A 71,368-nucleotide genomic window follows, 5' to 3' on the forward strand; every position below is an offset into this window, starting at 1 on the left:
GTGTCACAGCGCATCACAACGCAGCCAACCCCACCCTTTGTCCCCACCCTGCCTCAGCCACTCAGAGTGACCCCTGGGTACTGGTTCAGGCTGCTTTTGAGTGAATGTTCTTCAAAGGGCTCCCATTGTTCTTTCTTTTGGGTTGAATTTTATCTGCCCTGCTTTGGCAATCTCATAGATATCCATGTTGGAAGGCACCCTTGACGATCATTGAGTCTCAGCTTTGACTCCTCACTGCTTGAGCTACACTTCAATCTCAGAATCAGTGTGGCTGTAAACTGATGCCTTGAGGAGCTGGAACAGAGGCTACACACAGAGTTAAGGAGAACAAAATGGGTATTTATTGTGAGGCCTACGAAAGGCCTACAAAAGCCACACCCCAGCAATATAAGTGCCACAGTCATGGCCCCTGCCCAGATGGCTCCAAGATGGAAGGAAAGGAGAGGGCTGGTCACAAAATCTTACACTTTTATAGGTTCTGGTTAATTTGTATGAACCCACCCTCCACCTTTCCACGTAGTTTGCGCTTAGGGCCTGAAGTTTGGAGAAACTGTCCTTGAGTTCTTCACTAGAATAGGACTGTTTTGTCTTCCTCAGCCTAGCACATCAGAAAATCACATCCAAGGAGAACAGGAAAACTTAAAACTAAAGGCATCATTTCCTCCCTTTAGAGGCTCGACAAGGCCTTTACCTTGTCGAGTCTCTATTCTAAATATTAATAACAAATATTTAATTACAGATAAGTGACCAATAATAATAAATACCCACCATTAGATAAATACCTACTAGTAAATACATACTTGATAATAAACGTAAACATAAACCTAATAACAATAAACATCTAACAAGAGTAATATCTTATACAATCAAATGTTATATAAAAGAAAAGTAATTAGGCCCAGAAGAAAAACTATCATTTCCACCAGTCTTTGTTGTCACAATTGTTCAGAAGCAGAAGCTTTCTTAATTCTGGAGTAGTGAATCCAGGGTCCTCTGCCAGCAACTTTGACTAGAGTGAAGGTAGTCAGCAGGACTTTAAATTGTCCTTTCCACTTGGCTTGCAGAGGATCACTGTCCCACCACTTCACATAGACCCAGTCTCCAGGCTGGAACAGATGTGCAGGGGTGTCCAGTCCTATGGGTCTGGATAGCACGATGTAACTCTGAAGCTTTTGGAGCTTCTGCAAAGTGAAACTTAGAGCCATTAAATAACACTGTAAATCACGTTTCCTCTTCATGTCGGTTGCAGCCAACAGTGGAGCCATAAGATCTTCTTGGTGGCAAACACAGAGGCCAACCCAGCCTTGCCCCTGATTATTTCATGAGGGTCTTGGCCAGCCCTGCTCTTTCACCTGGTTATCAAAGCAGAGTTTCACCTGCCTCATCCGGCAACAAGTGGCTACCAAAGCACACAAATTTGCATTAACATTGGAACTACAATGGGGTGCAGCAGCTCGTTGAAAATGCCAGTGGCCATGGGGAACCAGCCAAAAGGAACTTCCCACCAGTGGTGTTCTCCTGCCCTCCTAATTTGTTCCATTCCCTGTTTATACCTTTACCATCATCGTGAACTGTTATTGGGATCTTTTTAGCTTTGGCCTTGGCATTTTCTGGCAGCTGCTGCAGATTTGCATGCTGTAACATTTATTTTACAATTGTTTGTGTTTATACACAAAACCACAGTCTCTAATTGTAGTTACATTACAAATACACGTATTTACGTTACCAAACACAGTCTGGGTACAAGCTTCCAAGCCTCCAATTCTCCTTCTTCTCCCTGACAATGGTTTTGGTGAGGTAGGCATGTAAAGGAATTGATGCTTCTCCAATTTGAATTCCAAAGGTAGAAGAAAAAACTGTGTTTCCCTTACCCCAGTCACCCCAATAACATGTATAGTGTCGTGACTCATTTCCCTTCTAAGGTATTTAACATAGAATATGCTGCTCCACAATCTACAAAAATTACTTGATGTCAACTTTCCCCAGCTTAGTTATAATCAAGGGCTCTGCTGGGGGAATAGCCCTTGGTTGCCATCACTCAGAGCCTGAGCCACTTGAGGTTTGTACTACTGAGAGCTGGGAAACTGCGGATTTTTCTTTTAACACTGGACAGTCCTTTTTCCAATGTCCCCACTTTCTACAGTATGCACACTGGTCCTTCTGTGTAGGGGAAGCTTTGTTGGGTGACTTTTTCTGAGTTGCCTTCTTACTAGGTTGGGATTTAACTCTTTTAGTTGAACCTCTATCTTGAAACACTTTCCAGGCAACCTCTAGCAGTCTCTCCATATCTCAGACCCCCTCTCTCTTTTGCAGCTTCCTTCTTATATCATTTGAGGCCTGACCCATAAACAACAAAACCAGATGTGCTTTACCATCAGCTGATTCAGGGTCTAGATCAGTATATTTGATGGCAGTTTCTCTTAACCTGTTCAAAAAATCAGATGGTGATTCATCATCATTTTGTCTTACTTCAGAAAGCTTTGACCAATTTATAGCTTTAGGTGCTCCATGTTTTAACCCATATACCACAAGACTTTGATATCATTTTAGCCTTGCCATATGTTCTGGTATATTTGGATCCCACCCAGGATTCTCAAGGGGAAATATCTGGGTGACAGTACCCTGAAGCAATCCACTGGCTATGCTCCCCTCCACTGAGGTTATGATGGCTTTATTGACCATTTGTCTCTCAATGAGGTCGAGTAATGTATCTAACATGGAGTTTAAATCTGCCCAGTCGGGGATTTGTGAGTTAATAGCCTGCTCCACTAATTTTGCCACTTTATTTGGGTTTTCTTTATATTTTCCTACAGTAGTTTTCCACTGTTCTAACTCTATAAGGGAGTATGGTACTTTCACATATACTGGCCCCTGATTACCGACTGCCTGTCATAAAGGGGCTTGCAAAACTGGTTCTCTGTCCCTCTCCCTTTTTGATCTAGTGCGGTGGGCAATGGGGCTACGCTCTCTGAGGACCTTTTTGGCTATCTTTCCCCTTCTCCTCCTGTTTAAGGCAGCAATAACCTCGTCCGTTTCCTCATCCTCCTCTTCCTCCTCAGAGTTATTTGAGCAAGAGCTGTCTGACTGTTGTAGCCAAGAGTCGATCTCGGCTATCCCCATCCTGGAAAGCATCATACAAGACCTGTTGTGACTCCACTGCCGGGCTGTGTGTCTGCAATCTTTGATGATTTCACCTTCCGAGGCAGCTGCCTGGCCTTTGGTTTGCCATGGCACCTCACAGGCCTGAGAATGGAGGAGGTGTCGCTCCCCTTTGGGAGGTTCCCTCTCCCCCTTCCCTGTAAAAGGCCCTGTCCCCCGGCCTCTCCCCTCGGGAGGGTGCCAGGGGCTGCACACACTGGCTCTCTCCTCCCCCCTTCCCCACTGTTATGAATGATGTTCTATTTTTTCCAATTTATCAAACAACAAGATTAAATTTAATAGTAAGTTTTTAATAGTAACAAAATGAATACAATCAAAGTATTGGAGATGACAATTAAAGTATTGGAGATGAAACAAAGTGCATGTATTTAAGAATATACAAAATTTGGCAGTAAGTAATTTAGTATAATTGAGGTTCATATAAAGCATAAGCAAAACCGACCGGGGAGGGGCCCCCTCCGACCGGGGGTACGGGGAGTGGCTCCCATTCCTCTCGTACCAAAGCATCCAGGCTAACAATCCCACTTATTGACTGTAGGCTACAGAAGTTTCTAGAAAGCTCCTCTTAGTTTCTATTCCTAAAATCTACGTAACTATACTGCACGGTGCATGCTCTACTAATGGGTTAGGGGGTCTCTCATCCTTTTGAGGGTCTTATTTCCGATGAAGGCTCATCATCTTCATCAGTGACCGAGGTGTGACCTGCAGGTAGCGCAGGCGCCCTGTGTGACTGAGCAGATGTTTTCCATAACATGACTCTAATTGAGTCCCATGCTTGGAATCATCCCATTTTGGCCCATTTCAAGTTTGAAGCTCTATTTCTAGATGCTGTTTATCAGACCTACGTCCTTCTACTATTCTTAGCTGACTTTCTTCCAACCTCCTTCTTCGACTCCCAACATCTGGGAGATGTCCTTTGCCCTGTCTCACCCATTTCCCCCCTCACTCTGTAACAATTGTTTTCTATTGATCTAAATACAATTTTGTTAATATAGTTACAACTTAATTAGCACGAATCACATTTATTACACCCAGCCCTCGGGCTGCTGCCGGAGGTGGTGGTGGGGGCAGTGTCCATTGCTGCCCCGGCCCGCCTTCCTCCTCCTCCTTCACTGCCCAGGGCCCCCCTGAGCTGTGGCTCCCCTGGCCCCCCTTTGCGGCAGTGCCGGAGGAGGGGCCGTGCCCTGGCCTGAGCCCACGCCCCGGCCCGGGCCCCCGCCCAGCGCGGCCGGGACCGATCCTGTCCTCATGGCAGGAGCCACCAGATCTGTCTCCGCCTCCTCTGGGTTTTTATATATACTGCTGAAAGGTAGCTCTTTCTTTTTGTCTTTTCAGACTAACATATGTTCTTTCTTCTTATATAGGTCCTGCTCACATGCTAATACCATAAAAAGTCAGGCATACTCTAATTCTTCAAAGAATCTATCTCGGCGTATTCGGGATATTAAACTTGATATTAATTTTCGATCTAAACTCCCAACTTTAGGCCATGTTTCTCCATCATCTAGCCCATATGTTGGCCAGATTTTCTCCGAGAGACTGATAAGTTTAGGTTTTGAAAGTATAGACTCTTCCCCGAATAGATTTGCCCAATTTTTCAATATTAACCCCAAAGGGCTATCCCCTGGAATACTACCATTATCATGTTCACCAGAAAATACACAACCCATTCTGATGCCCAAAATAAAGAGTAAGAGACACAGAGACTCGGGGTAGAACTCACAACTCTCAGAGTCACAGCACAAATGCTACGCCGCCTTCTGGCTCTAGATGCTGCAATTTAAACCTGCTCTTTAAGAAGAGGGATAAAGAGCAAAACAATTCTACTTGGAACTCTAAGGTTCCCCAAACGAATTTGCAATTTACAAAATTATAACCCACAAACCCTCCTAGCACCTAACCCAGATGCTAAACAGAATACCATTTTACTCGGTCACTCACGTGCCTCTGTCCCCAGGGTTCTTGGCTCTGATACCTCTGGACCTCTGCTGGGCCTTTTCAGGGCTGCTGGCAGAACTTCAGTCCAGGGGGTTTTCCAGATGCCTTCACTGTCCCCTCTGGGTCGCCAGCTCCGATGCCTTGAGGAGCTGGAACAGAGGCTACACACAGAGTTAAAGGGAATAAAATGGGTATTTATTGTGAGGCCACGAAAGGCCTCCAAAAGCCACACCCTAGCAGTATGAGTGCTACAGTCGTGACCCCTGCCTGGATGACTCCGAGATGGAAGGAAAGGAGGGGGTTGGTCACAAAATCTTACACTTTCATAGGTTCTGGTTAATCTGCACGAACCCATTCTCCACCTTTCCACGTAGTTTGTGCATAGGGCCTGAAGTTTGCAGAAACTGTCCTTGAGTTCTTAACTAGAATAGGACTGTTTTGTCTTCATCACCCTAGCACACCAGAAAAGCACATCCAAGGAGAACAGGAAAACTTGAACTAAAGGCATCAGAGAAATATGACAAAGACCTTCTTAGAAATATCCATTCCTATTTTAATGGGTGTATTTTATTACTGTTGTCTTTAGAGCAGAGGTGATTGCAGCATTCTGTGATTGATATTTGTGAGAAATGGATTTGTAAAGAATTCTCAAAGTCTGACTGAAAGCTCACACAGTCTTGTACATCTGGATGCAAACTCTGAGATAAGGTGTGCTGACTCAGAATGGCCCTGGAATAGAGAAGACATTGCTGAGAGAGAGACTGTCCTAGGGTGATGTTATGGTGTTTCTATCTCCAATCGTGTGTCCTGATTATGTTTGGTATTATGTCCTGTGCTTCCAGGACTGAGTCTGAGAGTGAAGCTTTGTTTTGTCTTGTTATCAGCCGGCTCACCTCCCCCATGGTCTATGTTTAGGAGAGGTTTTAGCTCGGCTTGCTTGCTTGCCTGCTTGCTTGCTTGCTTGCTTGCTTGCTTGCTTGCCTGCTTGCTTGCCTGCTTGCTTGCCTGCTTGCTTGCCTGCTTGCTCGCTTCTGCCTTTTTCTTTCCTTCGCTTTGCCCTTGCTTTCTGCTTATTAGTTAGTTCAGCTAGGCAGTCCAACTTTTTCCCTGGACTGTTTTCTCTTCCACCCCGTCCCCTCCCTCTCCTGGATACCATCTGAACGGACGGGGACCTGGGAACCCCAAGAAACACCGGGAGGCTACACTTTGTCACCTGCAGCAGTCATCCCCAGCGCCAGAGACTGATAACTGAGCGACCACTCGCCAGAGAGACTGAGTTTGTCATCCCTTCAGAACGGTGAAAGAGTTTTTTTGTCAGCTGGTGTTGTCTTTTTTCCCTGTGCTGGGGAGTGTCTTGCTTGTTAAATAAACAGGTTTTTTCTCCCACTCTTCTCCGAGGAAATTCTTCCCGAACCCGGTGGGGTGGGGGGGGGAGGAGTCGTGGGGTTTGCTGTCTGGGGGCTCCTTCTGGAGGTTTTCCCCCAAATTTGCCCAAAACCAGGACAAAAACAAGTTTCAAACATTGGCCTTGTAAAAAGATCAAATATTTAGGAGAATTAGAACTGTGAAAAATGCATTGTGGCAAGACTACATGGAGTAAAATACTAGGTGATTAGTGTTATAATTATTAGCACCATTGTGTGGCAAAAGCTAATAGGCTGAAAAACATTTATAAAATATTGTAACCAGGAAAGAAGATGGCTTCAGATAGAATGGCATGGAGTTTTACATCTCTTATGTTTCACCCTTCAAGGAGTCTGATCATGGAATAAAATCTTTTTAAAACCTCTCTCAGTTGCCCCATCTCTGTAGAGCTGGGATTTTCCAACAGTGCTGAGACCCTGAACATCAGTCTCTGAGAGGGAGCTGAAAGCAAACTTCTCAAGAATGCAAAGACATACTCAAACTCCAAAGTTTCGTTGACTTTAATGGGTCTCAATGAGGGATATGACTGAGAAAGTGTCCCCAGGTTCCAGGTAGAGCAGAACACTGGAGGCACTGATGACAGGTGGGGACAAACAAGGGAAAGTTGTCTCTGATGCTGAGCAAACCTGGATGTGTTTCAGGAATGCAAAGGGCCAAGGGCTGAGCCCCAGCCCCTGGCAAGGCACATCCTGTCCCTCCCTCATTGCTCAGGGCTCTTCCCGGGCCACTGGGCTCTGGGCATGTGCAATGCCAAGGGCAGCACCATGGGGCGGCCCCTGCCAGGCTGCTGAGCAGGGACAAGGAGGCAATGAGGCCCCAGCACAGCAAGGCTCACTTGTCCCCTGCTGGCCTCAGGCCCAGGGCCAGCCTGCATGGCCCAAGTGCTGCAGGAGTTGGCTGTGTCAGGGCCTTTCAGCTGCTGCCCATCCCTGTGCCCTCTGCAGCCCAGGCTGTCCTACGGTGTCCATGCCCTGCGCCTCTGTCCCTGCAGGCTGTCGTCATCCCCCGGCTGCCCCACCTCGCTGGCCCCTTCCTTTGCTGACAGCTCTGCCTCCTGCCTGCCTCTGCCTGGACACACAAAGCCTTGGGCTGCTCCAGACTCCTTCTGGGGGATGTGTTGCAACACAGGCCTACCCGGGGACATAAACTCCTTTCTCTTTGTTCCCAGTCTTGTCCTCCCCATCTGCTCTTGGCATTATTTCTTTCTTTCTCTGGCTATTCTCTATGTCAAAAGGATCCACCATCTCTGAAATCACCCTTCAATCCCTCCTAGGGCTCTCCTCTCCTGTCCTCAATCTCCACTCCACTGAACACAGAGCTCCTTTGTCCCTATACAGTGCTCATGTGCTGAGGCCATGGGCACCTGGACAAAAATGTTTCTTTTCCACAGGAAGGAAACCACAGATCTCCAGGGTTTTGGAGGCAGATCAGAGGTTCTTACTAGAGGCCAAGGCAAGCCAGACCTGTCTGTCCTTGCAGCTTTTGTCTGAAAGCAACTTTTGGATATTTGTAGAGTTTTCGAAGTGGAATTCCATTTCAGCTGTGAGTCCCTGGATTGCAATGACAGTTCTTCTCCATGGGAAGGAAAGGCAAGAGCCCTAGTGTTTCAAAGGCAGATGAGAGCTGGCCTAAGGAAGCCAAATGAACCTAGACATTCCTTGCAGCTTTTTTCTTGGAGCTGTCCTTAGATATAAGGAGTTTTGGAGGATCATTCCCAATTTAGGCCATAGATGCTTGGACATGAAAGATTTTTTTTCCATGGAAACAAAAGCATGGCCTCTCACTGTTTTAAAGGCAGATGCAAGGTGGCCCCTAAGAGATCATGGCCAGCCAGAGTTGCCTGTCCTGACAGGTTTCATATGGGAGCCATGCAAGAATATAATCACATTTGGAGGAGGTATCCCAATTTTGGCCATTGGGCACCTGGAGAAGAAGGAAAGTTCTTTCCCACAGAAAGGAAAGCATGGAACTCCAAGCTTTCAGGGGCAGATGAGAAGCAACCCTCAACATGGCAAGGTCAGCTGGAACAGTTAGGCCGTCCCCAGAAGACCAAGCCAGCCAGACCTGTTCCATGCTTTTGTGTCCTTGGGGCCTTTCAGCATCACAATTGCCCCTTGGTTCCATGTGGCCCCATAGTGTCACAACAGATTTTTGTTTCCATGAGGCCCAGCAGTGTCACAATGGTCTCCTTGGCTCTGCAGTGGCACAGTGGCCCCTTGCTTCCATGAGGCCGTGCAATGTCAAAATGGTTTCCTTGGTTCCATGGGACTGCACAATGCCAGAATGTCCCTTTGGTTCCACGAGGCCTGGCTTTGTCACACTGGCCCCTTGCTTCCATGGAGACCCAGAGTGTCACAATGGGCCCTTGTGCCCATGAGACCCTGCAGTGTCACAATGGTTGCCTTGGTTCCATGAGGCCCTGCGGTGTCACAATGGCGTCTTGGTTCTGTGGGGACCCAGAGTTTCAGAATGGTCTCCAGGATTCCATGAGGCCTCACAGTGTCACAATGGTATCTTTTGGTTCCACAGTATCACAATGGCACCTTGGTTCCATGAAGCCCTGAAGTATGGAATGGCACCTTGATTCCATTGGGCCCCTCTCTGTTACATGAGTTCTTAGTTCCATGGAGCCCTGTACTGTCACAATGGCCCCTTGGTTCCACGGTGCCACACAGTGTCACAATGGCCCCTTGGTTCCATGGTGCCACACAGTGTCACTACGATCCCCTTGATTCCATGAGGCCCTGCATTGTCACAATGGCCCCTTGGTTCCAGTGGGTCCTGAAGTGTCATAATGGCCACCGTGGCTCCCTGAGGCCCTGCAATGTCACAATGGACTTTTGGTTCCATGACCTTTTGTACTGCCAACAACAATCTCCTTGGTTCTTCAGTGTCACAATGGACCCCTTGTTCCATGAGGTGCCTGGCCTCCCACAGCCCCTCACAGCCCCTCATGGCCCCTCACAGCCCCTCACGGCTCCTCCCAAAGGAGTAGGGGTGGGGCCCTCTTGTTCCCCTTTTATTTCGGTCCCTTCACAACGATGAGTAAAGAAAGGCTGAAATGGAGCCTTTCCCCAGCGTTTCCCTCGGGGTTCATTGCAGGCTGAAGCTCTGTGCTGGCGCTGCCCCAGCACCAACATCCCTGCAGCCCCCAAGGCCTTTGCTGTCCCCCCGTGTCCATTCCCTGTCCCCGAGTCCCGCCCGGCTCTGGCAGCAGCAGCAGCCGCAGCGCAGTGGGCGCCGGCCCGGCCCAGCCGGGGCTCCCGGGCAGGAGCAGCAGCAGCGCCGGCCCCTTCCCACCTGCTCCTGCCTCGGCTTCCAAGGCCTTTGTCCAGGGCAATTCTGGAGTACAGCAACAATCACCCACACCCAGCCCTGATTCCTCAGGGCCCGCCTGTGCTGCCCTGACCCAGCCTGCAGAGAAAGAAAGGATCAGGTTCCAGCACTGCTTTCAGACCTGTTTTACACACCCTGAGCTGACAGCAGGAGGCTGTTGTTGCCTTTGCCTTGGGAATTGTAAGCTCATGGCTGCTCTTGCCCCTCTTCTGTTTGCCATTTGAATTTTATCTGTAAAACTTCAATTGCCTTTTCCAATCAGTGCTATCCAGAGTGCTTTTGTGATGGGGAACTCAGGCTGTTTGTTGCAGCCATCATGAGTAGCAGATCTCGTAATGCTCACAAGTCCCTGAGCACAAAGTCAAGGAGAATTAAAGCCACACAGGCCACTTTGGCAGTGCTCAAACAGTGCCCTGTTGCTGGTGCTGCTGAGATAGAATCAGCTGACAGAGGCTATTACAGAAATTGCCTCTGGAGTGTCAAATAAAATGAAAAAATCCACCAGGACAAAGAGAAACCAGAACTTGTTGACTTGCTTCATTGTTCCTTCCAGCAGCAGCAGCAAATGGAGATGCCCAGAGGTATTTCCAGCTGCTGCTGATGCCAGTGGGAGCCCAGCCTGCTGCCCAGCCCCAGCGGGATCCTGAGCCCAGCCCGGGCAGCTCCCGCAGTGTCGGGAGCTCAGCGCACGCGGGGCCAGGCCCAGAGCCCCGGGCACGGCCGCCCATTGTGGGGCAGCGGCGCAGGCGGAATGTCCTGAGCCCAAACCTCCTGCTCCTGCCACACAGCGCCCAGCCTTCTCCCCCTGCTCCTCCTCTCCCAGCACGGCACAAATTCCAGCTCCGAGGAGGCTTCCCCACACAGGCCTCAGGCTCCTCTTTCAGCCTGAGTGTCCCTGCAGAGGAACACGGCATCTCTCAGGCACTTCCACAAGCTCAGGGTTCTCATTTCATGGGGAATCTGGGATGGAAATCCCTTGCTAAAAAGGACAAAAGCAGAGGGAATGAATTGGAAATTATTAGGAAAAAATTACCCTTCTTACAGACAAAGTTCATTCCTCACATTTCTCCTTTTCAGATTCTTTCAGTCATCTCCTCACAGAGGTCCAGCTTGTTCTGGTGCTTGTCATGAACTGATGGTACTCTTGATTTATACCAGTGCAAGAGATGTAGAATCAGCTAAACTGAACACAGAAACCAACTCCCTCTGTCAGCCCATTTTCATCTTCTAGATCACTTTCAAGATGTGCATGGGGGTGTTGAAATGATTATGACACAACTCTCCACTTCTGGCTGCAGGCTCTGGAGATTCTTTCTCTGCATTCAGTCAGGGTTGCGTTCCCTAACAATTCTTGGTACCACCTCCTGTTTTCTTAGGTTAGAACAGTAACAATGAAAACCTTACCCATGGCACAACTCCCCAGCCCACAAGGAAAAGAAAGGACATGCTGTCGAGTTCTCAAAACCTTTGTCCTGCTTTGCTGCATAAGTTGTGCTGCACGTGCAATGTGGAAAGCCAAGAGAAGCTGCAGTTGGTGGCACATCTTGTGACAGGAGCTGCAACTCCTTCTCCAGGAAAGGTTTTTGGAAAGAGGAAACAGGACTGTGGAGAAGATTCTGGGAAAACTGAAAACAGCTTTAAAGAAGTGAAATGAAAATGGAAAGAAACAATCCAAGATGTTTTTCTCTATTTATTTCTGTGGTTCCATTTTCCATCTTGCACTACTTCTCCATCCCTTTAATTCCAAATGGATCTCAGCTCTAAGATCCGTGACTTGGCCAGTTTTAGACACTGTAAAATACCATGAGCTGCACACAGTTTGCCTTTCCCTTTTTTTCTTGGAAAGCAGTGCTGGAGACACAGTGCAGTGTTTGGGTCAGGTACAAATTCTGCATTCAGGGAATGTGCTCAGATAGTGTTTGAGCCTCAGCAGGGACAATGCACAGAAGCAACCACGAAGATTCCTGTGCCACTGTGCAGGAGTCAGGACTCTGGATCTTTGCTCAACACGGCAAAGTTCCCGTGTTTGGACAGACCCAGGAGCTGCCAAGGGGGAGAGCGGAGATCGGTGCGGGGGCGAGCAGGGAACGGACACACGGACACACGGCCCTGGCGCTTCAGTGGTAGCAGCGGCAGCGAAAGAAGCGACTTTGTCGACTCCTTCATGCTTCTCCTCTCCCTCTCCTGCTCTCTCTTTAGTGCTTTACCAGCCCCTCCCTCCCCGGCCTCCCTCTCCCTATTCCGGACCAGGCCATGTCCCTGGTCCCGGGCGGGGCTGCTCCGTTCCCCGTCCCCGTCCCCGTCGCCGGCCCCGGCCCCGGCCCCGGCCCCGGCCCCGGCCCCGGCCCCGGCCCCATCCCCGGCCCCGTCCCCGGCCGTCCCGCCGCGGACTCGCCTCCGCCCGGCTCTGCCCGTGCTGGCGGTGCCGCTGCTGGGCGGGCATCAGTGCCTGGGGCTGGGGCGGCATCGCCTCCCTTTGGCTCCGCCTGTCCCGTCCCCGTCGCCGTCCCCGTCGCCGTCCCCGGCCCCGGCTCCTCCCGGGGCCCGTGGAGGACACACGCGGCGCGGCCGCTCCCGCCGCCTGCGCTGCGGCTCCCCCGGCCCGAGCTCCGCCGCTCGGCAGCGCGGCCGCCGGCCCCGAGCCGCCGCTGTCCCGTTCCAAAGAGCGAACGCCTGGGGCTGCCCGGCCCGGGGCGGCTGAGGGGCGCTCGGGGGCCGTTCCTGGCCCCGGGCCGAGCGCTGACAGCCGCGTCTCGCCGGCAGGGAAGGCGCAGCAGGGCCTGAAGGAGCGGTACCGGCTGGGTTCGCTGCTGGGAGAGCGGGCGTGGGGTGAGCGCTGCATCCCTGATGCAGAGCATCCCGGGCTGGCTGAGGGGTCCCAGAGCCCCGGCACGGCCCCAGCCCCACTGAGATCGTGCCCCTGGAGATCGTGCTGCTGGCCAAGGTGTCCTCTGGGTGTGCTGGGGTCATTCAGCTCCTGGAGTGGGTTGGGTTGAGCTGCCCAACAGCTTCTTGTTGGTGCTGGAGCGTCCGGAGCTGTGCCAGGACCTCTCGGGTTTGCAGGCAGAGTGGAGATTCCTGGTGGAGCAGGAGGTGCAGGAGCTGTTCCAGCAGCTGCGGGGTCCTGCTCAGGGACATCAAAGCAGAGAACATCCTGCTCGACCTGGCCACTGGGGAGCTGAAACTGATCGACTTTGGTTGTGGCACCTTCCTCCAGGACACAGCCTACACGCAGTTTTCAGATGAGCCCTCCCAGGGGATGCTCCTGGGCATCTCATGGCCCAGCCTGGGTGTAGCACCGGGGCTTCCCCCTATTGCAGCCGGGGTGGGATCAATGCTCGAGCCAAATTGATTTGGGTGGGGGGTGTGAGGGGTGCCCACTCCCAGCCCTGCTGACAGCCTTCATCACCCACTCTGCCCTGGGCTGGGGCTGGAGCTGAGGCAGCCAGGCTGACAAAAACCCCACGGGGACAGCAGAGAGGGGGGTCAGACCTCATGCCCCAGCCGGTTTGGTGTTCAGGCAAGGAAAGGCTTGAACTGCTCTGCTCTGCTTGTTTGCCTTGGCTTATTTTGGGGGCCATGCAGGTGGGGAGAAGAGTGGGTTTTCTCCACCTCTGGGTGGGGTTTTCTTTTGCATGTCATGCTTGGGCCTCCCTAGGGCTTCTGCTGCCCTCTTTCAGCACCAGTGGATTCTTTTCCAACCCCGAGTTTGTACACAAGTCCCAGGTGCTGGCGAGAGGACAGTGGGTCACACCCTGTGCCACTGGGGCAGCCCCCACATGCCCAGGGATGTTGGGACCAGGCTCTGGGAGCAGCAGCATCCCCCTGATGAACTCCATCTGTATTCCATAGGAGCCCTGTCCTACAGCCCACCAGAGTGGATCCACCACCAACGCTACCATGGCGAGGCAGCAACGATCTGGTCCCTGGGCCTCCTGCTGTACCACCTGGTCATGGGGAAGCAGCCGTTCAGGAGGGGCCAGGAGATCATCTGGGGGTGGATCCTGTTCCCACGAGGGCTCTCTCAAGGTGGAGCCTCATCTCTGGGCAGGGGGGAATACCAGTGCTGGGAGACAGCAGCAGGCTCATGAGCATCCTGCTCTGGCAGCTGCTGAGGAGGTGGCACATGTCCTGCTCTCCTGCTCTCCTCCAAACAGAGAATCCATGGGGAAGTTTAGGCACAATCCTGGGCACACCCAGCATGGCCTGGGCACAGGAACAGGGGGACAACTTCTCCAGCTGACTGGTGATTTATGGTTTCTGTCTTCAGAGTGCCAAGATGTTATTAAGAGGTGTTTGTCCATGCAGCCCTTGGACAGGCTGTCCTTAGAAGATCTTTTCTGTGATTCTTGGCTGCAGGGTGTTCATCTGCCATAGAAGATGGAGGAGATTCACAGGCACAGTTGGATCCAGAAGCCTGGCAGGTAACAGCTATGGTCAGTGGCAAAGCAAACCAGACTGGTTTTGTCCTGCTGTAGCTCTGGGCAGGGATCATCAGAAGAGAACAAGCAGCTCTTGGGCTGGAGCTGAGCTGGAGACCTGGTGTGGCAAGCACTGGTGGCCACCATCCACCCTGGGTTTGCTTGTCTGGTTCACTGATGGCTGGGGCCCTGGGCAGAACACTGACAGCCTGGTCTGGCCCCAGGGAAGGAGAAGGAGCCCCTGGAGTAGCTGTACCAGGTGGGGCTGCTGCTGCTGGGGACAGCAAGGAAGACATCAAGGATGACAGCCTCTTCCTCCACCTGGCCACAGAAAAGCTGAAGATGATGGACTTGGATTCTGGCACCTTCTTCAAAGCCAGGCTCCACAGCGAATTTGCAGATGAGTGCAGACCCAGGGGGATGCTCCCAGATTTGGGCATTGCACAGGTTCCCCCTTTGCTGGGGAGGATAAAATGGATTCTTCCGTCGGCTGCCGAGCTGCTTTTTGGCAGGGCTGGGGAAATGGGCTGGGCTGGGTACAAAATGGGAGTTGGCTCCTGGCCCTGGCAACAGCCCCCAGCACCCACCGTGCCCTGGGCTGGGGCTGGAGCTGGGGCAGCCAGCCTGACACAAACAAACCCCGTGGCAGCAGCAGAGGTGGGACTGCAGAACTGTGCATGGCTGCTTTGCTTTGCAGGCAAGGAAGGGCTTGGGCTGCTCCACTGCCCTTGCTTGCTTTGAGATCACCATTACTTTTGGGGGCAATGCAGGGGGAAAGGGAAAAACCATGGGCTTCCCTCACCCCTGGGTGAATTTTTCCCTGGCATGTAGAGGTTGAGCCTTCCTCCAGCCCCTGACAGAGATAAGATTTTTTTACCTTTTCTCGTGTCTCCCCTTTTTGTCTGTAATCTATTTTCATTCATTTGTCATTTGTTTCTCTAAAGGAAGTGTTCTAGGTGGTGTCCAGTGTGGATCAGGAAGTGCTTGGGCCCAGCTGCAGCGTGGATGGGCCGTGTCCTTGGAGAAGGCTGAGGACATCGTTTGGGACCAGCTTTTCTTCCAGCAGCGATGGCGTGAGGCGGGTCCCCGTCTCCTTGGCAGGGTGAGATAAGAGCTTTTGGGAGATGGCAGCGAGCACAGGAGCATCCTGCTGTGGCAGCTGCTGAGGGGCTGGATGTGCCATGGCTGGCTGCAGGCTGGGCACAGTCCTGCCCTCCTGCTCTGTGCCCAAGGCAGCAATGATGGGCAGCTTTGGGCACCGCTCTGGGCACGGCCAGCATGGCCTGGGCACGGCGGGAGCTGGGACAAGGGGGACAGGAGCCTTCAGCTGACGGGCGGTTTCTGGTTTCTCTCCTTGCAGCCGGGCTCTGTGGATGCTGAGGCTGCTCTGGGCTCTGCCAGGGCTCTGCTGGGCTCAGCCCTGGGCACGGCTGGGCCCGCTCTGCCCTCACATGGCTCTGACAGCTTTGCATCAGACAAACCCATTCCGAGCACAGCACCTGAGCTTTGTGCTTCTGCAGGTGAGGGAGACTCTCCTGCAGGCCAAGACATTGCAGTTAGGGACACACATCCAGTTGGCAAGAGCCCAAACTCTCCACAGTCCCAGCTGAACACCTGGATCTCCACGGGAGGTTTTGTTGGTCCCACTCTTCATTCCTTCTTGGCTGCAATTGTGCAATTGCACTTTCTTCTTCCTCTAGAAGTACCCTGAGTGGACAAAACTTGTCGAGTGGGCCGTGCTCCTAAGGCAGTGCAGTCTGGAGCTGAGGGATGGAGAATTGCCCTTCTGCACTTCCAAACCAAGCAAAAAGCCATAAGTGAGACTTTCTTTAAAAAAACCCTGATAATGTCAAAGGTGATGTGCAGCTCATTCACAGTGAGAAAGAAGGGCATCTTCTAAAGGATTTGGGTTGTGACAGAATTTAGATTCCCAGTCCTGCTTGGAGCTGACAGGGCACAAAGGAAGTTCTTCTTGCTTCCCACCAGTTTCACCACAATTTAAAATAATAATATTGGAAACAAACCCCAAAATCTTTTTGAAAAAGGTTACTGAGGCCAGTAAGATGCATCAATGCCATCAGCTCATTTATAAAGTCAATAAATGAGTTTTCTGTTTCAGAAGATCTGTTACCTCTTAATTCCAAGTTACACAAAATGTTTCCCTGCACACTTGTGTGTTTTTATCTTTCACATTTTATAGAGGTTTTTTTCTTTTCTTTTTCCTTTTTCTTTTCCTTAAAACAGAAAACATGCCATAAAAAAGGAGTGTCCTTTGCTCCTGGTTCCCATGAGGAGCAGCTCCTTCCCGCTGGCTGAGCTGCTCAGGCAGAGCCCGGCAGCTCCTGGCCCTGCAGGGCTGAGGCTTTTCCCCATTGCTGGGCACAGACTGATGGAGCAGCACTGCAGAGCACGGGGACACACAGAGGGACCAGGAGCAGCTGCCTTTGTCCACCTGGAGCTGCAAGGGCCAAACTCTGAGCAGACAGGGCTGGCAGAGACTCACAGGCTCCTGTTTGCTGTGCTGCCCCACTTGTGCCCAGCCCAGCTCTGTGTGGGGCAGAGGGAGAACAAGGGGCAGCTCCCTCCCAGCCCCCAGCGCAGGGACCCCTCTGGCCCCGGGGCTTGGGGCACTGTCAGCACCCACTGCTGCAGCCACCGCCTCTGCTGGCACTGACAGCAACCCCCAAATTGTGGCTGATCCCGAGGGAGCAGCAGCAGGGCCTGGATCTGATCCCTGACTCTGGGGCAGGGCTGGACAAATGACCCCCACAGCAGCAGCAGCAGCAGCAGCAGCAGCAGCAGCAGCAGCAGCAGCAGCAGCAGCAGCAGCACATGGACCTGAGTTTCAGCACAGCCCCTGCCACTCTTCCCTCCCGTGTGCAGTGGTGTCACAGCAGCCTGGGCCACCTGGGAGCCCCCAGGGCCAGCAGGGACTGGAGATGGCAGCCCTGGGCTCCTGGAGGTTGTGCAGGGAACAGAGGTGGGGACTCCCTGTCCGTGTGGAGCTTCCAGATGGAAAAGGCTGCTGTGAGCAGGCAGCTCCAAGGGCACAGAAAGGAGGGGCTGGAGCCCCTGATCTGTGCCAGTGCCACAGTCCTGGGCAGCAGCCACCGAGCACAGGGGGAACAGAGGGCACAGCAAGAGGGACAAAACCAGTCAAGGTCAGAGAGTGGGAAGAGCCAGAGCTGGGAGCAGGAGCAGCTGCTTCACTGCACCCTTGGAGAAAGCTCTTGGCTGCTTCAAAGTGCTGAAAGGTGTGAAGGGCAGAGAGGAGAGCACAGCAAACAATGCTCCTGTTTCCACAGCCTCCCCTCTCAGTGTCCCAGGAGGAATTGGATGAATTGTATTCTTCTCTCTGAGCCATCTCGTTCAGCATGAGCAGCTCAGCACCAGGAGCTAAAGGAGCTGAAGCCTTAGGCCACAAGAGCTGACCAAGAGGGAACTTTTGACCAAAGTAATGCTGCCAACATGGACCTAAGTGAATGCAGCAGATGGAATCCTGGAATTATAGAATCCTTTCTGTTGGGAAAGACCTCTGAGCACATGGAGTCCAGCTGTTCAGCCAGCACTGTCAAGCCCAGCACTAAACCCAGTCCCTGAAGTGCCAAGGCCTGGACAACAGGCCCTGAGCCAAAGGTGACCTCAGGATGAACCTTCCAACCAAAGGTTATCCTTGTATTAGCAAATATACATGGTCATTAGTGCTGTGATAGATGTATCCACTCATTAATGAAACATGGATTGACCTTTGTGCATTTAGAAACCAGACAAGGCCATGAAATCTGACATCTGGCCTTGTTTGGGGCTGTATGGTCAAAGTCAGCTCCCTTGGTTCCTCCTTGAGGCCTGGCCAGGCTTTGGGAGGAGCCCAAGAGGAGAATGAAAGCAGCTGTTCCTGCACTAGAAGTGCTGTCAGTTTGTTTATTCAGCACTGTCAGAGCTGGGCCCTCTCACAGCGGGGTTGGAAGCCTCCCCTGTGGCTGGAGGCACCTGCAGGAATTCCCAGTGTCCAGGAGTGGCTCTGCAGTCCTTGGCTGTGACAGCTTCCCCAGCTGATGTGTGCACCTGGCTGATGGCAAAGTCTGAGGGTGACTGGTGCTGTCTCTTAATCCCTGCAGGCAATCTTTGGTGCTGATGGTTGGCTGCATTGCTGAGCTTCTCCTTTTGTGATTCTTTGCTGCTTTGAACTGCAGTAAATGACACTGATTGCTGAACTTGTGTCTGTGTCTCTGCTGCTGCCCCTACCCACTGCTAAAACAAAGCTGGTGTAGTCTGGCCAGATCACCACAAAATGTTGCTTTTTAAATGTAAATGTAAGGAATCAGTCTTGTCTGGAATTCCCAGGTATAGGGAAAACCTTCCCTAGAGTTTGCTGGCTCTGCAGTGGGCTGAGGTTGGAGCACTGTGTGAGCAATGGGGAAGTCAGCTGAAAGAAGCTGAACCACAGGATGTATTAAAATGCATCCAAAAATTGCACTTGGAAAAAGGAAAAGAACCTATGGGTGTAGGAAGATGAGGGTGAATTCCGTAAAAATAATCCCAGAAACAGCACCAACAGAAGGATCAATTGTTGTTGGAACTCTATCACATGGAGGAACAGAAGAGGTTCTTAATCTTGAGTTTGTATTTGTGCAATAGAAATAACAATATCATAATAAATAATTATATACATATGTACAAAATAATAAATTTTTATGTATATATTTATATGTATATAATAACATTGTAAAACAATATTTCAAATTCTAGTTTTTTAGCTTTGGCTGCTCAGGGATGTAACACTAAATACCCTACTGAAAATTATTGGCCAGGACCCAAATATCCCTGGTGAACTCTGTGAGATTGTATACAATGAATGAAAGAGGAAAGGATGCAATTGGAAGTTTTTACAGGGTTTGCTGACACTAGGATGTGGAATGCTTCGTCTGTTCCTTTGAAAAATACAGTAAAGAAGACTGCTGGGTTTTTCATATACCAGAATACCTACAGGCTACAGAATTGAGTGAAAGGGATTGTTACAAGAGCAGTTTAAAAAAAAAATAGGAGATGGGAACGTGTCACAATGAAAATCCCATCTCCCAGATGTGCTCCATACCCTTATCAATGGCCCCACTGGGAAATGGGAACCCCCTGGATGTGCATGGCTGCACCCAGTTTGCAAATACAGCCATGGACAGTGACACTGTGACTGCCTGGGAAATTATTCCGGGTGTGATGGCCCCTGACAGGGCCACCCCAGAGGCTGCAGGGCTGGACCTTCATGCATAGGAATTAATTAGGATAAATCAGGAGCAAATGAGAGTTATCAATACTGGAATAGTGATTCAGATTCCTCCAGGACACTTTGCTTTGATGATTGCTCACTCAAGCTTGGCCTTGAAATTGTTCATGTCATGGGAGGAGGAATTGGTGCAGATTATCAAAGAGAAATTGAAGTAGTTCTGTTAAACAGTAGTGAACAATTGGATTATTCAACCCCATATTCAATTGTGGAAGGGTAGCACAATTATTGATATTGCAGTTTTTAAAACAACTGTGAGAAAAGGACATCCACCTCAAATCACTGCTGTTGATGGAGATAAAGTGTTTGGATGCACCAGTCCTAATAATGGAGCCAGAGTGTGGGTGCAGAGGCCCAATGGCCCTCCCAGGCCAGCTGAAGGAACAGCTCTGGGCAAAGACAACACTGTTTGACTCCTGAAACCTGGCTGAGAACAATGGGAATGTGTCCCTGCAGCCAAGTGTTCTGTGCCAGAACAAGTGGATGTTATGGGATATTGTTTTACAGATCCTGCCAGACCAAATCTCCCTCTTTGCCCCAACAGCTCTTTGGAAAATGATCCATGGGGCTCCATGTGAAGGCTGATGTGACTCTGAGGATGTGGAATTCCACACAAATTCCAGCCAGGAGCCTGGGTGTCCTCAGGGACTGGGACCTGGCACCTCTCCAGCCAGAGGGGAAAGGACCCCACCAAGCCTTGTCACCCACAGACAGCACAGTAGAGCTGAACAGCAAAGGACCTTGAGGACATTATTCTGGAATTAAATTGCTCCAGCTCCATGGGCAATAGAATTATTGTTCCTAACCCAAATGAGACTGAGGAAAAAGAATGAAGAGCCGTGTCACTAAAGTGCTACTGAAGTCTGTAAATTATATCTTGATAGGCAGCCAGAATCTTTGTTTGCCAGAAACACCTCTAGAGTTTTATCAAGGATTAGTCATGAAAATTGTGATGAACATGTAAAGATCAAAGTAGCCAAAATACTCAGTGTAACTAATTGCTGGATATGTTCTTGACCCTAGGGAAATCAAGGCAGAGCCATGGTTTGTCAGGACTTGCTTGATCCCAATCAGCCCCGTGGTGCATTTGGTGCTGAGCCCTTGAACCTCAGGGCCTGAGAGGAGATTGCACAAACCTTTCCAGGAGTCCAAGGCAGAAGAAAAACCCAAAGTGTCTCAAAGCATTAATGGGTCCTACTGAGGTCCATCCCCTACAGAGGCGCCTCATGGACTCTCTTTGGAGGAGAGAGTGGGAGGCCAGGATTGCCCAAAAACTTCTCAGAGACTCAGAGAAGAAAGGAAAAAGGAAAGTACCTTAAAAAACTGAAGTTCCTTGAAGCATTAATGAGCCCCAGTGAGTGTCAGTACAAAGCTCTCAAGGGACTTGTTAAAGCTGTAATTGGGGGCATCACTGCATAAACTACTGAAAGAGTTGGTGTTAAAAGAGAAACTCCCAGTACCTTAAAAAAACTGAGTACCTTCAAGTATTAATGAGCCCCACTGAGTATCATTACTGACAAAGGCTCTCAAGGGACTAATTAAAGCAGATAATTGGAGGCCATCACTACACAAACCTCTCAGAGACTCAATGTTAAAAAGTAGAACTTAAATTAACCCCGAGTGCCTTGCAGTGTTAATGAGCCCCAGTGAGTGTTGTTACACACAAAAGCTCTCAAGGGACTCATTAAAGCAGATAATTGGAGACCATGATTGCACAAAGCTCTCAGGGACTCCAAGGCAAAAGCAAAACCCAAACCTTGAGTATCTCAAAGTATTAATGAGCCCCACTGAATGTCAATACAAAACTCTCAAGGGACTGATTAAAGTAGATAATTTGGGGCATGATTCTATAAACTACTAAAAAAGTTGGTGTCAAAAGGGAAAGACTTGACATTTCTTTGTCCCCGCCTGTCATCTCTGCCTCGAATTTCCTGCTCTAACTGGAACCTGGGGACATTTTCTCAGTTGTGTCCCTCATTGGGACCCATTAAAACTTCAAGAAACTACAGCATTTTAATTTGAGTTCTTGAGAAGGTTTTGGAACACTCTCAGGGAATTATTATGATGAAAACATTTAATGATCCGAGAGGATCATTAAAGTCCTTGTGCTGTGTCTGGGCTGCTGAGCTGGGCCGGGCTCCTGGCACAGAGGCAGCTCCCAAGGTAAACCAAGAGAAGCTTCAAAAAGACATTTCTGCTGAGGAGCAGCTCCTCTGCCAGCCCAGCAGGGCTGAGGGCACTGCCTGCAGGCACTGAGGGCACAGGAGCCAGGCACAGACAGGCTCAAGGCAATCAGGACTGGGAAGACATTGAGCTGAGGCTGCACTTGGGGAAACATCTTCACAGCCCTGGACATGGTGAGTGTGTGGGTGCAGGGCAATGTCCCCTGTGCTCCTGGAGGGATCTCCTGGAGCCAGCACAGCCCACAGCCTGGGGGATGTGTCAGGAGGACTCCCCCAGTTTCTCTGAGGCACAGCAGGAGGAGGAGGAGGAGGAGGTGGAGGAGGAGGAGGAGGAGGAGGAGGATGTGCTGCAGAGCGGGGCTGCCCTGGGCACCGTCAGAGGGACAGGGCAGGACGGCTCCTGCTGCCAGGAACGGCTGCAGGGGCTGAAGCTGGGGCTGCAGCCAGGGCTGCCCAGGGCTGTCCTGCAGAGCAGCTCCTGCGGCCCTCAGGGCTCTTGGCCATCCCGGGCCATGTGCCACCTGCCAGGGACAGCTCTCAGCCTGCCTGGCAGTTCCCCATGGACTGTGGGGAGAAGTTGGAGGTGGAAGGAGCCACCCCCATCAGGGCAGATTCCTCCTGCTGTGGAGATGGTGCTGCATGGCCAGGGCTGCTCTCAGCTTTCTCCTCAAGGCAAGGCAAAGGGGCTGTCAGGTGTGTCTGTGTCACTGACACTCCTGCACTGTCCCACTGGGCTTCAGCACATCTGCCTCACATCTCCCTCACAAAGTGCCTCCTCACCCTCCTGTGCCTACAGACAGCAGCAGCAGCACCTTGGCTTGCAGCATCTCAGTTTGTGTGAGCTGCCCTTAAGGCCCTGCTGGCAGGGAGATGGCCCTGGGCAGTGCCCTGTGCTGGGAGGGGTGTGCAGGGCACAGCTGAGCCCCCCGGGCTGGGCTGGGCTGTGGCAGCACTGACAGGGACAAGGCTTGGATAGAGAGAAACAGCTCCCAGTAGGCACAACTCCAGGCAGCAGAGAGCCAGGCCAACCCTTGGTTTCCCTCTCTCTGTTTTGAAATTAGATCCTTCAAAAAGGCTAATTTATTTCTCTAAAATGTTTTAAGTGCCATCAGCCTGAATTAGAGGGAGGTGTTACTAGTAAAGTTCAGCTCTGTGGGACTAGCAGGACTGACTGCACTGGGGCACAGGGAGCCCTGTCTTCCCTCTGGGCTCCTCAGTGTTCAAACTGACAGCACTGATGAAGATGAAGCACTAACTCAGCAGCACAAACTGAGCTCAAAAATGTAAATCCTAAGTGAAGTTTCTCCAAAGGACAGGAAATAGTTTTCAGTGAACTCTATATAATATCACATACAAATGATTCAAAGAGGTTGGTCCCAACTTGTCAATGTTTTGTTTCAACAGTCCTCAATGCCCAGAGTGAAGAAATGTCCAACAGCAGCTCCATCAGCCACTTCCTCCTGCTGCCATTGGCAGACACGCGGCAGCTGCAGCTCCTGCACTTCTGCCTCTTCCTGGCCATCTCCCTGGCTGCCCTCCTGGCCAACGGCCTCATCATCAGCGCCGTAGCCTGCGGCCACCACCTGCACACCCCCATGTTCTTCTTCCTGCTCAACCTGGCCCTCAGCGACCTGGGCTGCATCTGCACCACTGTCCCCAAAGCCATGCACAATTCCCTCTGGAACATCAGGAACATCTCCTATACAGGATGTGCAGCACAGGTATTTCTGATATTCTTCTTCCTTGGATCAGAGCTTTCCCTCCTGACCATCATGTGCTACGACCGCTACGTGTCCATCTGCAAACCCCTGCACTACGGGACCCTCCTGGGCAGCAGAGCTTGTGCCCACATGGCAGCAGCTGCTTGGGCCAGTGGCTTTCTCACTGCTCTGCTTCACACAGCCAATACATTTTCCCTGCCCCTGTGCCATGGCAATGCCCTGGGCCAGTTCTTCTGTGAAATCCCACACATCCTCAAGCTCTCCTGTTCACACTCATACCTCAGGAAATTTGCAGTTTCTGCATTCACTAGCTCCTTAGCAGTCATCTGTTTTGTGTTCATTGTTTTCTCCTATGTGCAGATCTTCAGGGCTGTGCTGAGGATCCCCTCTGAGCAGGGCTGGCACAAAGCCTTTTCCACCTGCCTCCCTCACCTGGCTGTGGTCTCCCTGTTTCTCAGCACTGCAGTGTTTGCCTACCTGAAGCCCCCCTCCATCTCTTCCCCATCCCTCGATCTGGCAGTGTCAGTTCTGTACTCAGTGGTGACTCCAGCCCTGAATCCCCTCATCTACAGCCTGAGGAACCAGGAGCTCAAGGCTGCAGTGTGGGGAAGGATGACTGGATGGTTTAACAAAGAGTAAACTCCTTGCCAATTTCTACAAATCACTTGCAATAAAGTCATCTTCGACAGAACTTGTTTGGTTTGGTGGGTGAATTTTTCTTTTCTGTCACTTGCCTTAGTATTTTATTATATTCCACAAAGAAATATCATTATTTGTGCATTATTCCATTTTGTTTCTTCCCATGTTTCTTGCAGACCCACATAGTGTCACTAAGGGGCTGCCATCTCAGTGACTTTAAATGAATTGAAGGATCTCTCTCCCAGTAAAGTTTTCTCCAGAGATGCCCCTTTTGTTCCCTTCTCTGGAGCTGCAGCAGCAATGTCTGTATGCAGAGCTTGGGCAGATCAGTGCTGGCACAGCAGCTGTGCCCAGCAGCAGCAGCACTTGGTGTTGCCAGTGCTGCTCCTGTGCCACTGCCCCGCTGCCCTCCTGGCCCTCGTGTTGCTGCAGGGCCTGAGTGCTCTCGGGGCCGGGCACAGTCCTGGGGGTGGCAGTGCTGGGGCTGCAGCAGGGACAGGCCATGGGCACTGCTGGGGCAGCGCTGACACCTCAGGCCAGGGCCTGGGGGCTCCAGGCTCCTTGGCCAGGCTCTCTCCACAACACTTGGCCAGGCCAATGCTGAGCACAGAAAAGCCCTGGGAGCAGCCCCAGGCTGGCCATGGGCAGGCTGGGGGCAAACAGCATGGCTGGTGCTCTGCAAGCTCTCTGCGAGGGGGACACCCTGGCAAGGAGCAGCAGAGCAGGGGCTGATCCATCCCCACTGCACTGGACACCCCAGGGCAGCGTCCCAGAGCGTCCTCATGCACCTGCCAACAACATCCCCCCTCTGCAGCCCTGGCCTCTCCCCCAGCTCACACAGGAGCCGCATCCTTGCAGGCACACACACGGCAGCACTGGCTCAGGAGCCCCTGTTTGCATTGCACACAGTAGGCTCAGCACCCCCATGGTGCTGCTGTGGGGACATGGAGCTGAGTGAGCACAAATGCCATCAGCCCCTGGGGCCAGCACGGGATAGGGGATGGCAGGGAAACCACCTGGGTTTGTTGTGGCCTCTGAAGTCAGCCAGAAAGTTGGTTCCCATCAGCTGTGAGTTTCCTGTCCCACTGCAAATGTTGTTGCTCAGAGCCAGGACTGCCTGGCAGGTGCCCCCAAACTTCCCTGAGCATTTCCTTGGCTTCACCTTTGCTTTCTTTACTCCTTCCTGATCCAGCTTTCTTCCCCTTGCCCATTCTGGTCGCATCCCCTACAAACAGCCCATCCCTGATTGCCCTTTCCTCTCTGGCCTCACTCCCTATTTCTGTTCCCATATTGCCACGATGGGAACATCCCTTGGGGAGCAGGATCATCCTCCAAGTGCTTCAGGAATTGTCTGCAGGGTCCTGCAGTGCCTCGTGCTGCTCCCTTGCCAGAGACACCACAGGCCAGGGGGGCACATCTGGGCTGCTGTGTCTGGGTGTGGGGCTCCATGTTGTGGGCAATGAGGAGGGGCTGGAGAGGCTCTGCAGGACTGACAGGATGGGCTTTGGGGCTGTGTGGAGAAGCTGAGGGACCTGGGCTGCTGGACCTTGTGAAGAGGAGGCCCAGGGCTCATCCTGCAACTGCTCCAGGGGTGGTTTCAGAGAATCACAGAATCAGCCAGGCTGGAAAAGAGTTTGTAAATTGTTGAGTCCAACCTGTGCTCTGACACCACCTTGTCTCCCTGAGCATCCTCTTCTCCAGGATAAACATCCCCAGCTCCCTAAACCACTGCTCACAGGTGTTGTGTTCCAGACCCCTCACCAGCCTTGTTGCCCTTCTCTGGACACACTCCAGCCCCTCCATGTCCTTCCTAAATTGGGGCCCAGAACTGGACACAGCACTCGAGGTGCTGCCCAAGCAGTGTCGAGTACAGGAGAAGAATCACTGCCCTGCTCCTGCTGGCCACACCATTCTTGGTTGTGGCCAGTTGCCATGGACTTTCTTGTCCACCTGGGCACACTGCTGGCTCATGTCCAGCCTGCTGTCCATCAGTGTCCCCAGGTCCCTTTCTGCCTGGCTGCTGTTCAGCCACTCTGTCCCCAGCCTTTAGCACTGCAGGGGTTGTTGTGGTCAAAGCGCAGTACCCGGCACTTGGTCTTGTTAAATCTCTCCTTGGATTTGGGCCCTGGATCCAGCCTATCCAGGCCCATGTACTGAGCCCTCCTACCTTCCAGAAGATCCACACTCACACCCAGCTTAATGTAAGGACGATTCCATACGGTCTTAGAATGTCACAATTTCATGAGGCCTCCCAGTGTCACAATGTCTTTTTGGTTCAATGGAGCCCCAGGGTTTCACAAAGTCCCTTGGATCATTGTGCCCTGCAGTGTCATAATGGATCCTTGGTTCCATGAGGTCTCACAGTGCAGCAATGCTCTCCTTGGTTCCACAGTGTCACAATGGCCTCTTGGTACGAGGTCCAGCAGTGTCACGGTGGTCTCCTTGTTTCGAGAAGGACAGAAAGTGTCACAACTGTCTTCATGATTTCATGAGGTCGCATGGAGTCACATGGACCCCTGAATTCCATAAGGGTCCACGGTGCCACAATGGACCCCCGCTGACACAAGATCCTGCAGAGTCACAATGGTTTCTTGGTGCCATGACACCCTGCAGTGTCAGTGTCACAGTGGTGTCTGAGTCCCTCTGCAGAGCCCTCCTGCTCTCCAGCACATCCACACTCACACCCAGCTTAATGTAAGGACGATTCCATACGGTCTTAGAATGTCACAATTTCATGAGGCCTCCCAGTGTCACAATGTCTTTTTGGTTCAATGGAGCCCCAGGGTTTCACAAAGTCCCTTGGATCATTGTGCCCTGCAGTGTCATAATGGATCCTTGGTTCCATGAGGTCTCACAGTGCAGCAATGCTCTCCTTGGTTCCACAGTGTCACAATGGCCTCTTGGTACGAGGTCCAGCAGTGTCACGGTGGTCTCCTTGTTTCGAGAAGGACAGAAAGTGTCACAACTGTCTTCTTGATTTCATGAGGTCGCATGGAGTCACATGGACCCCTGAATTCCATAAGGGTCCACGGTGCCACAATGGACCCCCGCTGACACAAGATCCTGCAGAGTCACAATGGTTTCTTGGTGCCATGACACCCTGCAGTGTCAGTGTCACAGTGGTGTCTGAGTCCCTCTGCAGAGCCCTCCTGCTCTCCAGCACATCCACACTCACACCCGGCTTGGTGCCATCTGCACATTTGCTGATGCTGCACTCAATGCCCTCATCTAGATCATCAATGCAGATATTGAAATCCACGCTGGCTGCCTCTGATCCCTCAGCCATCCTGGAGGTGCCCTGTGATGGCACTCAAGGTGATCTGTTCCATCACCTCACCAGGCACCCAGGTCAGGCTGACAGGCCTGCAGTTCCCCACATCCTCCTTCCAGCCCTTCTTGGGCATGGGCTCACATTGGCACCTCCAGTCCTCTGGCACCTCCCTGCTGAGCCAGCACTGATGAGAAATGATGGAGAGCAGCTTGGGGAGCTCATTCAGCAGCTCCCTCATCCCCCTAGGATGGATCCCATCTGTTCCCAGAGACACCTGTGAGCATCTGAGTGGCTCAGCAGGTCCCCAGCTGCTTCCTCCTGGATTACAGGGGTCTGTTCTGCTCCCTGTCCCTATCTACCAGCTCAGGAGAACACTTGTCCTGAGAATATCCTGTCTAATTGTTTGAAACTGTGGCAATGAATGGGTTAAGTATCTCAGTCTTTATCTCATCTTCAGTTTCTCTATTCCCCACAGCATCCAATAAAGAGCTGAGATTCTCCTTGTCCGCTGGTTTACTAATAACTTATTTATAGAAATATTTTCTATTATTTTTCACAGAAGTGGCCAAGTTAAGTCCTAATTGAGTTTTCACTTCTCACATTTTCTTTCTGCATGACTTAATAACATCCTTAAACACTTCCTGAGTTGCCTGCACCTCTTTCCAAATGTGATGCACCCACTTTTTCCCTGAGTGCCTAGAAAAATCTCCATACCCAGCCAGGCCAGTCATTTTCCTCACTAGCTCACTTCTGGCACACTGGGACAGGCTCCTTCTGCTCATTCATGATTTCTTTCTTGAAGTGTCTCTATCTGTAAGGGTAGGTCCGAAGTTTCCCTCGATTTTGCCTCCCGACCATCGCAAAGAGGCCTCGAGGACCCCACCCAGGCTGACTCCCAACATTGGTTTCCTGGCCAGGCCAAGGTGGATGCTCGTGACTGTGTGCTGGTGTATTGTGTTCACTGGACTGTGCTGTTGTGGCACCAACCAGAGGTTGTGTTGTACCAGCTGAGGACTGCTTGTCCGTACCTGTCTCCTGCAGCACCACACAATGGTCCATAAATCTTCCCACCTCTTGGCCAGAGGCCACTCACTTTGGAGAAGGAATACAAGAGCGACCCTCAGGAAAGACCCTTTGAGATCTCTCCACTGATGAAGACCTGTCTACCCCCTGGAGAAGACCCCTGAGATCTCCCCACGGACGAAGACTCGTCTATCGGATGACCCGCGAGGACGCCCGTCTCGTCTGTTGGTAACTATTTTCCCATCCCTTTCTTTCCTTCCCCTCTCCCTATACTTTGTTTCCTATACCTCTCCCCTTTACCGTAACTGAATTGTTGGCATTTGATGAAATGCATTGCTGTTGTTGAAAAAACTGATTTTCTGCTGTTGAATAAACTGATTTTGTCCCCTGCACTTTGGCTGTTTGCACCTTTAAGATCAAAAGAGCCATCACGACCCCCGCTCTGTAATAATAGCGGATCATGACACCATCGTCCTTGGCTCAGGCAGTCTCAGAATACCAAATCCTCCTGAATATTGCCCTGAACCCCAAATTCATGCTCAAATGCCAGTAAAATGATTCAGCTTGAGATCTCTTTGCTTAATTTCTTTATTTCTACCCCAATTCTGGGTGTTTTGATGGGATCAACATGGAAATTATTCAGGTAGGAAAAGATCTCCAAGATCATCCAGCATTGCTTGATGCCACCAGAAGAAACAACTGGACAGAGCAGATGAGATTTTTTGGGCTGTAAAGTCAAAAAATCATCTCCTCAATTAATTTCCAATGTCGATCTGAGTCCCCATGGATGTTCCTGCCCCTGGGTTCATCCAGGTGCCCATGGGGATCCAGGAGGACATGAAGAGCACCAGCCAGGTGTCATCCCAACCTGGATCACCAGGGATGTGGGCCACCAGGGCTCTGCCCAACCAGCGTGGCTCCTGTGATGGGGTATGAGGTTGGAGACGCACACGAAGCTCTTCCCACAGTTGGGGCACTCACAGGGCTTCCCTTACTGGTGCCTGCATTTGTGTTTGGCCAAGAGAGAGCTCTGGGTGAAGCTCTTCCCACACTGGGGACACTCCTATGGCCTCTCCCCAGTGTGGATGCTCAGGTGCCTGATGAGGGTGGAGTTGCAGCTGCAGCCCTTCCTGCAGTTGGGGCAGCAGAAGGGCCTCTCCTCTCTTACAGCAGAGGAGAGCAGACCTGTTCTGAAACCTCTTCAAACACCCGGGACACTCAGAGGGCCTCCCCTGGTGTGAGTCCTCTGGTACTGGATCACGTTGTTGCTCCACCCAAAGCTCTTCCCACATTCCCCACCCTCATAGGGGCTTTCCCCAGTGCAGAGGCACTGGTGGGTGATGAGGTTGGAGCTGCAGTTGAAAACCTTCCCACACTTGTAAAGCCATTCCATGGTATATGGATCATTTGGTGCTTTATCAGGTAAAATCTCTCACTGATACTCCTCCTGTGGAGGCTCAGACAGATTTGTGACTTCAGCCCTGGAGGGACAACAACAGGCAAGGACAAACACCCCTCTAGATCATGGCGAGATGTTCCTCCCTCCCATAGGCCTTTGTAGGCACATGTGAATTCCTTCAGTTCTATTGGTTATTGTAGTTGATGTCACCAATGTTCACCCCAGCTCTGTGAGATTTGGATTTGTGAAGGATTCTCAAAGCCTGACTGAAAGCTCACACAGTCTTGTACATCTGCATGCAAACTCTGAGATAAGGTGTGCTGACTTAGAAAGGCCCTGGAATAGAGAAGACATTGTTGAGAGACAGATTGAACTAGAAACAAGTTTCAAACAATGGCCTTGCAAAAAGACCAGCTATTTTTGAGAATTAAAACTGTGAAAGATGCACTGTGGCAAGACCACGTGGGATACAATAATAGGTGACAGGTGTTACAATTATTAGCACCAGTGTGTGGCAAAAGCAAATAGGCTGAAAAACATTTATAAGGTATTGTAACCAGGAAATAACTTGGCTTCTGATAGAATTTTACACGTCTTATGTTTCACCCTTCAACAAGACTGATAAAGGAAGAAAATCTTAAAAACAAGAAGCCACTCAGTTGCCCCATCTCTGTAGAGCAGGGATATTCCAACATGCAGGCAGGGCTCCAGCCCTGCTGGGCTGGGAGAGGAGCTGCTCATCCAGAGAAATGTTTTTGAAATTGTTCTTCATTGCCAAAATCACCGTCTGGGCCAGAAGCCTGGCCCAGCTCAGCAGCACAGACACAGCACAAGGACTTTAATGACCCTCTCAGGGTTTTGGGGCTATTTACATCAGAATCAGTCCCTGAGAGTGTCTTCAGAAATCTTCTGAAAACTTAAATTGAAATTCCAAAGTTTCGTGAAGTTTTGATGGACTCCACTGAGGGTCACAACTCACATGAAAATATCCCCAGGTTCCAGTTAGAGCAGAACACTGGAGGCACTGATGACAGGTGAGGACAAACAAGGGAAAGGTGTCTGTGATGCTGAGCAAACCTGGATGTGTTTCAGGAATGCAAAGGGCCAAGGGCTGAGCCCCAGCCCCTGGCAAGGCACATCCTGTCCCTCCCTCATTGCTCAGGGCTCTTCCCGGGCCACTGGGCTCTGGCCATGTGCAATGCCAAGGGCAGCACCATGGGGCGGCCCCTGCCAGGCTGCTGAGCAGGGACAAGGAGGCAATGAGGCCCCAGCACAGCAAGGCTCACTTGTCCCCTGCTGGCCTCAGGCCCAGGGCCAGCCTGCATGGCCCAAGTGCTGCAGGAGTTGGCTGTGTCAGGGCCTTTCAGCTGCTGCCCATCCCTGTGGCCTCTGCAGCCCAGGCTGTCCTACGGTGTCCATGCCTGTAAGGGTCGGTCCGAAGTTCCCCTCGACTTTGCCTCCCGGCCGTCGCAAGGAGACCTCGAGGACCCCCACCCAGGCTGACTCCCAACATTGGTTTCCTGGCCGGGCCAGGTGGATGCTCATGACTGTGTGCTGGTGTATTGTGTTCACTGGACCGTGCTGTCGTGGCACCAACCAGAGACTGTGTTGCATCAACTGAGGACTGCTTGTCCGTACCTGTCTCCTGCAGCACCACACAATGGTCCATAAATCTTCCCACCTTTTGGCCAGAGGCCACTCGCTTTGGAGAAGGACTATAAAAGAGCGACCCTCTGGAAAGAACCCTTTGAGATCTCTCCACTGATGAAGACCCCTGAGATCTCCCCACGGACGAGGACTCGTCTATCGGATGACCCGCGAGGACGCCCGTCTCGTCTGTTGGTAGCTATTCTCCCATCCCTTCCTTTCCTTCCCCTTTCCTTATCCTGTACCTCTCCCCTTTACCGTAACTGAATTGTTGGCATTTGATGAAATGCATTGCTGTTGTTGATTAAACTGATTTTCTGTTGTTGAATAAACTGATTTTGTCCCCTGCATTTTGCCTGTTTGCACCTTTGAGATCAAAAGAACCATCACGACCCCCGCTCTGCATTAATAGCGGATCGTGACAATGCCCTGCACCAAATTAGTGTTAGGGAGTCTTATTCTGATATTTTGGAGATTTAGTGACAGTGGGTCCTCACAGAACCAAAGTCTCAACTGTGACAATATGGAACCTGGAGGTACAAAGGAGACTTTTGGTACTGTGGGAGCTCATGGAACTAAAATCCATTTTGACAGAGTGAGGCCACATGGAACCTATGGTCCCTTGTTACACTGTACATCCAGGGAGACCATTGTGGCATTGAGAAACCTCCTGGAACCAGAAGTCCATTGTGACAGAGAAAGGCCTCATGGAACCAAGGGGCCATTGTGACACTGTGGGGCCACATGGAACCAATGGTCCATTTTTATGAATCCTGGTTTTAAAAAGTTACGATTTTTGCTAAGAGTAGAAGTAGTTTCCATGACCAAGATGTAAGCTAGGTAGGTAAATGGTAGGTTAATAATTACTAGATGCTTAGGCTAGAGCTAATTGGTATAATTATCTGCTACTATAAATTTACATACAGAAGAAGGTAAAATAAGTAAACTGTTAACCATGAAGCACGGGGCCTTGGATCGTGCCAGAGGGTCACTGAGACCTGATGAAGACTCTCCTGACTTCATCCTTCGAGACCACTGACCCATTTCGAGACCACCGACCCAATTCAAGAGAAGAACTGCGCACGTGTGAAGGACTGATGGGCTCATTTTAATATGGGATGGGGCTGGGAGGTGCTGGGGTTATGCAGATGTATTGTATGAAAGATCTTGGGGAATCAATAGACGGCAAAGAACCTTGTTCAGGGCGGTCACGCCTTTCAGAGGTGACTCCCGTGCCACCCGCCAGTGAATAAACACACCACTTTGTAACTTTAATTAGTTAGAGGGTCTTTGTCTGTGATTATACCAGTTTTCTTAATGATTCAATACTTACTGCACAGGATAAACAAAAGAAGCCCAGGTAGATACAAACACCGTGCACAATAAAGTTCCCTATATTACAGCTAGTGAAGAAATAGCAGAGATCAGGAGTCAATGTAACTTAGCACCAAACTGATGAGGGAGTACACATGGAGCCCTTTCACTCAGCTTCCACAAAAGGAACCACAAAGATGCATCCAGACATGGGGGATGAACCCTGCCCGTTTGCAGGGACTATGCAGAAGATTTCTGCTTGGTGAAAATTTTGTGTAGCTTTTCTAGTTTATAAAGTGAAGTGTGTGTCACTCAGAAATTCAAGGCTCATCTCCCTTCAGCTGCTCTCAAGGCCAGATGTTCATGGTCAGCTGGGAATTCCGCCCCCCTGGCACCAGAGAGAACTCAGGACAGGACAGATGTCCGGCCTGGGTTATCTCAGCAATTCCTGAGAGGGGGAAGATGCCCTGAGTGATGGCCCCAGCTGATGGACAGAAGAGATGAGCTCTGCTGGGCCATAGGGGAAGTCCTGCTGCAGGAACCTCATGGAACCAAGGCTCTGTTGTGACATTGTGATGGCTCCTGGAACCAAGGAGACCACGGTGACACCAATGAACCTCATGGAACCAAGGCTCTGTTGTGAAACTTTGGAACTCCAGAGACCATTGTGGAGTACAGAACCTCATGGAACCAAAGGTCCATTGTGACAGATCAAGGCCTCATGGAACCAAAAAGAGCATTGTGACACCGTGGGGACCCATGGACCCAAATCTCCATTGTGACAGTGCAGAACCTCATGGAACCAAGGGGCCTTTGTGACACTGCAAGGCCTCAGGGAACCAAGGAGTGCAAAGCTCTCAGACCTTCCTTGCAGTGTTCTGCCTTGGATGAAGGGGAACATCCTGGGTGGCACCTTAAGCTTGGCACACACCTGAGGAGTGTGACTGTTTTCAATGGGGAAAGATTGGAGTTTTAGCTTGCTTCAAAAATATAAAAAGGAAAAACTGTTTACCTGATTGCAGCCAGTTCTCCAAGCAAAGCAGGTCCCAGGTGAGTGAGGACAGACAGGATGGGGTTGGGCAATGTGGAGCAAGGTTGTGCACACTGGCTCAGACCTCAAGGCACAGCTTCTGTGAGCAGGCCAGACCTCCTGAGGAGACCCTGGATGAATATCAAACACAAAATGTTTCCATAAAGAGAATAGAAATAAAACACCCTCTTTAAAATACCAATGTATATTTCTAAGAATCTCTTTGAATTATTTCTCCATAATTGCAGTAGAATTAACTTCACCAGACCAGAGGGAAATCAAGGCAGAGCCATGGTTTGTCAGGACTTGCTTGATCCCAGTCAGCCCCGTGGTGCATTTGGTGCTGAGCCCTTGAACCTCAGGGCCTGAGAGGAGATTGCACAAACCTTTCCAGGAGTCCAAGGCAGAAGAAAAACCCAAAGTGTCTCAAAGCATTAATGGGCCGCACTGAGGTCCATCCCCAACACAGGCTCCTCATGGACTCCTTGGAGGAGAGAACTGGAGGCCAGGATTGCCCAAAAACCTCTCAGAGACTGAGAAAAGAAAGGAAAAAGGAAAGTACCTTAAAAAAATGAAGTACCTTGAAGGACTAGTAAGCTCCACTGAGTGTTGTTAATGATAAAGGCTCTCAAGGGACTAATTAAAGCAGATAATTGGAGGCCATGGTTGCACAAAGCTCTCAGAGACTCCAAGGCAAAAGCAAAACCCAAAGTGCTCTGAAAAACCTGCAGTCCCTGGGAGCATGAAGGAGCCCCCCAGGGCCATTCCTGACCAAGGCTCCCCAGGGACTGGTCCCAGCAGATCCCTGAGGCCACTGGGATGTGGGGGGATGCTGAGGGCAGGACAAGGGGTGCCAGTGGCCAGCCTTGCTGGGGCTGTGCCAGGAGGTCCCAGTGGCTCAGGACAAGGTGTCTCCTCCCAGCCCTTGGTGGCACAGACCCTGCTGTGCCCCAGGGCACCAAGACTTGGCTTCTCTTTGTCCTCACCTGTCATCTCTGCCTCCAATTTCCTGCTCTGACTGGAACCTGGGGACACTTTCTCAGTTGTGTCCCTCAGTGGGACCCATTAAAAGTAGAAGAAACTTTGGACTTTCATTCCGACTTGGAGTTCTTGAGAGGTTTCCTAACAAACCATGGCTTAGCCTTGATTTCCCTCTGGTCTAGTGCAGTTCATTAAGGAAGTTCTCAAGTTCAGTTACAGAGAAACATTTCAAAGAGTTTGTGAGAAATACACATTCCTATTTTAAAAGTTGTATTTTATTACTGTCGTTATGAATGACATTCTATTTGTCCAATTTTATCAAACAATAAGATTAAATTTAGGAGCAATTTTTTTAATAGCAAAAATTGTATATAAAGTAATACAAATCAAAGTATCTTAGATACATATATTTGAGTGTATAGGAAATTTGGCAGTGAGTAATTCAGTATAATTGAGGTTTGTGTAAAGCATAAGCAAAACTGACCGGGGGTACAGGGAGGGGCTCGCCCTTCCCCACGTACCAAACAATCAAGGCCAAAAATCCCACTTATACACTGTATGCTAATATGTATGAATACAGAATTTTCTGGAAAGCTCCTCCCAGTTTCCATTCCTAAAATCTATGTCACTGTGTTGTGTGGAGCATTCTCTGTTAATGGTTAGGGGGTCTCTCATCCTTTTGAGGGTCTTATTTCCGATGAAGGCTCTTTGTCTTCATCAGTGTCTGCTGTGTGACCTTGCAGGCAGCACAAGTGCACTGAGCTTGGGGTTATGTAGCTCAGCATAAGTTCCCACAATAAACCTTATTCAAGTTCATGCCTGGAATCATCCCAATTTGGCCCATTCCAAGGTCGAAACTTTTTATTTCTAGATGCTGCTTATCAAACCTATATCCTTCTACTACTCCCCCCTAACATCTGGACTCTGCTTTGTCTCAGCATTTCTTTTGCTTTCTAACAATTATTTTCTATTGATATAAGTACAATTTTGCTAATATAGTTAAAATTTCATTAGCATGAACCACATTTATCACATCTTTAATATTAAAAAGAATTTTTTCTTACTTATTAGTATTCTATATTTTTATAATCTATTTTTTATATTGATATGTAAAAACTTTACATTAATAGTAACAAAAAAAAATATTGGTCATTGGTTCTAACACAATTGCTTTCATTACTGAGAGGAATGTTAAATTTGTCTTTACAAATGAGTTGTGGATCAGCCTATGGATAAATCCAGTACTGAGAGATAAAAGAAACAATGGGATGGATTCCACTGATTGATGAATGGAAAGAGATATTTGCCTTTACAAACAAACTGTAGGGCTGCTGATAAATGAAATTGGATATCAAAAGATGAAAGAAGCAACGGGGGGAAAACTATGAATTCTATAAGAATTAAAAATTAAAAGGGAGGGTTATACATTAGAGGGGAATTTCAGGTATCAGGCGTTCCGGGAAGTCTGTGCCTCTCAAGTACCTCAGCCAATGGGGAAAGAGAGAGGGAAATGCGGCCGGGAAAATAGGATAAAAAGGAGGCTGCGTCCTCCGAAAATTAGAGAGATCCCAGGGGAATGTCCCATGGCCTCTCCCTTTATTCGAATAAAGCAAAAAGGACTCCTCTGTCTCCTTTTTGGACATAAACCTCTGGTGTTTGTGGATTAATTTTCCTGACATTACATAAATAAGCTTTACTGGTTATTTATTTCTCCCTGTGTAAGATATTTCATAATAGTTGTAGTCATTTTGTCATCTTTATTATCATCTTTTTCTCTGACAGGGTCAAGGTGGGTGCTTCAGGGTCCAGGGAGACATTTCTGGGGCACATTTGAGGCAATTTTGGGTCTGGGGAAAGAATTTAGAAGGAAGTTGAGGGACGGGAGGACACTTGGGGGCCTGGAGTGGGCACTGAGAGAGAACTTAGGGATCCTGGGGGAAAGTCTGGGCTTCAGAGTGTCACCTGGGGGTCCAGGAGGGCACCTGGAGGTCAGGTAGGAGAATCTGGGGCAATTCGGGGTCCGGGCGGGCTCTTGGGGGGCTCTAACAAGGGGGTCTCCGGGCCGCGGGGGATGATGGGAGTTGTAGGCACAGGTATAATACGGTTCAATGGGGCCGTGGAGCATCATGGGAGTTGTAGGCACAGCTGCACTGTCTCTCGGTGGGTGCGGGGCATGACGGGAGATGAAGTCAGGGCTGGAATGGCGCTTAACCGAAACCGCGGAGGTTCATGGGAGCTGTAGTCCCGGAAGTGGTCCTTACGGAGACTTTTTGGGGATCTGGGAAGGCACTTAGGGACAGTTTTCCCTCTGAGCGGAGACTTCAGGTCCTCAGCGGGGAACGTATACGGGTCGGGAGAACTTGGGGGGAGCCTGGGGAGCTCTAACCGGGCTCTTTAGGGCGCGGGGCAGGGCAGGAGTTTTCGGCGCGGGACTGGGTTATGAGGTGCTCTGAGCTCGCGTGGGATGGCAGGAGATGAATTCCCAGAAATGGCTGCAAGGGGAATCTATGGGGTTGGGAGCATTCAGGGGATCTGGGGACGTCTTTGGGTGGTCAAGAATGTGCCCTGAGGGGGCAATTACGGATCCTGGAGGGTCCTGGGACACGTATGGGGCAGATGGGGAGCGGATACCGGGGGTTCTGTGGAGCGCGGGGCATGACGGGCATTGCAGTCCCAGCTCCAGTGGGGCTCTATGGGGCCGCGGGGCATGATGGGAGTTAGAGGCAGAAAGGAAAGATGGCGCCGACTGCAGGCACCGCCCCCGAAGCCCCGATCCCTAAAGCTGAACCCCCTTGGTGGCACCTTGGACTGAAACACACTAATGGCAGGTGTCTGTATTCAGTGGGGAACATTAGGAGTTTTACATTTCTTCAAAACTAAAAAAAAGGAAAAAACCCTGTTTGCCTGAGTGCAGCCAGTTCTCCAAGCAAAGCAGGTCCCAGGTGAGTGAGGACAGACAGGATGGAGTTGGGGAATGTGGGGCAAGGTTGTCTACACTGAGTCAGACCTCAAGGCACAGCTTGTCTTTTTATAGACTGATATCAGCAATCTCCAGTTGATATTAATTCCTGAAACCTTATAATGCAGTCTGAACAGAGATGAAAATCAAGACCCTTTATGGCTGACAATCAGTCACACTCTGTCCCTACCCACACCCCACCATTTCCCCCATCCAACCCCTGGCACTCAGAGCAGCCTTGTGAAAATCTGAGCTCCCTCCCCTCCAGGCTGTGCCTGCAGCTTTCAGCTCCTTGGCACCAACTCCCACCTGCTTTCCTTGGAGAAGGAGCTGCCTGAGACACAGAGGGATGTTCATTTCTTGTCAGCAAATAAAATAAAGCCAGGCACAGCTCCATTAAGAAACAGAAGTCCAGCCCAAGGAGTGCTGGGCATTGGAGCCACATCCAGGGGTGTCCCCAGGGCTCAGGATTGGGGTCAGGGCAGTGAAATCTCTTTATTGCTGATGTGGACGAGGCCATGGAGGGCACCCTGAGTCAGTGTCCAGGTGAGGCCAAGCTGGGTGGGAGTGTGGCTGTGCTGCAGGACAGGAAGCTCTGCAGAGGGATCTGGACAGGCTGGAGCCATGGGCCCAGGACAATTGGATGAGGTCACCAAGGCCAAGGGCTGGCTCCTGCCCTGGGCTCACAACCACCCCAAATCCCTGGCTGTGCCCTGCCCCTGATCCCCACAGCCTGTCCTGTTTCCTTCATCCCTGCATTGCCAGGGACTTTGTGGGACAAGGGAGCTCTGCTGTGGGGATGGAGGGAGGTGCAAGTGCCAGCACTGCAGTGGGAACCACAACTCATCAGGTTTGTGTCCTTTGGGGGTCAGCAACTGGTGAGACTCAGAGGCACAGAAGGTTTCTCTTCTTGGCCAACATAAAAAAATGTACCCATGATAAAATTCAATAAACTTCAAAATTCTTCCCTCAGTTCTGTGCAATGTCAAAGCAGTATCTGATGTATCCACCATGAACAAGGGATTTTCATACAGGAAGAATTTTAGACACAGACATTAGAAAGGGTGATTCTGTGATAGATGTAGACACAATTAAGATGTTGACTAATGTTGAATGACCAGAGAACAATGGGAGGAGGAAATCTGGGAGCAATGGCAAGGCCATAGGACCAGCTGGTCTAGGGAAGAGATGTCCTTAGACATGGCCATTTAAACAGGAGAGGTGGAAACACCCAAATGAAGAGGCACATGAAATAATAGACAGTATAGTGGTAACACAGATACAGGGGAAGATCAGTATTTCTTGTCCTGCCATCAGTACACATCCAGGAAATTTCTCTTCTCTTCTGGTGAGAAATTTTGACATTTCTTAAAGTACTCAAATGCCCCAGCTAATGAGATGTGCTCGTGCACCTCAAAAGCTGCAGGTCCCCTACAGTCCCAGAGGGCTCCTGTCCCAGAAATATCAGCTCCAGCCCATTCCAAAATCGGGAGCAGCATTGTCCTGGGATCATCAGGGAGCTGAGGTTGGAAGGGACCTCAGCAAGTCTGCAGCCAAACCTGTCAGAAACTGGGTCAGACCAAGTGGTTCAAGACTTGATTTGGTGTGGATTGGAAAATCCCAAAGCCAGGGATGGGGCAGCATCTCAGAACCTGTCTGAGCCCATGGGAACAAAGTTTTTCCACATGTCCTGTCTGATCTCCCCTCATTCCCCTTCCACCCATTGACTTTTGTCCCCTCCAGCCCCCCCAGTGCAGAGCCTGGCTCTGTGTTCTCCATCAGCTCCTGGGTGGCACTGCCAGGCTGGCATGAGGAGCCCCTCAGCCTTCCCTGCTCCAGGCTGGACAAGCCCAGCTCCCTCAGCCTCTCCTCACAGCCAAAGGGCTCCAGCCCCACCTTGGAGGCCCTTCCCTCACCCTGCTCCAGCCCCAGACATCTTTCCTGCCCTGGGCAACCCAAACCAGGCCCCAGTGACCTGGATAATCCACGTCCTTGATGTCCTGGTCACACAGCCCTGGCCCCTTGTCCCCGTGTCAGGCTCTGGGGTTGATTTGTGGAACATCCTTGGGGGAGGCCGTGGCTCCAGGTGGAGCAGGGGGATCCCGGGGGACAGGGGACCCTGCTGGGCATGAACAGCATTGGACTTGTCTGGGGAAACTGTGAGGGGGGGCTGGGGCAGAGTGACCAACCCAGTGATCTCACACAGCCCTGCTGTGATGTCACACAGCCCTGCTGTGATGTCACAAAGCAGCCCAGTGATGTCACAGCCTGCTCTGTGATGTCATTGTCTGCTCTATGCCATAGCTGCTCAGTGACCTCACATAGCCCACTCTGTGATGTCATAGCCCACTCTGTGACCTCATGTTACCAGATGATAAATTGCCCACACAAGTGAGCTGACACAATCCTTATTCTCCAGAACCCTTGGCCTCTGGAAACTGCACAATGCCTGTTGTATAAGGAGGGGAACTGGAAGTTTGTAGCTGTCAGGGCTTTGGGGTTTGGGCCCTGAGCTGCCACAACGTGCCCGGATAAGATGTCCCACAAGGAACAGCCTTTCCTGGTGTCTCAGGCAGATTTCAGCCACGAGGTAGGAGGATGCAAGCAATGCCTGGAGTCCAGGCCTTCAGCCCATGTTGTAATTTGAGCCTTGCTTCCAAAGTACCTTTGGCCAGCAGAGGAAGGAGACCGAGGAAGCTGCAGGGAGATTCCACAGACACTTTATTTCTTCCACGAAGGGGTCCCAGGCAGCAATTCAATGGACAAGGTACTAACGGGGGCTTTTGTAGGGTCAGGGTGTCTTGAATACAGACCAATAATTTAGGGGATTGTAAAACGGACCAACTACTTAGGGATTTTAGAGAAAAGGGACCAATTGCTAAGGGGATTGAAAATGGACCAATTATATCACAGGGAGATAAAGTGAGGTTTGCAAAGGGGGGAAATATTTCTAGTATTAGTCATTCTAAGTAAGCAATTTCTTATCTAAGGGATAGCTTTGCAAGGAGGCTCTGTTAGGGTTTCTGCTCCTTCCACAGAAGTTCACCAGCTTCAATGTCCTGCCAGCTCAGCCGGGCCGACTGGAACATTGGGGTCCACGACCACCAGGGACCACCACAGACACCCCCAGGACAGAAGAACCCATGGGTAAAGAGATGTTGGGAGGTTTTTTTTTTCCTTCCGTCTCTGCCTGTGGAATTTTTTCCCACTGATATGCTAAGGATCACTGCTGGCTAGGTCCTTGAGACTTAGAGATGGGGGAGGGAGAGACTCCCTGGTTTCTTTAGGAGTTTCTCTTGGAGGGCAGGGGTGGAGGGGGGGGAACAGTGTGAGATGAGAAGAGGGTAAAGGAGGGTGGGGGGCTGTTGTTGGCACTCACTTGCTTTGGCTATTGGAGGAGAAAGGCCACTGGAAAACCTCACCCTGCTATCCCAATGCCAGGAGCTGCCTCTTCTGGTGTTGGACCCCACACCCCTGCTAGGACGCTCTCCTGCTTCAGTTTGCTATCTCCAAGCATCCTGTTGGGGCACTGGGACCAATACTGCTCCAAGGATTCGTGAGCACAGCCTGTCCTCCACCCTTCCCATCTGGGACACAGCCACCATCACCCCAGTGCCCCTGCAGCTGTGCAGGATCTGCCCCTGTCCACCAGGAACCTGCCAGAGCTCACTGCCAACTGGGAGGGTAACTGCACCAGAGGGGAAAAGTCCCCAGAGCCAAGAGAACTGTTACTGGTTCCTGTTCTGTTTGTTGTTAATTTCATAATTGTTGTTTTGTTTTGCCTTGTTATATATATATTAGTAAAGAACTGTTATTCCTATCCCCATATCTTTGCCTGGCAGCCCCTTCATTTCAAAATGATACTAATTCAGAGGGAGGGATTTACTTTCTCCATTTCAAGGGAAGGCCCTGCTTTCCCTAGTAGACAGCTGTCTTTCAAACCAGGACAGGGTGGTCAGTGGGAGGTGATCAGTGGCTGTGGTCAGTGGCAGTGTGGGCATTGGTGTCTGGGCAGTGGATGTGGTCAGTAAAGGGGTGGTAAGTTGGTGTGGTCAGTGGCATGTGATCAGTCAGGGTACGGCCACTCAGGTGCTCAGTCACTTTGTTCAGTTGAGTGGTCAGTGGATTGTGGTCAGGAGTGGGCAGTGGGTGTGGTCAGTGGGAGAAATCAGTGGGTTGTGGTCCGTGGGTGTGGTCAGTTGTGATATGATCAGTTGTGATATAATCAGCAATGGTCAGTTGTGTGGTCAGTTGGTGTGGTCAGTGGGTGGGGCATTGGGTGTGGTAAGTGGTTGTGGTCAGTGGGGTGTGGTCAGTGGGTGTGGCCATATCGAGTGGTCAGTGGGTTTGATCAGTGGGTGTGGTCACTTGGGTGGTCAGTTGGATGTGGCCAGTGGGGTGTGGGCATTGGTGTCTTCGCAGTGGGTGTGGTCAGGGGGGTGTGGTCACTGGCTGTGGTGAGTGGGTGTGGTCAGGTAATGTCAGGTGGCTAGTCAGTGTGAGGTGTCAGTGGGAAGGTGTCAGTGGGAAGGTGTCAGTGGGAAGGTGTCAGTGGGAAGGTGTCAGTGGAAGTGGTCCGGTGGTCATTGGGGTGTAGTCAGTGGAGGTGGTCTGTGAGTGTGGTCAGTGGTTGTGGAAAGTGAATGTGGTTGATGCAGGTGGTCAGTGGGGGTGTGGTGAGGGTTTGTGGTCAGTGGATGGGGTCAGTTGGGTTTTAATTGGAGTGTGGTCAGTGGTTGTAGTCAGAGATTGTGGTCATTGGGGAATGGCCAATTGGTGAGGTTAGTGAGGGTGGTCAGTGCATGGGTCAGACTTGATGATCTCGAAGGTCTTTTCCAGCTTTGCTGATTCTGTGATTCTCTGAAACCACCCATGGAGCAGTTGCAGGATGAGCCCTGGGCCTCCTCTTCACAAGGTCCAGCAGCCCAGGTCCCTCAGCTTCTCCACACAGCCCCAAAGCCCATCCTGTCAGTCCTGCAGGGCCTCTCCAGCCCTTCCTTATTGCCCAGAACAGGGAGCCCCACACCCAGACACAGCAGCCCAGATGTGCCCCCCTGGCCTGTGGTGCCTCTGGCAAGGGAGCAGCACGAGGAACTGCAGGAGCCTGCAGACAATTCCTGAAGCACTTGGAGGATGATCCTGCTCCCCAAGGGATGTTCCCATGGAGCCAGCTCAGGAATTGAAATGGGGAGTGGGGCCAGAGAGCAAATGGCAATCAGGGATGGGCTGTTTACAAGGGAGGGGACAGGATGGGCAAGAGGAAAAAATCTGGATCAAGAAAGAGGAAAGAAAGCAAAGGTGAAGGCAAGGAAATACTCAGGGCATTTTGAGGGCGCCTGGCAGGCAGCCCTGACTCTGAGCAACAATGTCTGCAGTGGGACAGGAAACTCACAGCCCATGGGAACAAACTTTCTGGCTGATTTCAGAGGCCACGACAAAGCTGAGTGGTTTCCCTGCCGTCCCCCAGCCCTTGCTGGCCCCAGGGGCTGATGGCATTTGTGCTCACTCAGCTCCATGTCCCCACAGCAGCACCATGGGGGTGCTGAGCCTGCTGTGTGCAATGCAAACAGGGTCTCCTGAGCCAGTGCTGCCGTGTGTGTGCCTGCAAGGATGCGGCTCCTGTGTGAGCTGGGGGAGAGGCCAGGGCTGCAGAGGGGGGATGTTGTTGGCAGGTGCATGAGGACGCTCTGGGACGCTGCCCTGGGGTGTCCAGCGCAGTGGGGATGGATCAGCCCCTGCTCTGCTGCTCCTTGCCAGGGTCTCACCTTTGCAGGGAGGTTGCAGAGCACCAGCCATGCTGTTTGCCCCCAGCCTGCCCATGGCCAGCCTGGGGCTGCTCCCGGGGCTTTTCTGTGCTCAGCATTGGGCTGGCCAAGTGTTGTGGAGAGAGCCTGGCCAAGGAGCCTGGAGCCCCCAGGCCCTGGCCTGAGGCGTCAGTGCTGCCCCAGCAGTGCCCATGGCCTGTCCCTGCTGCAGCCCCAGCACTGCCACCCCCAGGGCTGTGCCCGGCCCCGAGAGCACTCAGGCCCTGCAGCAACACGAGGGCCAGGAGGGCAGCGGGGCAGTGGCACGGGAGCAGCACTGGCAACACCAAGTGCTGCTGCTGCTGGGCACAGCTGCTGTGCCAGCACTGATCTGCCCCCAGATCTACACACAGACATTGCTGCTGCAGCTCCAGAGATGGGAACAAAAGGGGCATCTCTGGAGAAAACTTTGCAGACAGAGAGATTCTTTCGTTTCTTTTGAGTTACCAGGAGCACAGCCCCTCATTTACACAGTCTACGGGTCACAGAAGGGATGGAGAAAAGCAAATTGAAATTTCGGCACAAGCAATGACATTTCTTTGTAGACTTTATTGAAATGCTAAAACAAAGGAAAGAAAAGAACAAACCAACAAGTAAACCAACAAGAAGCAGAGGCAACGTTTATTACAAGCGATATGCAGAAATTGGAAAGCAGTTTAATTTTCCTGAAAACATCCAGTTATCATTCTCCACATTGCCGCCTTGAGCTCCTGGTTTCTCAGGCTGTAGGTGAGGGGATTTAGGGTTGGAGGCACCACTGAGTACAGAACTGACACTGCCAGATCCAGAGATGGGGAGGAGATGGAGGGGGGCTTCACGTAGACAAACACTGCAGTGCTTACAAACAGGGAGACCACAGCCAGGTGAGGGAGGCAGGTGGAAAAGGCTTTGTGCCTTCCCTGCTCAGAGGGGATCCTCAGCACAGCCCTGAAGATCTGCACATAGGAGAAAACAATGAACACAAAACAACCAAATACCAAACAGACACTAAAAGCAATGATCCCAAGTTCCCTGAGGTAGGATTTGGAGCAGGAGAGCTTGAGGATGTGTGGGATTTCACAGAAGAATCCCCCCAGGGCATTGCCCTGGCACAGGGGCAGAGAAAATGTATTGGCTGTGTGCAGCAGTGAATAGAGAAAGCCACTGGCCCAGGCAGCTGCTGCCATGTGGGCACAAGCTCTGCTGCCCAGGAGGGTCCCGTAGTGCAGGGGTTTGCAGATGGACACGTAGCGGTCGTAGCACATGATGGTCAGGAGGGCAAGCTCTGATCCAATAAAGAAGATAAAGAAAAACACCTGAGCAGCACATCCTTCATAGGAGATGTGTCTGGTGTCCCAGAGGGAATTGTGCATGGCTTTGGGGACAGTGGTGCAGACGGAGCCCAGGTCAGTGAGGGCCAGGTTGAGCAGGAAGAAGAACATGGGGGTGTGCAGGTGGTGGCCGCAGGCTACGGCGCTGATGATGAGGCCGTTGGCCAGGAGGGCAGCCAGGGAGATGGCCAGGAAGAGGCAGAAGAGCAGGAGCTGCAGCTGCCACGTGTCTGCCAATGGCAGCAGGAGGAAGTGGCTGATGGAGCTGCTGTTGGACATTTGTTGTATATTGCCATGGCGATCTGTAAGAAAAGTAATAATGGAATAGTTCAGTTTGGAGAGGACTTGAAATATCCCAGCTCAGCTTGGTGGCACTTTCCCCCCACTGCCTGCCCAGGGCTCTGCTGCCTGGAGCTGTCCCTGCCAGCAGCTGTTTCCCTGTGCCCAGGGCTGGGCCCTGCCAGTGCTGCCAGAGCCCAGCCCAGCCCTAGGGGCTCAGCTCTGCCCTGCAGACCCTTCCCAGCACAGGGCACTGCCTAGGGTCGGCTCTGCCTCTGCAGGCTCTGATGGTAAGATCATAGTAACCCTGAGGAGGCTGGAAAAGTGACACTGATGCTGCCTGTGAGGGACCCTGTGCTGATTTCTGTCAATGCCTGTTTATTAATATTCAAGAAAAAGATTTTCTATTTTTCCCACCCTGAAGAGATTAATATCTATATGCAATTTCCATTCTAGGCAACCCAGAGCAGTAAATTACAAAATCTGGATTTTCCCTTATGCAGCCCCTGCCTCACTGTGCTCCCTGTGTAATCTACCTAGAAATATTCTGGAGTTAAATGTTATGCTGGGAGCAGTCCTGAACAATGCAGCATCCTCACCCCATAAGCAGAACACTTTTTTTCCCAAGCCTTACCAGCTGTCTCCTTCCACCCAAACCTTGTCCCCCAGTGCTGGGAGCAGCTCCCAGGGCTGGCTGAGAGCTGTCCCTGGCAGGCAGCAGAGTCCCTGCCCCAGCACAGCGCCCTGGGCTGCAGGACCCTGCTCTGCACCACAGCCCTGGGCACCCCTGGCTGCTCTACACAAGAGATCATCAGAGAATGTACTCACACAGTCTGCAGGCATTGGGATGTTGCAGCTTTAGGAGATCAGTGCAGGAGCTGCAGCTGCATTGTCCTGCAGCCAGAGGCTTCCTGTGTCAAGGGCTGGGAATGATTCTGCCCCAGTCACTTCTGAGCATCTTCCCAGCCCTGACTGATTGAAGCTCTCTGTGCCTCTGTGCTGTGCTTGGGGTGGCTGCAGGCAGTGCCCCAGCCCTATTGGGCTGGGAGAAGAGCTGCTCATCAAGAGAAACGTGTTTTTGAAGCTCTTCTTGGTTGCCAGGATCACCTTCTGTGTAGGGAGCCCAGCCCAGCTCATCAGCACAGACACAGCACAAGGATTTTAATGACACTCTTGGGGTTTGTGCTGAGGCTCTGAACATCAGTCCCTGAGAGAGAGCTGAAGAAACTTCTCAAGAAATTATAGTCAGAACCAAACTCCAAAGTTTCTTGAAGATTTAATGGGTCCCACTGAGGGACACAACTGAGAAAGTGTCCCCAGGTTCCAGTTAGAGCAGGAAATTGGAGGCAGTGATGACAGGTGGGGACAAAGAGAAGCCAAGTCTTGGTGCCCTGGGGCACAGCAGGGTCTGTGCCACCAAGGGCTGGGAGGAGACACCTTGTCCTGAGCCACTGGGGCCTCCTGGCACAGCCCCAGCAAGGCTGGCCACTGTCACCCCTTGTCCTGCCCTCAGCATCCCCCCACATCCCAGTGGCCTCAGGGATCTGCTGGGATGAGTCCCTGGGGAGCCTTGGTCAGGAATGGCCCTGGGGGGCTCCTTCATGCTCCCAGGGACTGCAGGTTTTTCCAAGGACTTTGGGTTTTGCTTTTGCCTTGGAGTCTCTGAGAGCTTTGTGCAATCCTGGCCTCCAATTATCTGCTTTAATGAGTCCCTTGAGAGCCTTTCTCAGTAACAACACTCAATGGGGTTCATTAATCTTTCAAGATACTCAGGGTTAATTTTTTAAGGTACTTGTTGTTTCCCTTTTTACACCAATTATTTTAGTAGTTTATGCAGTGATGCCCCCAATTATCTACTTTAATTAGTCCCGTGAGAGCTTTGTTTTGACATTCAGTGAGACTCATTAATACTTTGAGATACTCAAGGTTTTAAATGTATTTTGGATTTTCCTTTCCTCTCTGAGTCTCTGAGAGGTTTTTGGGCAATCCTGGCCTCCAGTTCTCTCCTCCAAGGAGTCCATGAGGAGCCTGTGTTGGGGATGGACCTCAGTGGGACCCATTAATGCTTTGAGACACTTTGGATTTTTCTTCTGACTTGGACTCCTGGAAAGGTTTGTGCAATCTCCTCTCAGGCCCTGAGGTTCAAGGGCTCAGCACCAAAGGCATCATGGTGCTGATTGGGATCAAGCAATTCCTGAAAAACCATGGCTCTGCCTTGTTTTCCCTCTGGTCTGGTGCCATTCATTAGGAAGATTTTCAAACCCAATTATGGAGAAATATTTCCTAGATATTCTAAGAAATACACATTCCTATTTTGAAGGGTGTATTTCATTGCTTTTCTCTGTAGAGCAGAGGTGATTGCAGCATTCTGTGATTGATATTGATCCAGGGTCTCTCCTCAGGGGGTCTGGCCTGCTCACAGAAGCTGTGCCTTGAGGTCTGAGCCAGTGTGGACAACCTTGCTCCACATTGCCCAACCCCATCCTGTCTGTCCTCACCCACCTGGGACCTGCTTTGCTTGGAGAACTGCCTGCACTCTGGAAAAAAGGGGTTTTCCTGTTTTTTTTAGCAGCAATCTAAAAGTCCTAAGTTTCCCCACTGCAAAAAGACACACTCCTCAGGTGTGTACCCTGCCCAAGGTGCCACCAAGGAGGTTCCCCTTTCCCAAGGTAGAACCCTGCAAAGATTATTTCAGACCTTTGGACTCCCTGGTTTCCTGAGGCCTTGCAGTGTCACAAAGGCTCCTTGCTTCCCTGACACAATGGAGACTTGGGTCCATTAGGTCCCACGGAGTCACAGTGTTCTTCATGAGTTTATGAGGCCTTGATCTGTCGCAATGGACTTTTGGTTCCATGAAGTGCTGTACTCAACAATGAGCTCCTTAGTTCCAAAGTGTCACAACTGACCCTTGGTTCCATGTGGCCCCACAGTGTCACCGTGGACTCCTTGGTTCCACAAGGCCGTGCAGTGTCACAATGGCTCACAGGTTCCATGAGGCCCCACAGTGTCACAGAGGCCCCTTGGTGCCATGAGTTTCCCCAGTGTCACAATGGTTCCTTGGCTCCACGTGGCCCAGGTGTCTCCCAATGGACTTTTGGTTCCAAGGTGTCCCACAGTGTCACAGGGGTTTCCTTGGTTCTGGAGTGTCACAATGGATATTTGGTTCCATGTGCCCCACAGTGTCACAGGGGTCTCCTTCTCCCTGTGGCAACCAGCACCAAACCCCACTGGCAGGCCCAAATGCCTGGGAAGAAGGAGGAGGGGACATTTGGAGTGATGGTTTTTGTCTTCCCAGGGCACAGTGACGTGGGCTGGGGCCCTGCTGTCCTGGAGATGGCTGAACACCGGCCTGCCCATGGCAGGGCTGAGAGACAACAACCTCTGTGCATGGAACTGCAACAGCAGAGAGCTCAGGCTGAAGGCTGGGTTTAAAAGACTGTCACCAGCACAGGAACCATCAATGTGAGTGGAAAGATGTGTGCTCATGTCTTTCCAAATCATGTGGTGGGTGCAGGGATGGGTGTTAAGGGGTTTGAAATGGGTCGTAACATTTCTACTGACTTTGGGCAGCAGGTTTGTTACCGGCCCAGCCAGTTTGGCTCCTGACACAGACAAGGGTGTTCACTGGTTTGTACTGGTTTTTACCTATTTTCCTGGTTTGTCGTGGTCCATACTGTTTTTTTCTTGTACATACTGGTTTGTACTGGTTACTACTGGTTTGCATTACACTGTTGTTTACTGTTTTTTACTGTTTTTTACCACTTCTACTGGCCCATACTGGTCCAGACTGGTTTATACAGGTTTCAGGGTGCTGTTGGAGCTGTCATTCATTGGGCAGTGCCTGGGGGTGAGCCCCAAATCCTACGGGGTGTGGCACCACCAGGGCTGGGTGCTCGGCCATGCTGCAGCGCCCCCTGCTGGCCGGGAGGACCTGGCACTGTGCGAGCACCTTTTGGTGGCCGACCCCTTCAACTATGAGTGGGTTGTACTGGTTTGTACTGGTTTGTGCTGGGATGTGGTCCAGGGGGTACTGGGATGGAGCTGGGGTCACTGGGTTATACTGGGAGAGAATGTGTGAGTGTCCGGGAAGACCTAGTGCTGTGTGTACTGGTTGTACTGGGTTATACTGGTTTGTACTGGGATGAGGTTCTGGGGGGTTACTGGTCTGTACTGGGTTATACTGGGATGCCGTACTGGGAGTGACTGGGTTATACTGGGTTATACTCAGATGAGGTGCTGGGGGTGTTACTGATTTGTACTGGGTTCTACTGGGAAAGGGAACCGGGGTGTGTGAGTGCCCCCTGCTGGCTTGGAGGACCCGCTGGCCAACTGTGAGTTATACTGGTTTATATCTGGATGGGGTGCTGGGGGTGACTGGGTTATACTGGGTTGTACTGGGATGTGCTTCTGGGGGTGACTGGGTTGTAGTGGTTTATACAGGATTATACTGGGATATTCTGGATTTTACTGAATTAAACTGAGGTGTACTACCTCATACTGGAAGGGGGCTTGGGGATACTTGGCACTCCACTGGGAGCAACTTCTGGGGATGCTGGCCTTACTGATTTATACTGGGATGAGGCTTGGGACCTACTGGGAGTGACTTCAGGTTGTGCTGGCCTTACTGGTTTATACTGGGAGCTGCTGCTATGGGCTTAGGGGCTCAGGGGTGGCTCGTAGTATTTACTGGTTTATACTGGTGCCCTCCCAGTATAAACCTGGGAGCCCCAGGACCACACTAGGAGCCCCTAGACTACACTGGGAATGGGTTTGGGTGCATGAGGCCTTAATGGTCTATACTGGGAGCTGCTGCCACAGGCCTCAGGAGCTCGAGAGTGGCTCCAAGTGCTTACTGGTTTATACTGGTGCCTTCCCAGTCCACACCTGGGAACACTGGTAGGCACTTGCAGCCAGGCAGGACCTCAAGGCCGAGATGGCCTTCACCAGGGCCTTGCTGAGCCGCAGCTTCTCCAACTTCTCGGCCTGGCAACACTGCCTGGGGCTGCTGATGCCCACCAGGAACTACAGCAAGGGCACTGCCCCCTGGAAGGCTGAAGGAAGGAGAGGGATTCCCCAAAAAATCTCCAACAATTTTGTGGGATGCCCGAAATTTCCCAGCCCCTCCCTCGTCTGAAGTGGGAGCTGGTGGGTTCTGTTGGGTTGAATGGGTAGACCCGGTGTTCCTAAATCCCCATTGACTTTAATGGGTAGATCTAAACCCCTGTATACCTGGCTGTGCCCACTGAGATATTGGGGTTTCCCCTGGTGTCCCCCTGAGATTTTGGGGTGCCTCCTTTGCCCACCCCAGAGCTGGAGCTGCTGCAGAATACCATCTTCACCATCCCCATGCACAAAGCACCTGGCTGTACCTGCACTGCATCCTCTCCTGAGGTAACTCAGGGCTCCCTCTCACCCCTGATGTCCTCACCTGGAGTTTTGGGGTACCCCTGAATGCTGGGGTGCCCCCTGATAGCTCCACAACTGCCAAGAGTCATCTGTGTCCATGTCGACTGGGAGGACGGTGGCCATGATCTTCTCCTGGCCTGTCAGTGTGAGTCAGGGCACTTGGGTGCCCCAAAAATAACCTGGATATCCCCAAAAATTAGCTGGATACACATGGATACTGCCCAAAATCACCTGGATCCCACTCAAAAAGCACCTGGGTACACCTGGATATCCCCAAAAATCACCCCGGTATCCCCAGAAATCACCTGGATATACCTGGGTACCCCTTGAACACCTGGATCACCAAAAACCCCTGGGACCCTCAAAACGAGTGTCTCAAACATCCTCATTGCTTTGACTTGGTAGACCTGGTGGCCCTAAACTCCATTGCCTTTAAAGGGTAAATCTGCTGTCCCCAAATTTCTATTGATTTCAATGGTTGGACCTGGAGTCCTGTTTATCTCCATTTATCTCTACAAATCCCTCCCAGTGGTCCCACTTTTGCTTCAGTGCTCCCAGTCACCCCAGTGTCCCCCCTCAGCCCTTCCCAGTGCACCCAGTTTAAAGAGTAACTCTTCCCAATCAAGCCCTATCAATGGGTAGACCTGGTGTCCTTCAATCCCCTTTGACTTCAGTGGGCAGAGCTGATGTCCAACATTTTGGTGCTAAAAATCACAATTTTGAGTTCAAAATTCCCAGATTTCAGGCTGAAAATGGACATTTTTGGGCCTACCTGGAGGCACAGCTCCAACATGGACAGCAGGTGAGGGATCAGGGATTTGGGATTGGCCTCCAGGAATTCATCCAGGACTACCACAGCATCAGCACTGCAATCCTGGAGCAGAAATTCCCAGAATTCAGCCCAAGATTTTCCCCAAGTTGACCCAAATTTCCCCATTTTAGGACCAAATTTCAGAAAAATCCCCACTGACATTAATTGATAAACCAGGTGTCCCTAAATCCCTATTGACTTTAATGGGATAGACCTGGTGTCCATAAGTCCCTATTGATTTCATTAGTCATGTCTGATGTCAAGAAAATGTGCATTGGGAGATTGATATTACAAGAGATGGGGCAACTGAGAGACGTTGTCAAAGATGGTTTATGGCCTCATGGTGTCAGTCTCATAGAAGGGTGAGACATTAAAGCTGTTACATCCAACACCATAATATCAGAAGCCTCCTCATTCTTAGTTACAATGCCTTATGTTAGTTTTTAGCCAATCAAATACTTCTGTGAAGTTTGGCAGCATCCTTTTACACCAATCATTAATTGCTTTCCTTCTCATGGCTTTACAGTAATGTGTCATTTTTCAACCAATCCTATAACACTTCACAAACCTACACTGATATATCTTAAACTTCTAATTAACTGTATAACAGGTTCTATTGCTAAGCTTTACAATCTTTTACTATCTTACTTAACATACTGCTTTGCTTACATAATGCATATTTCTGTTTGCTTAAAACATAGTTCTACTTAAACTAAAAACTTATATTCTTGTTTTATATCTATTTTACTTTGAATGCTCAGATTGACCAAGATTTCTCCAAGGTCTTAGGTCAAACCTTGGATCCATCTCAATCTCTGAGCCTGTATGCACAAGGCCCTGAGAGCTCTCCGTGCCTGCATTTCCCACACCACCTGTCATCTCTGCCTCCAATTTCCTGCTCTCACTGGAACCTGGGGACACTTTCTCAGTTGTGTCCCTCAGTGGGACACATGAACAGAATCAGAAAATCTAGAGTTTGATTCTGACTAAATTCTTGAAATTCAAACCAGGGTTCTGCCTTGATTTCCGTCTGGTGCAGTTCATTCAGAAGTTTTTAAACTCAAGTTATGGCAGAAATAAGAAAAAGACCTTCTTACATATTTCTATTCCTATTTCACAGGTGTATTTTATTACTGTTATCTTTAGAGCAGAGGTGATTGCAGCATTCTGTGATTGATATTTGTGAGAAATGGATTTGTAAAAGATTCTCAAAGCCTGACTGAAAGCTCACACAGTCATGTACATCTGGATGCAAACTCTGAGATAAGGTGTGCTGACTCAGAATGGCCCTGGAATAGAGAAGACATTGCTGAGAGACAGATTGAACTAGAAACAAGTTTCAAACAATGGCCTTGCAAAAAGATCAGATATTTTGGAGAATTAGAACATGAAAGATGCATTGTGACAAGAGCACATGGGGTAGAATACTTGGTGATTGATGTTAGAATTATTTCCACCATTGTGTGGCAAAAGCTAATAGGCTGAAAAGCATTTCTAAGGTGTTGTAACCAAGAAAACACTTGGGTTTTGATGGCATAGCATGGAGTTTTATTCTCTTGTGTTTCACCTTTCAAGGAGACTGATAATGGAAAAAAATCTTTTTTAAAAACTGCCTCTCAGTTTCCCCATCTCTGTAGAGCTGGGATTTTCCAGCAGTGCTGAGTCCCTGGACATCAGTCCCTGAGAGGGAGCTGAAGGAAAACTTCTCAAGAACTCAATGACATATTCAAACTCCAAAGTTTCTTGAAATTTTAATGGGTCCCACAGAGGGATATGACTCAGAAAATGCTTCCAAGTTCCAGTTAGAGCAGAACACTGGAGGCAGTGATGACAGGTGGGGACAAACAAGGGAAAGGTGTCTGTGATGCTGAGCAAACCTGGATGTGTGTCAGGAATGCAAAGGGCCAAGGGCTGAGCCCCAGCCCCTGGCAAGGCAGATCCTGTCCCTCCCTCATTGCTCAGGGCTCTTCCCGGGCCACTGGGCTCTGGCCATGTGCAATGCCAAGGGCAGCACCATGGGGCGGCCCCTGCCAGGCTGCTGAGCAGGGACAAGGAGGCAATGAGGCCCCAGCACAGCAAGGCTCACTTGTCCCCTGCTGGCCTCAGGCCCAGGGCCAGCCTGCATGGCCCAAGTGCTGCAGGAGTTGGCTGTGTCAGGGCCTTTCAACTGCTGCCCATCCCTGTGGCCTCTGCAGCCCAGGCTGTCCTACGGTGTCCATGCCCTGCGCCTCTGTCCCTGCAGGCTGTCGTCATCCCCCGGCTGCCCCACCTCGCTGGCCCCTTCCTTTGCTGACAGCTCTGCCTCCTGCCTGCCTCTGCCTGCACACACAGAGCCATGGGCTGCTTCAGACTCCTTCTGGGGGATGTGCTGCACCCCAGCCCTGCCCTGGGAGAGAAATTCCTTTATCCTTTTTTCAACTCTGGACCACCCTAGCTGCACTTGGCATTAATTCTTTCTTTCTGTGACTCTTTTCCTCTATGTCAAAAGGATCCACCATCTCTGAAAATGATCTTCAATCCCTCCCAGGGCTCTCCTCTACTGTCCTCAGTCTCCACTCCACTGAGCACAGAGCTCCTTTGTCCCTATACAGTGGTCAAGTGCTTGAGTCCATGGGCACCTGGACAAGAGGTACGGTTCTTTTCTGTGGGAAGGAAACCACAGAATCCCAAAATTGAAAGATGAAAGGCGTTCACCAGATGCCAAGGTCAGCCAGACCTGTTTGTCTGGGCTGCATTTGTCTGGGAGCAATCATTCAATAAATGGAATTTTTGAGGCCAAATTCTAATTTTTACCATGGACACCTGGAAGAGAAGGATAGTTCTTTTCCATAAGAAGGAAAGCACAGCCCCTGTGTTTCAATGCAGCTGAGAGTGGCCCTCAGGAAGCCAAGGGAAGTTAAACTTGTCAGTCCAGGCAGATTTTGTCTCGGAGCTATAGTTAGATAGAATTTTGGAGATGAATTCCCAGTATTTGCCTTGGATGCCTGGACTGGAAAGATTTTTTTCCATGGGAAGAAAAGCACAGCCCCAAAGTGTTTCAAAGGCAGATGAGAGGTGGCCCCCAAGAGGCCAAGTCCAGGCAAAGCTGTCTGTCCTGGCAAGTTTCATATGGGAACAATCCTTGGATATACAGAATGTTGGAGGAGGGATCCCAGTTTTGGCCATTTGTGCCTGGAAGTGAAGGACAGTTTTGTTCCATGGGAAGGAAAGCACGGAGCCCCATTGCTCCAGGTCCATTGGAGAAGAAGCTCTCACCATGCCCAGGTCATCTGAACCTCTCAGGCAGCCCCCAGGAGCCCATGCCAGCCAGAGCTGTTCCATGTTCCCTTGGTTCCATGGGGCCCTGCTGTGTCACAAAGGCCTCGTGGTTCCTTGGGGCTCAGCAGTGCCACAGTGTCCCCTTGGTTCCATGGAACACCACAGCATCCCTGTGGTCCCCATGGTTCCACAAGCCCTGCAGTGTCACAATGGCCCCTGGCTTCCATGAGCCCACGCAGATTCACAATGGTCTCCATGGGAAGGGAAGCACCAAGTCCCAGTGGTTCAGAGGCAGATGAGACACAAGCACCAGAGACCAAGGCCAGCCACATCTGTCTGTCCTGGCAGGTTTGTCTGGGAGTAGCACTTGGATACAGAGAATTTTGAATGTGGAATGCCAACTTTGGCCATTTGTGCCTGGACAAGCAGGACAAGTCTTTTCCATAAAAAGGAAAGCATGGAGCCCCAGTGTTTGGAAGGCAGGTGAGAGCTGGCCCTCAGGAGGTAGAGCCAGCCAGTCTTGAGGGGAATGGCAGCTTTTGTCTGGGAGCAATCCTTGGATATACGGAATTTGGGAGGAGGAATCCCAATTTTGGCCATGGACACCATGTCAAGATGGATGGGTTTTTCCATATGAAAGAAAAGCAGGAAGTCCAAGTGTTTTGGAAGATGAGAGGTGGCCACCATAAGCGAGGGCAGCCAGACATCTCTCATAGCATCTTGTGTCTTGGAACAATCCTTGGATATACAGAATTTTGGAGATGGAGTCTTAATATTGGCCATGGGCATCTGGACATAAAATATGTTTAATTCCATAGGAAGAAAAGCACAAAGGCTCAGCGTTTTGAAGGTAAATGAGATCTGGTCCCTGGGATGTCAAGCCAGGCAAATCTATCTTTCCTGGCAGGTTTCATCTGAGTACAGTCCTTGGATATATGGAATTTTGGAGGCCAAATCCCAGTTCTGGCCATGGTACCTGGAGGAGGACAGCTCTGTTCTATAGGAAGGAAAGCACAGAGCCCCAGAGCTCCACAGGCAGAGGAGAAGCAGCCCCAGCCGTGCCAAGGTCAGCTGAACCTCTCAGGCAGCCCCTGGGAGGCCAGGCCAGCCAGAGCTGTTCCATGTTCCCTTGGTTCCATGGGGCCCCTCAGAGTCACAAAGGTAACACTTTTGAAACCTGCCATTGACTAGTTCCTAATGCCAGTAAAGATGACTGTAGGGGTTGTTTTAACTTTGTCAAATCACTTGTTGCAGTGCCCAACTTATTCATTAATATTTCTGAATCGATTCCATTTAAGACTCTCAATCCTGCTCCTCATATTCCAGTTAAATCTCTTCACATTCTGCCCCTGAATTGTACTTGCTTTTGTAACCATGTTGCCCAGCCCTCAAAGGATGTCTTTAGGAAAGAGGAGCAGGCTGGCTGAATTTCAGAGATATCAGTTTGCATTAGTCATTCAACACGCTTGAGAGACCACTCAGGGTTAAATAACAGTGGTTGTTGGCCCATGTTCCTTATTACATAGGGGCCAACTTCATAAATTTTAGGTTCAATCTTAGGTGGTGTGGTCTGGGCTTGGGTACTAACAGAGGTTACAGTAGATTCAATTGTTGTAATAGGTATGGCCTTTAATTTAAATTTAAATGAGAGCCCAGTAGTGTCATGGCTCCAAAGGCCACATCCACAGTCTGTACTAATCCACAATTATACCAACAATCTAATTTACTTAGACCATTGCAAATCTCCAGGTGCTTGTCTGTGGGAGAAGTTGAAACACTAATTTGAATTGTGTTCTCATGCTGAGTCCCACTAATCATTCAGGACCCTATTCTGATTGCTTCTCCTATAGTCTCTTGAAGGGACCACGACCTTTGTTATTGCCATTCCTGCTTTTCATATACCCGGTTTTTGTGCATGACCACATTTGATAGGTTTAAATATTTTATATCAGAACACTTTCCCATGGATCCAGTGTACTGAATGAAAGCTTGGGACCAAGGCCATTCAGCATTTTTCTGGCTAGAGGTTCTTTCCAATTCTTGGATTACACTTATGACTACAAGCAAAACAAACAAAACTCTTCTATTGACTAGATTTCTGCAAGCTAAATTACTGAATATTCCCAACCACAATGTACTCATTTTGCTCAAGTAAATTTTAATTTCATTTCATTGTCACCCAGTGTTACTTTCCAAGGGGCTTCTGGAGCCTTTTTCACTCAAAAATGGTCAATCCAGGCACTCTGCTCCTTGATCATAACTGCAATGAAGGTGGTGAGAAGCACCTGAATGGTCCTTCCCACTGTGGCTACAAAGTTTTTCTGTAAGAGACTTAACATATACATAATCTCCAGGCTGTATGTCATGCACTGATCCATCCAGCCCTCTGCCCCGAGTTCCAGACACATTTTTCTCAATTTCTCTGAGTTGCCTTAAGTAAGGCTATTGTATAGGCAGGCAGCCTCTATTCCCCCACTTGGGTAGACAATCCCTTTTGCACTCCTATGGTCTCCCATAAAACATTTCAAAGGAACTTAGATTTTCTTTGGCTCTAGTCTTGGTTTGGATCCACAGTAATGCCAGTGGGAGAGATTGAGGCCAGGGTAAATGAGCTTCTTGTCCTAGCTTAATTAAATGATCTATTTTTTCAACTTGGCCACTTGACTGGGGATGATATGGAGTATGGAGCTCCCAGTCTATGCCCAAGTGATGAATGATTTGTTCTATTATTTTTGAAATAAAATGTGGGCCTCCATCTGAAGATATTGTGGCTGGAACTCTGAAGCGTGGGATTATCTCTTGTAACAATACCCTGCTTACCTCTCAGGCTTTGGCAGTTCTGGTGGGAAAAGCCTCTGGCCAACCTGAAAAGGTGTCTGTTAACACCAGCAAATATCGATATCCCCCTTTTCCTGGGAGTTCTGAAAAGTCAGTTTGCTGCTGTTGCCCAAGACCATGGCCTTTTCCAATTTGACCAAGTTTTGGGTTGGGGATATTCTTGGGTTTGGTCTGGAGCCAAATGTCAGACTGCTGGGCTACCTGAACGATAATAGAGTATAAATTTCTGGCAGTAATCTTTTCAATTAGATAGCTATACAGGACATCTGTTCCCTGGTGTGTTTTCTGGTGCTCTTCCCTTACTAATGACCATAACAGGTGGGAAGGGATGACCATTGTCCCTTCTGCAGTAACAGCCCATCCCTCTTGGTTATACGTTCCTCCTTGATCCTTAATTACTTTTCTATCCCTTCTGGTATATACTGGCTTACCTTCAAGGGAGAACAGTCCATCTGGAATTAAAGCTCCCTCAATCATCATCTCACCTTTTGCTGCTTCTTTTGCCTCTCTGTCTGCCAGCTCATTTCCTTCCTCCAGTTCTGAGCTCACATTCTGCTGTTCCTTAATGTCCATAATTGCTACCTGCTCAGGTAGCTGAACTGCTTTCAGTAGCTGCAATATTTCCTGTGCATGTTTGATGTTTTTCCCTTGTGAGTTTAACAGTCCCCTTTCTTTCCAGATGGCTCCATGTGTTTGTACAACCCCAAATGCATATCTTGAGTCTCTATAAATATTTATTTTCTTTCCTTTCATGATCTCTAAGGTGTGGGTTATAGCAATTATCTCAACTTTTTGTGCAGAGGTATCTACTGGAAGGCTCCAGGTTCTGTTCCCTCTTTGCAGGTGGTAACTGCATACCCACCATGTCACTTTCCACTGACAACGTAGCTGCTTCCATCAGAGAACCAGGTTTGGGTGTCATCCAAAGGGGTGTCCTTCAGATATGGGTGGCTGGAGTAGGAGGCTTTGATAATCTCCAGGCAGTCATGGTGTAAAAAAATCACTTTTCTTGATTTCCACTAAGAAAAGAAGCTGGGTTGATAATGTTAGTCACAATTATCTCTACATTGTCTTGTTCTACCATGATGGCTTGGTATTTCAGGAACCTCTGTGGGGAGAGCCAGTGCCTGCCTTTTACTTCCAGGACTGCAGACACTGTGTGAGACACCAATACAGTCATTGTCTGGCCCAGGGTGAATTTGTGTGCCTTTTGAATATTCAGCACCACTGCTGCAAGGGCTCTGAGGCATCCCGGCCATCCCTTGGCTGTTGTGTCCGGTTGTTTGGAGAAGCAAGCAACTGCTCTCTGGTATGGACCCAGGTCCTGGGCCAGTATCCCCAGGGCAATTCCCTGCTTCTCATGGGAAAACAGAAAGAATGGTTTACTCACATCTGGGAGTCTGAGAGCCAGAGCTGACATTCGAGCATTCTTCAGCTGGTGAAAGGCCCGAGTGGCCTCTTTTGTCCCCTGGAGTTCTCTGTTCCCATTTGTAATCAGCACGTACAGGGGTTTCATAAGTACACCATAATTATAAATCCATAATTGGCACCGCCCTGTCATTCCTAAGAATGTTTGCAGTTCCTTCACTGTTTGAGGCTTTGGGGTTTTGCAGATCTCTTCCTTGCAATCTTACCCTACAGTCTGATGTCCCACACTAATTTCATAACCCAGATAAATTACCTTTTGCTTCATTACCTGGGCCTTTTTCTTTGATACCCTGTATCCCTCAAGTCCTAGAAAGTTTAGGAGGGTTAGTGTGCAGGCTGCACATGCCTCATTCATCCGGGTGGCTATGAGGAGATCATTCCATGTACTGCAGTAGCTTTCCTTCTTCTGGGGGAGCCTCCCAGAATTCCAGATCTTTGGCAAGTTGTTCTCCAAACAGAGTAGGAGAGTTTTAAATCCCTGAGGCAACACCATCCGTGTGAGCTGGTTTTCCCATTCAAATGCAAATATTTTCTGGCTGTCTTCATGGAGATGGAGGCAAAAGGAGGCATCTTTCAAGTCTAAAATGGTAAACCAAGTTAGCTCTGGTGTTAGGCACGTTCGCAAAGTGTATGGGTTTGTTACCACAGGATAGAGATCTTCAGTTATTTTGTTAACAACCCTTAGATCCTGTAGTATCTGATCTGACCCATCAGGTTTTTGGACGAGTAAAAAAGGAGTGTTAAACTCAGATGGACACTCTTTTAATAACCCTGTTTGCGAAAGGTTTTCGACTATTGGAATAATTCCCTCCCTGTTTTCCCTTTTCAAAGAGTAGTGTTTAATTCTAACTGGTTGTTTTCCTTCCTTCAGTTTAATTACTATAAGAGATGCATTTTTTGCCCGTCCTGGTACAATAGAAGCCCACACTCCAGGAAACACTTGACTCATTATTTCTTCACTAACTTCTCCCTCCATTTGAATGGCTGTTAACATTAAACTTAATGCCTCTATGTGCTGTTCATCATTTACTTCCAGAATAAATTCCCCATTTTTAACTTTAATGATTATTTGTAATTGTTCTAGCAAGTTTCTCCCCAAAAGATGTCTCGGGGAACTAGGCAGGTATAGAGATTTATGAATACCCCATTGCTTTCCAAGCCTATACTTTTGTTTGTAAAAATATGCTTTTTCAGGTTGGCCAGTTGCTCCTATTACTGTAACATAGTCCTTCCCCACAGGTGCCAGTGTTTTATTCAGAGCTGAATATGTTTCCCCAGAGTCAACCAGGAATTCCACCTCTTTCTCTTTTTCCCCCCAGCTTCAATTTTATCACCAGTGGATCTTCTGGGGTGAGGTCTACTGGTCCTCCTCAGTCTTCTGTCACATGTCCAATCACTTTTCCCTTTTCCTGGTCTCCCTTTTCCTGAAGGCCAACCCATCTTTGTTCTGGGCTTTGATTTTTCCAGTGACCACAATTCTTACAGATCACACACTGGTCTCTGCCCAACCAGGATGGGCCTTGTCTAGGTGGTCCCTGTCCGTGTCTTCCTCTCTCCCCCTTGCTTATGACAGCTACAAACTTCCTTCTTCCTTCTTCCCAGTTACTAAAGATGTTCCACACCTCATTCACCAGAGTCTCTAAGTTCCTCCAATCCACCCCCCGTATCTTTTGAAGTTTCCATCTTATGTCACCCGTAGGTTGCCCCAGGAATAAACTGACTGGCTGCTGTGTCCCCATGTCAGACCCAGGCTCCAGTGGTGTGTGGCAGCCATTGCATCCCTTCATCGATCGAGGAATTCAGATGGTGGCTCAGAGGGCCCCTGCTTAATTTCATACAATGCTGACCATTTTGTAGTTCTGGGAATGGCTTTTTCCATTCCCTTTGCAATCCACTGCTGATAGCTTTCCAACTTTCTCAATTCTGCTGATCTGTTTGAGTCCCACTGTGGATTTTGGAGTGGGAAATAATCTTTCACATCCAATTGTTGGATTTCATAATAATCTTCTGCCAGATCCCCTGCCATTTTTACAATTAATTGTTTCTCTGTCTCAGTCAGTGCATCCAATAATAATTGCATATTGTTCCAATCTGGATTATGTTGTTTTATTATAAATCTCAGACATTTAGCCGTGTTAACTGGATCACTGTGGTAATTGTTAGCAACCTTTTCCCATGCCTCCAAGTCGATTGTGGAGAAGGGAACTTTAACCAATACCATTCCTCCCTCTGCCTCTCACAGAGGTGCCTGTAATATGTGTGCCTGTTAGCTGAGTTGTGATTGTTTTCTTTAAAGAGCCAAGCAGCTAATAGTTGCTATAAAGTTGTTTATTGCAAAGGCACATCAGTCTCAAAAGGCAAAGAGTCACAAGCGGTCAAGTCCATGCTAAAGTTTTGGTATAGAGTCCTAAATAGGTAAAGTCCCAATCAGAAGCAGAAGCTGCTCCCAAAGGTCCTGAAGGGCCGATGTTGCTGGGGCAGTGTCACGATCCTCTATTAATGCAGAGCAGGGGTCGTGATGGTTCTTTTGATCTCAAAGGTGCAAACAGGCAAAATGCAGGGGACAAAATCAGTTTATTCAACACCAGAAAATCAGTTTAATCAACAACAGCAATGCATTTCATCAAATGCCAACAATTCAGTTACGGTAAAGGGGAGAGGTATAGGATAGGGAAAGGGGAAGGAAAGGAAGGGATGGGAGAATAGCTACCAACAGACGAGACGGGCGTCCTCGCGGGTCATCCGATAGACGAGTCCTCGTCCGTGGGGAGATCTCAGGGGTCTTCATCAGTGGAGAGATCTCAAAGGGTCTTTCCCAGAGGGTCGCTCTTTTATAGTCCTTCTCCAAAGCGAGTGGCCTCTGGCCAAAAGGTGGGAAGATTTATGGACCATTGTGTGGTGCTGCAGGAGACAGGTACGGACAAGCAGTCCTCAGTCGATGCAACACAGTCTCTGGTTGGTGCCACGACAGCACAGTCCAGTGAACACAATACACCAGCACACAGTCATGAGCATCCACCTTGGCCCGGCCAGTAAACCATTGTTCGGAGTCAGCCTGGGTGGGGTCCTCGAGGTCTCCTTGCGATGGTCGGGAGGCAAAGTCGAGGGGAACTTCGGACCTACCCTTACAGGCAGCTCCTGTCTTCTTTGGGTGATAATGATGGCAGTGAGGAGAGAAGTGAGAGGGCAGGAACAAAATCAAAAGGCAAGAAGCAAAATGTGAGTCTCTCCCCAGTCCATAGATTCTTATATCCAAACTTCCCAACAGGAAAGACATGAACTCGAACCTAGTTCTAGTTTCTTAGCACACCAGCTATGTATAAACTACATATATGTTCTATCTTGTTCTAGCTAAAAAAATGTAAGCAATATTCTTAGTATAGTTTTATTATGTCTAAAGCTATGTTCCTGGAGCCTCCACAGAAACACTAGTATCTAAGGCTATATTTTTCAACCCTCACTAGAACTCATGCTTCTACACTGGTCTCTGAGATCTTTACTACCTAAAAGCACTTAAAACTTATTCTTACTTTCTTCCTTATTCTAAAACTTAAACTTACACCTCTACTTTATGTGTGAGTGGCTTAATATATTTGAATCCATCCAAAGGTTTTAATTCAATCCCTGCACTCTGATTTCTCTCTGAAGAATTCAGAGAGACTCTTGACTTACAGACTCCAACATCTGTTGTCTAGTCTGGTGTGTGATCAGAGGGGGGTCAGCATCCTCTGAGTCTGCATCCTCATCCCTTTCCTGTTTTACATGGGGAGACCTGAGCAAATCGTCTGCCAGATCTTGTTCCTGGGCCACAGGCTGGTAAACCTTATCAAATTTTGTGCATCTTTGCCCTATGCTACACACTGAACAACACCACTTGAGCTTTCCTCTCTTATTCTCTTTCTATAAGGCCAATACCAGAGGGTCAGATGGAGCCCTGAGCCCACAATCCCTCTGCCATTCGAGGTGATTTTGAAGGGAGAAAAACATATCCACATATGATACCTCTGTCCACTTCCCTTCCCTCCCAGAAATAGCATGAGCTGTAATAGATGTTATAATCCAAAGTTCCACTGGGTGGCCACTTCGCTCCATTGTCCAATTTAAAAAGGCCACCAGTTCTTGCAAAATCTAACAAGATCTCTCTTGGTTTCCATGCCCCATGTCCAGCAGCATCTTTCAATGTGCAATAACACAGCCTAGTGGCCTGGCCTTAGGGATCTCTTTACTTTGTCCAGTTCCCATTATCTTCTCCTTCTTGTCCTGTGCTGTTTCCATCCAAACTTTTCCTCGCACAATTTCACTGTTCTTTCTCAGTTTTCTTCCCACACACAATCCCAATTTGCAGGTATCGAATGTGACTTTCCAAGCACTAATTTCAGAATTTTAGGTTCAACATCGATTTGATTAGGAAAATTTTTCAATTCACATTTGGGGCATATGCCCTGCTGGTTATTAGAGCAACAATACCAACGTCTTTCACAATCTCTACACTGTAATAAACTCCATGCCAGATGCCTTGATCCTCTGACTGCTCTAAATCTCCCACAAAGACAAATTATCCTGTTCACTCCCTCTGGAATACTCAGAGTCCTTACTGCAGGTTGTTCCCAGTCCAAGGTTACCAATCACCCTCCAGAGGTTTCCTATATCCCTCCTGTTCATTCCCTCTTTCTATCCAATGACTTATTGGATCAATAAATTCCCAGGGATCAAGTCCAAACCACTGCTGAGGAGAAACTCCTTCAATTTGTCTATCCATGATTAAAACAAACACTAACCACTCTGTGTTCAAGCACAACACTCCTCCCTTCTCACTTGCACTTGCCTCACACTGACCCTGCTCCTTCGCTTTTCTCCGGCCGCCTCAGTCGCCCAGGCTGGAAATGCAGATAGAGCTCCACACTCGCTCATTCACTCACTGACACACTCAACGACTCAACGTGTCCAGACCTGGCAGTCACACAAAACAGCAGCGAAAACAAGGGTTCATTCGACCCACCCCAGAGTCACTAGCGGGCTGCTCTATCAGCTCAGTGAGACCCCTCCATCAGTGGCGTTATCAGCTGGGGATCGACCCCTCTCCCTCTGTCTCTGGGCCCCTTGGCCAGCAGCTTGCAAGCCCCCAGGGACTGTGCTGAGTGTCAGACGTCTCTGTACGACTCACCAGCAGTCCTGTTATAGATATTTATTACAGACCGTTTTATCCACACTGCCAGCAGGTCGTTGTCTGTCCCCGTGTTGAGTGAGCCGAGGTTGGGGATCCCTCCAGGAAAATATCCCGGGGCGCCCCTCAGGGTGTCTGCCCTGGTGGTGCTCCCTCAGCCACACAGATCTCCTGGCTGGCTCACCAATTATGAAGCACAGAACAACTCCATAACTCATAAAAGTTGCAAAGTAGGTATGAATAATTTATTCAGGGCTGAGGTGCATGGGGGATAGCTCCTCCAAAAACATGCACACCTTTGGTGACCTGTGCCTCTCTTTTTATTCTCTACAAGTTAGTATTGCACAATGCACCTAATACATATTCATTTCCTAACTCTACCTGTTCTCACTTGGTATTAAAATTAACTCCATGCCTCTTTGTGACTGTGCACTGCTCCTTGTTGATCGCTCTGGTGGTCGTCTGGGGGTCCTTGGGATGAAGTGAACAGTCTTCTTCTCAGTTGAACTTCTCACCTTGCCTTCTTTGCACATGTGTATTAGCTTTTGCTCTCCTTCCAGACCTTGATACCAGTTTTCACTTGCTCAGGGGTCTGCAGAAACCCCCTTATATGGAAGAGGCCTAGTTCTTCCACCCTGTTTATGCATTCTTGTTCCATCTTATCTTGTAGCCTTGCTCTGTTCTCCTGTTCTTGCAAAGACAACGAACATTAAGCATTCATAGAATCATGTCACCTCCCTTCTACTTAAATCATCCTCCTGTATTTTTACTCTTAACACTTTAATTTTAATTTTAATTTCCCTCTGTTTCATCATGAGGTCCCCACAGTGTTCCAGTGACCTCCATTGAAGGAAAGAACCAAGCCCCAGTGGTGCAGGGGCAGTCACCAGAGCACAAGGCCAGCCAGACTTGACAGTATTGGCAGATTTTGCCTGAGAGCAACCCTTGGATCTACAGTATTTTAGAGCTGGAATCCCAATTTCAAACATGGACACATGGAGGAGATGGATGGTTCTTTTCAATAGGAAGGAAAGCAGGAAACACCAGTGTTTCAGGGGCAGAAGAAAGGCAGACAGCAGAGGCCAAGGCCAGCCAGACCTCTCTGTCCTGGCAGATTTTGTCTGAAAGCAACTCTTGGATATAGGGAATTTCAGAGGTGGAATCCCAATTTTGGCCATTTCTGTGTAGATTAGAAGGATGGTTCTTTTCCATTGGAAGGAAAGCACAGAGCCCCAGTGTTTCAAAGGCAGATGAGAGGTGGCTTCTGGGAGGCAAAGCCAGCCAGACCTGTTTGTCCTGGCAGCTTTTGTCATGGACCAATCCTTGAATATATGGAATTTGGGAGGAGGAATCTCAGTTTTGACCACAGACACCTTGAGACGGACAGTTCTTTTCCCCTGGAAGAAAAGCCTGGAGCCCCAGTGTTTGCAAAGCAGGGGAGAGGCAGCCCCCAAGAGGCCAATGGCAGCCTGACCTGCCTGTGCTGGCACCTTCCAGTTAACATGCCTTGGTTCCATGAGGCCCTGCAGGGTCACAATGTTCCCCTTGCTTCTGTAGTGGCACAATGGCCCAATGACACCATGAGGTCCTGCAATGTCACAATGGCTTCATGCTTCCACAATGCCCTGATGTGTCACAATGGCCCCTCGGCTCCACGTGCTCTCACTGTGTCACAATGGCTCCTCCATGACACTTTGAGCTTCACAAGGTCACCATGAACCCTTGGTCCTTGGGGCCCTTGAGTTTCATAAAGCTCTTCTTGACTCTATGAGGCACAAAAGTGTCAGAATGAATCCATGAGGTTCCAAAGTGTCTCCATGGTGTCCTTGGATCTGCATTGTCACAACTGATCCATGGTTCCATGAGGTTCTGCAGTGTCACCATGGTCACTGTCAGAGGCTGGATGAGATCAATGTCCCAGACACCTGGGGATGAGCTGTCAATCAGTCACACACTGGGGTGGTGCTGACCCAGGCTCTGATTGCCCCAGCAATCACAAGTCCCACCTGGGGGAGGCCCATGAAGGCCCAGGGGCTTAAAACACGGAGCAGGTGCTCAGCCCATGGTCCATACCCTGCCTTCTCCTGGGGTCTGTGTCTCACCCACACTGGAACCCTAGGAGCTGGGAGCCATGTGTGTGTCTTTCTAGAGCTTCTGTTTTTCTGTGTCTCTTTCCTCTCCTTCTAATGCTCTTTATACAGAACAGTTTTGGGCACCTCAACAATCTAAGTGTTTAGAGGTTTATAGATTAAATGGGCAAAGTTAATGACGTTCCTGCTATGATAAGTGTTTTATGTTGACTAGGATGTTTTATTAAATTCTTTTCCAAAGTTCCTTGATTTTCTATACTTTGCCAGTAAAATTTTATGTCATTTTGACCTCTAGAAAATATCTGTCTGGGATTCTCCTGTGCAACATACTTGAGTAAAGGAACCTTTGGTCACCCCCAGCATTTCAGTGTTCTGGGGTGTTACAGCCCTGCAGGCTCAGCATGGCCTCTTGTTTCCATCAGGCCCTGCTGTGTCACACTGGCCCTTGGTTCCATGAGCATCTGGAGTGTCACACAGCTTGATGACATTTGTCCTTGCTGCCCCTGCCATCCCACTGCCCCAGCAACAGCCCTGAGCCACCTGTGAGGGACAGGCCCTGCTGGGCCAGGCCTGGGCTCAGCCCTTGGCCTTTCTGCTTCCTCCAACCAGCCCAGGCCTTGCTCAGCATTGCAGTTCCCTGCTCACAGCCTCGGGCTCCTGCAATCCTGCCCTCAAGGATCTGCTCTCACCAGTCCCTGGGGAGCCTTTGGCACTCCCTGCCCTCAGTGGGGCCACTGATGCTCCAAGGGACTTGGAGTTTTGCTTCTGACTCCTGGAGCAGCTTCTTCAACCTTCTCTCAGTGCCTGAGCATCCTGGACTCAGCCCCAATTCACCACAGGGTTCATTAAAATACAGAAAGCCCTCAATGGCTCTTAGTCTTCTTCTAATTGTCTTCAAGTCTCCAGGCCTTGTGCAGCTCATTGGAAAAAATATTGGAGTTCTGTTAAGGAAGAAAATTTCAAAGTGCACCTCATGACTTTTTCTTTTATGTTTTAATCAAGCATATTTCTATATTGGAGTTCAGTGAAGAGCTGATAGAAGCATCCCCCAAATGATCTTGATGCTGAATGTCTCCTTAGGAGGTATGGGCCCACAGAAGAATGAGCCCTTTGCAGGCTGACCCTGTTTGGACAACCTGCTCCTCACCCCAGCCTCACCATGTCTGACATGGCCCACCTGGGACTGACATCCCTGTGCCCTGCAGCAGAACCTTGTCCCCTGAGCTCTGCAGATGGGTGTCCCAGCCCATTTCACCATGTCCCACCTCCTCTCCTCAGGGCTCTGCCTGCACACAGGCCCAGGAGTAGTTTTCCTGTTTGTGAGGACAGAATGGAAAAGCCTGAGCAGGTTTCCTGAACAACAAACCCCACTGAGGAACCACATGCTCAGTCCAGGCTGCCTGGAATGATGTCACATTTCTACAAGGGCCAGTGTGAGCAACAATGATCTTTGTAAGCAGAATTCTTGGAGTCTTCCAGCTGAATTCTCTGTCCTTGTCCTTTCCCTGCATCTCTGTTGCAGATGGAAGCTGCTGGTGCCTTTCTCAGCTGTGACCTGTCTTTTGAATGCAGACAGATGTTCCCAGGTGTGTTAAGCAGGTGCTGCTCAATGTTTATGCAAAGCTTTGGTGTGCTCATGGAACCAAGGGGACCCTTGTGACACAGCTGGGGCTGATGGAACCAAGGAGACAATTGTGACAGTTGAGAGCCTCACAGAAACAAGGCTCCATTGTGACACTGAAGGCAATTACGGAATCCACATCACTGTGACACAGCCGGGCCACATGGAACCAGTGGTCCCTTATGACAATGGAGATCCAAGGAGACCATGGTGACACTATGGGACCGCATGGATCCAAGGGGCCACTGTGACACTGAAGAACTTCATGGAAGCCAGGGTCCAGTGTGACACAGCAGTGCCTGATTGGAAGAAAAGGAACCACTGTTGACAGCCCAGAAACTCCTGGAACCAAGGGGCTGTGGTGACACAGCAGGGCCACATGGAACCAAGGAGACCTGTGATATTTAAGAGCCTTATGGAGCCAAGGGTCCACTATGACACTGCACAAACAAGGAGACCATGGTGACACCTTGGAAGCTCATGGAACCAAGCAGCCATTGTGACACTCCAGGGCCTTGTTGAACAAGGGAAACCATTGTGACACTCCAGAACCCCATGGCACTAAAGGTTTACTGTGACACAGCAGGGTCCCATGGAACCAGTTGTCCATTGTGACAATGCGGATCCCAGGAGACCGTGGTGAGACTATGGAAGCTCATGGAACCGTGGGTTCATTGTGACACTCCAAGGCCTTGTGGAACCAAGGGTCTGTCATTAAACTGTGTGGCGTCATGGAGCCATGAGCCATTGTGACACAGCATGGCCACATGGAGCCAAGGGGCCATTGTGACACTGTGGATCCAAGGAGACCATTGTGACTGAGGAACCTCATGGAACCACGAGTCCATTGTTACACTGTGGGGCCCTGTGGAAGCAAGGGGACCACAGTGACATTGCAGGGCCTCATGGAACAATGGAGACTATTCTGACACTTTGGGACCCACTGGAACCAAGGGGCCATTACAGCATGGCAGGGCCTCATGGAATCAAGGGCACTACAGTGACACTGTGGGTCTGCATGGGATGAAGGGTCCATTCTGACACTGTAGAACCAAGGAGACCATTGTGACACTATGGGGCACCATGGAAACAAAGGTCCATTGTCAGCACGGCCTCATGAAACCATGGAGTCCATTTTGACACTTTGAGGCCTTGTGAAACCAAAGGGCCATTGTGGCACTTCAGAGCCTTGTGGAGCCAAGGGGACCATAGTGACACTGTGGGGCTCAGTAAAACCAATGGTCTGTTGTGACACTGTGGGATGTCATGGAATCAATGGTCTGTTTTGACACTGCAGGGCCTTATGGAATCATGGAGATTATTGTGACACTACAGGTGATGCCTTGGAGCGGCTACCTAGAACAGAGACCAGACAAGGTAAAGAGAATAAAGTGGGTATTTATTAAAGGCCTTCAATAGAGTCACCTTGGGCAGTCAAAAGCCTCCCAGGGCTACACTCAAGATGGACTGTGATAATGAGTTTTTCAGAAAGATTTAATTTTGGTCTGTTTGCGTATCAGAGGTTAATCCTCCAATAACAACTTCAAGTAATGAAGCCACATTACCTCAGTTTTCTCACCCTTGAATTCACTTTTGTTTATACTTTTCAGAGCCTGAGGCTGTAGGGTGTCCTTGAGTTTCAGGCCTAGATGAATTGTTTTGTTTGACCAAAATGTGAATACAGTTAACTAACATTTTGTATGAAGTTTAGAGTTATGCACTAATGCAGTACTGAATTTGAAAAATATTAAGGGTAAAATCTTAAGGCAGCACAGGACTCACTGAACCAAGGGGCCACTGTGACACTTTGCAGCTCCGTTGAACCAAGGAGTCCATTGTGACACTACAAGGCCTCATGGAAGCAAGGAACCATTGTGACACTATGGGGTCTTGTGGGGCCTAGGGGTGATTGTGTCACTGTGTGGCACCATTGAACCAAGCAGTGCATTGTGACACTACAGGGTCCCATGGAACTAAGGATTCACGGAACAGTGCAGGACCCCATGGAAACAAAGGTCCATTGTGACATTGTGGGACTTTATGGAATCCTGGAGGCCATGATGACACTTTGAGGCCTCGTTGAATCAAGGGGCTCTGCAGGGCCTCATGGAACCAAGGAGACCCTTCTGCCATTGTGAGTCCCCATGGAACCAAGGGTCCATTGGGATACTGTGGCACTAAGGAGACCCCTGTGACACTGCAAGGGCTCATGGAAACAAGGGAACAAGGACCAAGTCTGATTGGCTTGGCCTGACTGATCCAACTGCCCTTGGCATGTTGAGGGTCTCTTCTAATGTGCCCCTGAAACCCTGGGCTTTTCGTTCAAATGGAAAAGAACTGTCCTTCTCATCCAGGAACCCATTGCCAAAATGAGATTTCCCTCTACAAAATTATCAATATCCGTGATTGCTCCCAAACAAAAGCTGCCATTTTCAATATTCTGGCTGCCCTTGGCTTCCTTAGGGCTGGGTCTCCCCTGTCTTCAAACATTGGGGCTCCATGCTCTCCTTCCGATGGAAAAAAACCATCCCTCCTGTACAGGTACCCATGGCGAAAATTGGTGCTTTTCCTCCAGAATTCCTATCCGCAAGGGTTTCTGCCAGACAAAAGCTACCAGGACAGACAGGTCTGGCTGGCCTCGGCCTCTGGTGGCTGCAGTTCATGAGACTATGAAACACGGGAGATTCATGGATTCCTTCCTGTGGAGACCATGGTGAAACTGTGGGGGCCCATGGAACCATGGAGACCATTGTGACACTGTGGGGACACCATGGATCCAAGGGACCATTGTGACACTTTGGGGCCTTCTGAAATGAAAGAGCCATTGTGACACTGTGGCAACCCTGTGGAACCACGGACATTGTTGTGGCACTGCTGGGCTGTATGGAAGCAAGGGACCATTTTAACATTGTGGGATCTCATGGAACCAAGGACATCACTGTGGCACTGCAGGGCTGCATGGTGCCAAGGGGCCGGTGTAAAGCAGCAGGGCTTTGTGGAACCAAGAGGCCATTGTTGCATTCCAGGGCCTGGTGCAGCCAAAGGGCCGTTGGGATCCTGCAGGGCACCGTGGATCCATGGAGACCATTGTGGCATTGCAAGGCCCCATGGAATCATGGAGACCATTGTGACACTGTGGGGAACCAAAGGGCCATTGTGACACTGCAGGGCCCCTTGGCAGCAAGTGGCCATTGTGACACTGCAGAAACAAGGAGAACATTGTGACACTCTGAAGCCCCATTGAAACAAGGCGAGAGCCCAGGAGATAAAACCCACTCGTGTCAGCTGAGCTGTGTGACTCTGCAGGGCCAGGACACGTTCCAGCAGGTGTGTGCTGCTTTGCCAGTCCCCTGGCAGGGATCACAGACAGGCAGGTGCAGCACTGAGGAGCTTGGTCTGTGGCCTTGGTGGCATGGCCAGTGTGAGAAGCTGCTCCAGGGCTTTGAGCATCCCTCCAGCCACTTCCATCAGCCCCTTCCAGACCTGGGCTCTCACCCCACTTTCTTGGTCTATTTGTTCTGTGCTTATCTCCTCCCTCCTGCCCATTTCAGCACTGCTCTGGGGGCAGCATCAGCCTTGCCCGGGCTCCCTCCTCACCCAGCCCTTGGCAGACCCCAGAGCAGGGCTCTCTG

The 71,368-nt window shown here is 50.1% G+C and overlaps 1 protein-coding gene across 1 annotated transcript; it reads left to right on the plus strand.

Annotated features, from left to right (window-relative positions):
- The first annotated feature begins 23,515 nt into the window (after positions 1 to 23,515).
- On the plus strand, positions 23,516 to 24,152 carry LOC148220879 (olfactory receptor 14J1-like). Its single transcript, XM_088180648.1, has one exon. It carries the CDS (start codon positions 23,516 to 23,518, stop codon positions 24,101 to 24,103), a length of 588 nt encoding a protein of 195 aa, XP_088036774.1. The 3' UTR covers positions 24,104 to 24,152.
- The last annotated feature ends 47,216 nt before the right edge of the window (positions 24,153 to 71,368 follow it).

The sequence above is a fragment of the Sturnus vulgaris genome, chromosome 30 (assembly GCF_052056855.1).
Source record: "Sturnus vulgaris isolate bStuVul1 chromosome 30, bStuVul1.hap1, whole genome shotgun sequence".
In the NCBI taxonomy this organism is placed as follows: Eukaryota; Metazoa; Chordata; class Aves; order Passeriformes; family Sturnidae; genus Sturnus; species Sturnus vulgaris.

What these genes read in the sequence shown, in the direction of transcription:
- LOC148220879 (XM_088180648.1), top strand. Translation starts at nt 23,516, where the DNA reads ATGTGCTACGACCGCTACGTGTCCATCTGCAAACCCCTGCACTACGGG.